Raw genomic sequence first — 72,089 nt, 5'->3', positions numbered from 1 at the left:
TAATTGGCAATAAAAAAATGTGATCTTTACGTTAATTAAAACCATTATAATTTTTAAAAATAAGACTGCAAAGCATGCAAAATAAGAGAAACTATAGGCATAAAAGAAGAACGGTACAGTGTGCTAAAACAATAATTCCGATGTCGTGTCACTGTTACATAGAGGATAAAGATACTACTAAGAAGAAGAGCCTAATAAAAGGTGATTAAGACAGCAATACATAGAGGAGAGTGTGTGAGGTAACTGCCAGAGCTACCGACTTTGAAGCTGGGGAACCACATTCAAGTCTCCCATCAGCTCAATAATACTGTGATTCTGGACATATCACTTATTCTCCCAGTGCCTACCAAAAATGAATGTGTCCTTGACTAGAATGGCTCTGTCAGAGTGGTAAGACCAGATGCAGATACCTTTTTTAGTGTCCAGTATAAAGGCTGATTGACTCCGGTTCATGGCCCATAGTTCATTCACCTTCAGAAGGTGCTGATAGTCTTCGAAGGACCTTGGGTGCACTTGTCTTAGCCCAGTATAGCTAATTTCGGTCCATAGCAATGCCTCTCAACAGCCAGCCCTAGCCCTCCGCCGCTTATGACACAGGCTGAGATAAGCACCATCACCGACTGCTTGCTGATCAGGAAGGCTAAGTTCCAACCTAATCTGGGCAGGGGATGAGGACTTTGGCAACCAAATGACACATATTTATATCCTTGTGATGAGTTTGTTTAATAAACTGCAATCTTTGGCCTATAAGACCACACTGCCAAATGTCAATGAAGGGGTGATTTTGGTCCTCATAAATTTTAGTTGGGGAGAAAAGCTTGGCCTCAGTAGTGATTTGAGAGTTACAATAGACTCACCTGGAGGGCCAGGGTCTTTGCTACATATTCCTTCTGTTTTCCCAATCCACTCCTGGTCATCCATTTCTGTTACTTTTGTTAGTTCAATTGCAAACCCTTTTTTATATCTTTCAGTTTTCTCCTTACTAATGAATACCTCCTCTCCCCCAATAGGATTCCCCATACTCTTCCAACTTAATCACTGAGCCAATGCTGTAATCTTTACCGAAGTTCATTTCTCCCTCTCTCACTTTGGTATTACCTCTTCTTCTATCCTTCCCTTCCTAGCTGTTTGCTTTTAGCCTCATATTTGGTCCTACAAATAACCCTTTAATGGGACCGCATATTTTGCCAGTCAGAGTTACTGTTACCAACTAGTATATAATAACTCTGATTGGGGGGACCGGAAAACCACTCTTCTATCAGTTGGGCCCTGAGTGCCTTCAAGGAAATGGGAATTTACTACAGTTGATTCCAGAATTTGCATCTGCTTTAAGCTCCCAGAATTGTCAGAAAAGCTATTCGAACCTATGGTTTTACTATATTAATCCTGATAAGGTTGATAACTCTTGTTATTGGCCCCACCACAATTACTGAACCACTCAGAATGAGGGCCTTAGTGGTAAAACACCAACTTATTTATTCACACTCTATTCTTTTTACTCATCCTCAATCTGGCTTAGTGACTAAGGGCCTGACATAGAGTTTGAGGGATGCATCATATACCGTCACCATGGTGGAATACATTACTTCCGACATATTGAGGGTACTCCACCAGCCACATTTAGAGATGTCCGTTGGCCCGGCAAACATCGTTTACATTTCCAGGAGCCGTTATGGCGGTTCAGGAAACTGAATTTGAAAGTTTGACGCACAGCTCCATCAACAAGACTGAGCCATTCATCAAACTTTCACATTTTTTTAATGTCCTAAAACAAATTCCCTAAGCAAGATTTTGTTTTTGAAAATAAAAAAGGCAATGGCCCCCTTTGAATGGCAGTTTTCTCCCAAGGCGTGGGGTGATTTTGCAGTCTTCACTGCCCAACCTGGTGGGGATGCCATTTGTTTGCCTACTGAAGATAGGGTGGTTGGACTAATGGCAAAACCTCTGACAACCAATGGAGTTGTCTCTACCATTAACATACTCAAGGTATGCCCAACTCTATATGAGGCGGGATGACCTTCAATCTGGTGGAGAGTGTACTTCCTCGCCTTTGCAATGAAGTACCCTCTCCAGCAAAATCTAATCAGGACCTTACTTTTTTCCAGCATGTTTCCTTTTTTCTGTTACTACAAGTGTTTCTTATTTTTACCCTTCCAAATGTCCCCATCTATTTACAGTAGACCTTGTTTAGCTCTTACACCTTTATGACATTCACATCCTTGTAAGGTAGCTTCTAGTTGGTGCTTCCATCCTTTTCCTGCTCCCTCTTTATATCCTGTCCTGCTATTATGCTTTGGCCGTGCCAGGCATTTCATCCATATTATAATTCCCACCAAATTCTCAGCTACCCTTTGACCTACTATCTTGATTTCTCTGCCTAGCCTCTTCATCATTATCCAAGGGCAATTCATCAAAATAGTGAAATTCCTCCAAACCCTTAAGTCCCCCTTGCCTGATTTTCTACACCTGGTTGCCTTCTGCTGGTGGATCACCCTCATTACGCAACCTGATTTGTACCAGAAGTTAATATAGACTATTGTGTTACTGTTGCATTGTGTGCTTTAACAATCTTTATTGAATGCACAATGGCCTAGTGTCCAGAAATTGTGCCTGAAATGGTGTTCAACAGTCCATGCTCACGTAACCAGTCAGGGAAATGTAGAGGAGGTCAGAGGTACTTGAAATATTTGAACAAATGTAGTGGCTTTGAGTATCCTTATTAATAAATGCAATGACATTTCGAAAAACTAACTAAAAACCTGAGACGTACCTCAGTTTGTTTGAACAATCGTTACAACTGCTCCTGAAGGAGAGAAAGCTACGGCTGAGAAGGATGCCAACATCATTAAATGTGTTCTAAATAACAAACAAAAGTCCATCCAGAAATATAGGAAACAATAAAAACGTGAGCATCCTGTAGAAAAAAAGGCATTGACTCTCCTAAATGTTAATACAGGTACACTTGGGATGGGTCCCCAAGAAAATACTACAAATGAAAATGACCGAAAATACAAAGAATGAACCCTTAATAAAGGGAGATGATGCAACGAGCATGGAGAATGTTAATGGTCTTACTGCATAAAAAGCAATATTTGCAGGAACGAATCCATGTTTTCCACAATGCCTCCTTATGCAATTCCAATGTAATTCCTTTGACAACATTTTTTATCAATTCCATGACAAAATATGTTTTTACAAAAGGTATCTGCAAAACAATGTGACAAAACAGGAATAAAGTTTTCTAACAATTTTAGAGAGAACCCACGCATAATAATCCAATACGAAGAAGAATGTCTGAAATAGGATGGAAGCAACTAAATTATAAGGATAAGGACTATTAAGGAAAAGTTAAAATGAAGCCTACAGCAGCTCCTCTAAAAGAACTGAAGGCCTTAGTAACTAACTGGAGGAGCCAGAATTTCCTTGAAGATGTTTACCAGCATTTGACAACCAATCAGGCCAGGATGCTACTATTTTAATGTGCTGTATATATGAGATACCCCTGCAGGGATGTCCAATAATTTCAGGAACATGAGTCATTCACAGAAAGGTATTTAGAATGTGAAGATTTCCGGAGTACACAACTTCAAACGAAAAGGTTTAATTAATGAAGAAGTTTAGAAACAATAGTAAAAATGTACACCTATTAACCCCTTTGCTGCTAGGCCTCCCTCCCCGTGCTAAGCCTTTCTTTGGCTATTTGGGGTAGTGTGCGCTTAGGCCCCTGTAACTTTTTAACCACATAAGGTATCCACGCCAAATTTGCGTCCTTTTCTTCCAACATTATGGGGATTCTAAAGGTACCCAGGGTTTGTGGATTACCCTGGAGAGGACTCAGAAATAAGCCAAAATACAGCTACATTTTGGTTTTTGGGGAAAATATGGGGAAAAAGTGCTGCAAATGAAAGCGTCTGTTTTTTCCCTGCAAATGGTATAAAAAAGGGGTTGTGGGCAGAAATCACCATTTCCCAGCTTTTAGATAATGACAGATGTTTGTCAGAAAACCGAAAATGTTTACACAGTTTTGCAATGTTTCTGGAACATAGCATATTTTTGCTATTTTTTGTGCTTTCAACCTCCTTTCAGTTAATGGTATAAATGGGTATGAGACTAATAATGGATCCTAGAAAGCTATACATTTTCGGAAAGTAGACAAAATTCTAAATTCACCAAGGGGTCATTTGTGTAGAACCGTCAAGGTTTCTTTATAGAAACTAACAGTTAAATATTGGAAAAATTGAAAATTAGTTGAAAAAAACAGCCATTTGTGTCAACGTTTTCACCTGTAACTTCTTCTAATATGACAGCTCTTTGAAATCAATATACTCTTACATCTGCTGGACCTTACTGGTTGTAGGGATATATAGGACTTGTAGGTTCACCAAGAACCCGACAAACCCAGAGCCAAAAACTGAGCAGCGACTTGCAATGAATTTTTATTATGTACCGGGTATATAGCAATTATTCTGGGAAAATGTATACATGGAAAAATCGGTATGAAATACACCTATGTATTTCTGAAATGGAAATAAAATATAGAGTTTAGAAACAGTAGATATTTGTACATTTCCAAAATTGGGAATACTCATACTAGCATGAGAATTATGGGTAATTTTCAAAATGACTTATTTTGTACACGTTGTCTTTCATTTGGAAGGCAGAAAGTCAATAGGTAATAACAGTTGCTCTACAAATCTGAATTACCCTAAGTCTCCCGATAAAAATGGAATTTCACTTGTGTGGGTAGGCCTAGTGCCCACAACAGGAAATGGCTCAAAACGCAACGTGAACACATCACATTTTCACAATGAAAAATTACCCTTTTTTCGCAAAGTGCCTAGCTGTAGTTTTTGAACCTTAGCTCTTTCTGGCACCTAGGGAAACTGAGCAAACCTATACTTTTTAAAAACAAGACAGCCAGGGAATCCAGGATGGGGTGACTTGACTGGCTCTCTCCAGGTTCTGTTACCCAGAATCCCTTGCAAACCTAAATAATTGTAAAAAAAAACACGTTTTCCTCACATTTCTGTGGTGGAAAGTTCTGGAATCTGCGTGGATCAACAAAATTCCACCCACTCACGTTCCCCAAAGTCTTCCAAGAAAAATGGTACCTCACTTGTGTGGGTAGGTGGGTAGGCCTAGTGCCTGCGACAGGAAACGGTCCAAAACACAACGTGGACACACCACATTTTCACAGTGAAAAATGGCCCTTTTTTTGTAAAGTGCCTAGCTGTTGTTTTTTAACCCAAACGCTGCCGGCACCTAGGGAAACCTGGCAAACCTATACATTTTTGAAAACTAGATACCCAGGGGAATCGGGGATGGGGTGACTTGAATGGCTGTCTCCAGGTTCTGTTACCCAGAATCCCTTGCAAACCTAAATATTTGTAAAAAAAACCCACATTTTCCTCACATTTCTGTGGTGGAAAGTTCTCGAATCTGCATGGATCAACAAAATTCCACCCACCCCATGTTCCCCAAAGTCTCCTGAGAAAAATGGTACCTCATTTGTGGGTAGGTGGGTAGGCCTACTGGCCACGACAGGAAACGATCCAAAATGCAACGTGGACACACCACATTTTCACAGTGAAAATGACCCTTTTTTTGCAAAGTGCCTAGATGTGGTTTTTTAACCCTAGCTCTGCCAGCACCTAGGGAAACCTAGCAAACCTATACATTTTTGAAAACTAGAAACCCAGGAGAATCCAGTAAGTGACTTGACTGGCTTTCACCATGTTCTGTTACCCAGAATCCCTTGCAAACTTAAAAAATTGTGTGGTGGAAAGTTCTGGAATCTGCATGGATGCACAAAACTCCACACACCCCGCGTTCCCCAAAGCCTTCCGAGAAAAATGATACCTCACTTGTGTGGGTAGGACTATTGCCCACGACAGGAAACGGCACAAAACGCAACGTGGACACATCACATTTTCACAGTGAAAAATGACCCTTTTTGCAAACTGCCTAGATGTGTTTTTTTAACCCTAGCTCTGCCGCCACCTAGGGAAACCTAGCAAACCAAACATTTTTGAAAACTAAATACCCAGGGGAATCATGGGCGTCCGCAGGGAGGGACTAGTGGGGGTGCATGCCCTACCTGGATCGCCGGTCCGTCCAATGCTGGACCAGTGACAATGTGGTAATTACAGCAGACTGTACTGTTGCCCTGTGAGAAGCCCCAGGAGTTTAAAAGTTCTCTCACTTGGGGCCTCTCGCACTTCTCTTTGAACTCTAGAGGCTGCAGCAGCCCGTCCCTGACCTCGAGCAGACAGTGGACAGGCCAATTGTTATTCTGTCTACTGATGATCACCACACAAGAAATGACAATGGGCCATCTGCCTTTAAAGTGCCTTGAAGGTGAGTGACTTGCTTGGAGCCAGTAGATTATACCACCCACATCTGAGCAAAAAATATCTACTATTACTGTTAGATCCGTGAGCTTTTTTTTAACCTTAAATGTTTAGCTCGTATTTATTTTTTACTAAAATATTAAACATTACTTCTGAACCGAGTTTCTCGGCCTCATGCAGTTTTGCAAAACTAGACTACTGCAATGCAACATGTGAGAACATTTACATGTTCTCACATATTGCATTGCAGTAGTCTAGTTGTGCAAAACTGCTTGAGGCTGGGAAACTCGGTTCAGAAGTAATGTTTAATAGTTTAGTAAAAAATAAAGAGCTTAAACAGTTAAAAAAAGCAAACGGAAATTAGATCCTCAAACACTGCAACCAGGTGTTAATTCTAGGGCTACATCAAAACTTTTGCTAGACATCAATTGGAGAAATACAACGTTTTCAAAATTCTCAATTTGGTCTGAACAATACTCTCTGCACATGACCAACAACATACAAGAAAGAACAAAGAAAACTGTTTGTACTTGAAGATAAATGCATACAAGCTCCCAGCTGGTCATCTTAAAGTTGATAAGGTCTTTTTCTTTTACATCTAGCAATAGCCAAAACCTTAAGATTTTACTAAACGTCTGTGTATAATATATTTACTCATAGGGGCATTCAGTCAGCCCTCTTCCCTCACAGCCATTGGTTGGGCCATTCACATTATTTTACTTGCACTTACTACCACATACAGCGTGGGGAATTATGTCAGCACACTTCAGCCACCAGCTAATTTAATTATGAGTGACTGCATTCTACTGTTTCACACGGAGCGCTTCCACATACAAAGAAATCTCCTTCTGTGCCATGGACTACTACGGCAATGTATGCTTTTAGAGACCAAAAAAGATTTTGCTTTTAGCCAATTTTTTTAATGTATATTTTCAAGGGACCACCAGCTTTACCAACAATCTAGTTGTACAAAAATCACAAGAAAATACCATGCATTGACAAAGCCAAAAGGCTAGCCACAAGCGCATGTTTTCCCCCCACTTTACCCAACAAAAAACATGCAGCTAAAGTGACGCGCAAAATGTTGTGAGTTATGTTTTTATTGTTCTCTGGTGATTGCAAAGTTAAAAACGAAGATTGGTGGTTAGTAATTGTACAGGGGATGTCTATCTTCTGTGTGAGAAACATGACGACGTGAATGGTTGCAAAGGCCTTTGGATAGGTTCACGGGTCACCTTTCTTGTGCATATTTCTATATTTGGGTGTTATACGGGTATTAATGAGGTCCAAACTATGCCCAGAAAGTGTTAAAAAGTGTAAACATGAGAAAATATTGTAGTTATACTTTCACAAAATTTTCAGCTGCAGAATTTCCCTTTTCTTGCCAAATCATTTCGTCAAGCCTGAAGCACAATTTAGTCCTCCCCTGCTGCATAATTCCAGTGGCCCTGCAAATAGTATCTACCAGTATGGATGACATGTGACTCCTACACTTTGCAGCCCCCATGGTCTTAATTAACATGTCCTATACATTGATTTACATACATATATGTGTTATTGTCTCTGAACAATGTGTGTGAGTTTAAGTGCTCAACACCCTACATTAGGCTGACTAGCACTATAAAAGAAATGAAATACACTTGAGATAGGGTCTATATGGAGATAAGGGGCACCCTTTGAGGTTGATAATGAGGGAATCAGAGTGAGCTTGTTAGTGAAGGCTGAAGGCCTCTGTATCCCCTGCAGTGCGTGGGAGGTGGCAACCCTTCAAGGGAACCCCAAACCTTCAGGAGGCCTCATACAGCCTAAAGCCAATGTTCATATGTGAGATATGGGAGACTCAGTGGGCCCATATTTAATTCTGCAGGGGCACGCATAGTTTTGCGTTATGCCACTTCTTTCACAGGAGGGTGCGCCAACAAAGATTTTCTCACCGGGTGCCACAAACACTAAAGCTGGCCCTGCGAGGGTCATAGCTATCAATTCTGCAGCCAGACTGTGCCCCAGGCCATGAAGTAAAAGCACTTCAAGAGTTGAATGTAGGATGAACTAGTAGGAAGGCATAACCTAGGAATTGAGGGATTTTATTTTATTATAACCTATGTTTCTGTACAGTTTTTATTTAACCATTTCCTGTTAATGAAGAACAAAGAGCACAATTAGAAATGTCTAACATAGCACTAATCCCTAAACCTTGTAGTGCCCCATTGTAACCTGCCACAAAAATGCTCCGAGCTTGAGCCATGGATGCATTTCTCCATCATTCTTTGAAAAATAGCCATTTTCCCAACAAGCTGTGATTTTCTGTGATGTATGTATGTATGCATGTATACAATCTCCAATATACAGGTAAAGTAATGAGGACTGAAATATGGCTAACCAGGGCATTATATAGCAATATCAACTTCTATCTAACCTTTCTGGCATGCAATAATACTATAATAGTCAGCAGTGTGCAGCCAATTATAGCTCATGCAGGCTGGTAAGTACCTTCCTTTTCTTGCTTAATGCTCTTACCCTCACACAAGACTTGTCCGCTATGGGTCTTATCCATCACTCAGTTCTGTACCAACCACTAAATCAGTCATCACCAGGTGAACAGTCATGGAATACCTGAAGTGATCTGACACATAAAACTGGTCACTCGGAGGACTGCCATGTATTCCAGCACTGAAGGTCCAAATTAACTACATCCTATGCGTGCCTTTTTTAAGCAAATCTTCCTGACCACTTTTGCCACCAAACATGCCTGCTCAGAACCATGAACTGTAAAAAAAAAATCAGACTAGACAACCCAGTGCAGTAACCACATAAATAGATTGTGATCATATGAAATAGCACAAAAAGACCTGCACAGTTGCTCAAAGTTGCACGCATACCTAAAAAACATGATTGTCTTAACCCAAAAAACTTATTTTGACTTGTACTTACATTAGTTGTCTATTTACTTACTTATATGCTATTGCTCGACCTCCTCTAATGTGTCTGTAAAACGTACCTTTTGTATCACATTTTTGTCCTGAATTTTGACCGTCTGTCCTGAATTTTTGTCCTGAATTTTGAGCCTTGGTCATGAATTTTTAAACTGTTCTGAATTTGCCCCCATGCCTGTTGGTCACCCTACCTCCACCTGGGACGAACACCACCCCAAGCTCCATCACCCTCGTCTTCCAAGGGTCATCGTATCCTCTGAGTCACCAGCGCTCCACCTCACTTTTAATTCAACTTTATCATTATTTTAAATCATAGACTTATTTTAGCCTACATAAAAACACTACTAAACATAATTTTAGTGAAACATTTATAATATACACACATATAAAATCCAACATACAGAGTACTTACCATCAACGTCGAAAGCTCCCTGCTGCTAGAATACCAATATGCATTTTAATTTATCCTTTAGCAGCATTGATCCATGTATGTGTCACAACTTTATAGTAAGTAGGCTGGGCTGCCAGTTTCCTCGCTTTTCCCTGCTTCGATTGTTAAGTGCATGGTGCGAGTGCAAACAGTTGAAGGCAGGGAGTTAAACTGTTTCCACGGCACCTGAAAAACACGATCATGCTTGCATGGTCCGAACATGGAAACTTCCAGAATCAGTTAGCACTGAGTGGCTTCATTAACCCTTGGATGAGTGTGAGGCTGTGTGCTGAGCTTTGGAATTTAATTTAATTTAATTTTGATAATCTAATAGAGCTGGCTAAGATCAGGAAGGGCTGAGATATGGTGATCAAACTTTCAGCTGCTTGTCAGAAATTAAAAGTGCTTGAGCAGGACAGCTCTTTTTTAACTAGTTTTTTTTTTATCAGACACCATAACTCACCTGCAGACAAATATAAAAGTTATTTTAAAAAATACAGTTTGTTCAAGTGGGGCCTGCTTCAGCTTTCATAGTCTCCATCTAATAGTTTCTGAATGGGCCCCATCATTTGGTCTGGCTATAATCTGTTGCAATATTGCGTGTTTTGCTGCCATTTAACTGCAAGTGTTTGCATGTCTCAGCCCTTCTTGTACTTTTGGGGCAGAACCCTACATCTATATTTTACCTGGCCTACACTACACTCATAATATTAGCTGCACAGCACATCCACCACATACCCTAACATTTTGCTCTTTTCTGTGTGTGCTTTGGGGCTTTTTTCTGAGGAGCGCCTCTTCGGGGAGTTGTAGCTAAACCGCCTTGTGTTGTACTCCATGTCGAGGCATTGTTATTTTACCTTTTTGTCGGGGTGGATATTAATGTTGCTTGGAAGAAATAAGTATTGGTGTGAGGCTCACCTTTTATGTGGGTCTTTGTTTGCGTGAACTGCAGAGCTTTGGTGAGGTTGTGGTGGTTGGGCACTGTCTTCAAATATACATTTTATGGGGCAGTGTCAGTCATATGTATAGGGTGACCAGATGACTCTCAACAGGGCACAACTTTTACAGTTTTTATTTGCCATACCAGTGCATCCTGGGAGCTGTAGTCTTGGTTAATTTTAGTTCAACCAATTGGTCGAACACACTAGCTAATAATGTAAAAGCAAACCCTAGTTCTGGAAAAGTCATTCTCCCCGTAACTTGCAGGCATCTTGTCGCCTTACATATGTAGCACCAACGGGCAGTGTCTCAGAAAGGAAGAACTCTTCCATGGTGTATTTGAGAGATCAGTTCTTTAGAAGAAGTGTCTGCAAAGCGCTATGCTACTGTTGGGATCTGTGTGAGGTGTCAGGATTTTGACCAAAATGTAACCTGCAGCTCCATAGGTACATTATCGGTGTGAAGTGCAGCTCATTAGGCAGGAATGGGTGTGGAGACTACGTATGTGTGTGTATGCAAGGGTGTCAACATGGGGTGTGCATATTTGAAGCCACTTCTCTTGGGCTAGCACATGGAGAAGCATCTCTTTGGGATCAAACTAATTGGCTTGTCATTGAAGGTCGAAAAGGAGCAATGAAATCAGCACAGACAAACTTTAAAGTTGAATAGAGTTTGTGTTATTATTGAGACAAGAAAAAACTCCTAGCTGAATGTAACTCCCAAGTCTCTCAGAACTCCATCTCACCAAACCCATGAACTCCATTCTGTCCTTCCCAATTGTTTGCCTTTTGGTCTCTGCCTCTGTTCTAAAGAGGTGTGCATTGGAGGACATGTAGCCCTGCCACTTCTGTGTTCAATGACTTGCAGAGTACACCTCAAACCTACCCATTTATCAGTCCCCTGCTTTCCTTGTTTCAGTTTTCCTGCACCTGCCCATTACTTCAGCACTGAGATCTCCCTCTCTTGCTTTTCCACTGACTCTAAAGAGGAGGTAGGCATTCTTCTGTCTATGTTGAAACCTGGATTTCCCATTGACTCTGTGCTGTGTGAGAATATTACAAGGAACTTCTACAGCCAGTGTCTAGGAAATTGCCAATATTATCAATGCATTGTTCACAGCTGGACTTCTCCCCAAAGTTTGGAAATCCAGTGTTGTTAGCCCTCTGCCTTCAAAAGATGGTTTAGATGTTCCAAATGTTTATAACTCTGATCTCATGGTGCTGTTACCCACTTTGGAAAAAAAGACAAAGCAAATAATGTCTGAACAACTTACCGGCCATCTTGAAAAATCCGATGCTCTGGACACTCCTGTGAGGTTCTGTCCAACTAGATAGATGGAATCAGTCATGGCTTTGGTTCTTAATGAGTTGCTTCATTAATATTGTTTGAGACGATGTGGCTTAGCGAGGCTGATCCTACTAGCTCTTGAATTCGACACAATCGTCCACTGTATCATCATTGAAAGGTTTGATGATGTAGATCTCTCTAGACCCACATCAACCTGATTTAGAATATTTTTGTTTTTTTCTGGCCATTTTTAGTTTTTATCTGTTTCATTGTAGATGCCAGGTCGTCTGTTGTGGCGCCTCACAAGATTTTTCAATTCCCCCTATGGGTTTCTTTGTTTATTTAAGCTCTTTGTCTTATTAGATTTTTTTTAAATGTATTTAATACTTGTGCTCAATCATGTCGGAGGATGGTGAAGAAGTTTACATTTTGCCCCCCCCAGAAACATTTCTGCGGACGCCCATGAGAGGAATCCAGGATAGGGTGACTTGACTGGCTCTCACTAGGTTCTGTTACCCAGAATCCCTTACAACCCTAGAAAATTGTAAAAAAAATCCACATTTTTCTCACATTTCTGTGGTGGGAAGTTCTGGAATCTGCGTGGATCAACAAAATTCCACCCACCCCACGTTCCCCAAAGTGTTGCGAGAATAATGGTACCATACTTGCATGGGTGGGTCAAGTACCTATGACAGGCAAGGGTTCAAAACCTATTGAGGAGACATAAAAATTACCTATCACAAACTAACCTGGTTTTGCAAGGGGGGTCCCATTGCCTAGTGGGCTTTCTGTCCCCCCGGGGGGCAGATAAGGGGCTATTGCCCCAATATGCATCTGGGGAGGGGCAAAAAGACTGTGGTCATTGTTTTTGGGGTGGGGCATAATCATGCCCATTCTGGGTAGCCTGGTTTCTAGTGGGCTTTCTGCTCCCCCAGGGGGTAGAAAGCTGATATTTCTCTGGAGGGGGCATTGACATCCCCTTTTTGGGCAGCCCCCACCCCAATATCAATAAAAAAATCCCTGGTTTCTAGTGGGTTTTCTGCCCCCCAGGGAGCAGAATGATGGATATTTCTGTGGGGGGAGGGGCTGGGGGCATTGCCATGCCCTTTTTGGGCAGCCCCCACCCCAACGTCAATAAAAAAAATCCCTGGTGTCTAGTGGGCTTTCTGCCCCTACATTGGGCAGATTGGGAGCTACTGCCCCATCTGACCCCTGGGGGGCAGAAAGACTGACAGTTATGTGGGGAGGGGTTAGGGTACAGCCCCCACCCCAAGGTCAATAAAGAAAATCCCTGGTGTCTAGTTGGCGTTGGCCCCCCTATGGGGAACCGAAAGACTGGAATTTTGTGGGGGGTGGGGGCATTGGCATGCCCATATTGGGCAGCCCCGACCCCTAATTATAATTTTCAAAAAAATCCCTGGTATCTAGTGGGCTTTCTGCCCCCCTGAGGGGGCGGAAAGACTGTGTTTTTATGGCCGGGGTTTGAGGCATTGGCATGCCCATATTGGGCACCCCCACCCCTAAATAAAATATGAACAAAAATCCCTGGTATCTAGTGGGCTTTCTGCCCCCTTGGGGGCCAGATTGGGGGATACTGCCCCATCTGCCCCCCAGGGGGGCAGAAAGACATAAGTTGCTCAAAATAATATGGGGGGAACAAAGGCCCTTGCCCTTGCCGCTCCCCCCTCCCTGGTGCCTAGTGGGTGGATCCCTGCTCGGGTATCGCCCTCCTGGGGCGATCCCCAAGGAGGGATCCACTAGGGAGTGGTACCGTTGGAAAGGGGAGATTCTCCTATTTCCAACGATACCTCTCCTACGTGCTCAGGGGGGTGAGATAGCCCCCTGAGCACATAGAAAGTGAAACTGAAGTGAGCCTCTTAGCTCATTTCAGTTTCATTTTCATTGCAATGATGTCAGCGCACCACGCGCACAATCGGCATAGCAATGAAAATGTAAATTGGCCTCGAAAGGTTGGGGAAGCTCTTCCCCAACCTCCAGAGGCCAATAAAAAAAGGGAAATCCCTCTGCTGTCTGCAACAAAGGGATTTAGTGCCCCTGTTCTCATGACGGAATGGTTCCGTTATGAGCACAGGGGGCATCACTTACCTGTGCTGGGGGGACGAGGGGAGTCCCTTTCCGCTGCCGCCACCGCCAGGAGTCACCACAGTCTTGAGACAGCGCCGCCGCCCCGGGACTGCAAATCCCGGCTGCCTTAGCGGCGGCGCTGATTGGCCACGCACCGCAAGCGCCAGGAGGCGCCTACAAACAGCGCTCTGCTTGGCGGAGCAGGGGGGCATCACTTACCTGTGCTGGGGGGACGAGGGGAGTCCCTTTCCGCTGCCGCCACCGCCAGGAGTCACCACAGTCTTGAGACAGCGCCGCCGCCCCGGGACTGCAAATCCCGGCTGCCTTAGCGGCGGCGCTGATTGGCCACGCACCGCAAGCGCCAGGAGGCGCCTACAAACAGCGCTCTGCTTGGCGGAGCAGGGGGGCATCACTTACCTGTGCTGGGGGGACGAGGGGAGTCCCTTTCCGCTGCCACCACCGCCAGGAGTCACCACAGTCTTGAGACAGCGCCGCCGCCCCGGGACTGCAAATCCCGGCTGCCTTAGCGGCGGCGCTGATTGGCCACGCACCGCAAGCGCCAGGAGGCGCCTACAAACAGCGCTCTGCTTGGCGGAGCAGGGGGGCATCACTTACCTGTGCTGGGGGGACGAGGGATGTCCCTTTCCGCTGCCGCCACCGCCAGGAGTCACCACAGTCTTGAGACAGCGCCGCCGCCCCGGGACTGCAAATCCCGGCTGCCTTAGCGGCGGCGCTGATTGGCCACGCACCGCAAGCGCCAGGAGGCGCCTACAAACAGCGCTCTGCTTGGCGGAGCAGGGGGGCATCACTTACCTGTGCTGGGGGGACGAGGGGAGTCCCTTTCCGCTGCCGCCACCGCCAGGAGTCACCACAGTCTTGAGACAGCGCCGCCGCCCCGGGACTGCAAATCCCGGCTGCCTTAGCGGCGGCGCTGATTGGCCACGCACCGCAAGCGCCAGGAGGCGCCTACAAACAGCGCTCTGCTTCGCTTCGCGGGACGCCGAGCTAAGCCCGGGCAAAGGGCGGGCCCTCTGTGGCCCTCAGAGGCATGAGGAGGACGGGACGGGCCACTACACTTGGTTTTACTACAGGAGGAGGTACAGTCAGATGCTAACCTTTCCCCCTCTATTGCTTTGATCTGTACATTGTTGCCCTCGGTATCCTGTCTCCCAACCACGATGTCAATCTGGGAAGAATTGAATGCCATGTGCGGTACAAACTATGCCCAGGATTTTTTAACTCCCCCTATAGTGGTCAGAGACAATGAACAAGTAAATTTCACACCTCCCGCATCCCCCGAACCAACTTTCTGCAGCCCCCATTTATCCGCCCCAAACCCTGTCTCACTAACTTCGGATAAAGCGGAGACTCGATCAAATGACCCCGTATCCCCCATTCATTTGACCCTGCTGGCCCAAATTGAACGATTGTTAAACAGTGCTCTATCACCACTGGTCGTAAAAATTAATGATCTGGGGGAGAGGCTGACCAGGATCGAAAACACTGTAATAAGGTCCCTCCCACCAAATGCCAACACCATGATATCCACATGCTCTACCCTTACTAACATCCATGAAAGGCCTATGAACAATGCTTCCAGCATACTTCCCACTTGTGACCCCCCTCCGATACCACCCACTCTAAGTGGTCGCAACGCTCCTCTTAATCCAAAACATACCCCTCACAGACTCCTGGAAAGAAGGCATCAAATGGACCTACCCCCGGAAGCCGCGCCATACGTTACCGTGCTTTCTGGGGTCCCTGAACTCACCCCGGGTAAACGTGAACTACAGCAGGACCTAATGAATAAAGCCATTTTCTGGCTTAAAAACCATAGACATTTACCATCTGTTTTAGACGGCGGGATATTGAGCGTCAGGAGGGTGGGGTGGCTTGGTTCTCTGCCCAAAAATGTTCCAGGAGATCTGATTTTAATTAAGTTTAAAGACAGAAACATTGCCCCCTTTTTACGTTCTACCCAACACAAAGTTGGAGATGGCTCCATTCGTATCTGGGATCTGCATGACTTTTATTCTGGCCCCAGTGTACCAAATTACTATCATACCTGATGATAAAGGAGGATTCTGTGTATTTTGGATTAGGATCTTGAATAGTTGTTTCGTCAAACTGTTTTAGCTTGTCCTAAACAGTCTGTTTTTCTTTTAACTATGTTTTGATTTGCTGGACTAGTTCTTTGTATGTTTGTATCTTTTCTCTGTTGCTTTTATGGTTTTAAATTCAAAAGCCGAATAAAGCTTACTTGAACCTGAGCACAGGAGCACCGGTGCTCATGATGGAACCATTCTGTCAAGAGCACCGAAAGGGTTAAACAGAAAGACTCCAAACAAAACAACTAGTCTATGCCATGCCCTGCATCAAGCCCTATGCCACCCTTCAACTATGCGCAGAAAGCTCTGAGCCCCTAAAAACCCTAAGTGAATGGTTCAAGGGGGTTATGGCACAAACACTATTCACAGGTCATTTGAACGCAGAACTTTGAAGAGGGTAGTATTTTGCCTGTTTCCACTTTTATGTTTTTTTTTGTTCAATAGAGTGCACAAATCACATTTTGATTTCTTGTACCTTCCACTTTAATCTCATCTTTTTTTCTTATACGTAAAGGACAATTTCTACATTCTGTGGTGCACTCTCTGGGATATGGACTTAGACTTTGGAGGTAGATTTCATGACATGGATTTAAGAGGGGTTTGCAAATCGCTCAGATCATGCAATGGCAGCTGGAAGCATATTTTCTATTGGGGACAGTTAGTCAGACTGCTGCAGTTTCTTATCAGTTTTAAAAACCATTTAGACACGGAATCGAAAGACAGAAAAGTAGCTTCCTCTGCTAATCAAATTGGCTATTCAGTTCAAAACTGGTTGTCGAAATGCAATGTTTCTGAGCGATTTTGAAACTCTTAGATTTACACCTACACCTTTCTCTACTATGTTTGCTTGAAAATGTGATGTATAACTATAATAATACAACATTGTTACATAAACACATTTTAAATATTAACACATTATCCCCAACAAAAACACATTTCTCAAAAGATTAGCAGAACTATCTAAAGTTTCTGGCAAACAATGAATACTAAGCATAGATGATGTTCCAATGCTATAAATCTTTCTAAAGAGAACTAAAAGCAATTCATGAATAATCTGTTATAGTGTAATAGAATCCATGCATAGAGGGGATTTAAGTCATCCCTCTTGTCAGACAACACAATTACTAAAGAGAGTGACTAACCTATGATAACTGGCCCGGCAGGAGCAATGCTTGATGCTTGTCCTACCACACCCCCTGATGCTCAGTCAATCAAGTAGTACATCGCACTCATTTTGGAGGATCGCAAGGGGAATGGGACAAACTAAGAAAATAGCCAACTACTGACTGTATGACAGCATCCTTGTATCATCCTTCAGGTTTATCTGTCATCTGCCTCACAGTGTGCGAGTGCCTGAACAACAACAAGAACAGATATTTAGTTGTTTTTTAAAACCCTTCACAGATTTTGAGTAATAGTTTCAATCATTTACATTTTCTTCCTCGATCTAGACTTAATATACTTGTTAATTTGCATGAGAATCCTTTAAAAGATGAGTTCTTTCTCTTCTAGTTGTTTCTTCACTAGAATTAAATTAGTATCTGGATTTGGCACATGCTACGTGGTTTCCTTAATGCCACTCTCTAGTTAGCGCAGATTGCCAAATTCACCGAATGATAATTAATTACTGTGTGAATAATTAGGTACCTGAAATGAAGTTGGTCACATCTGATGGTTGATTGAAGAAGGATTTATTCATTCAGGTATTCAAGTAAAAAGAAGGACGTCCTAGCCACACAGCTCACAGGAGTAACTGACTTAACAAGCTGTTGAGTCTAAACACTCCATTATAACATTCTGAACTAGAATTCAATAAGCACAAGTAAAGGGAAAATTAAAAGAATAAAACAAGCATATATACAAACAAAAGTAACACAGTAGGTAAGATATTACACACCTTTCCCCTATACAAAATTACTTCAAAACAAAATCATCAAGACACTTAGGAATTTTCTTTTCACGACAGCTCCTGCGCAAAACAGGAGTTTCTATTTTCATATCATCGTGTGACTTAGGAATGGGTTTAGTCAGAACATTTTTGTACAAAGGTGCAATTTTACTCAAATTCCAAATGCGACCATCACTCAATTTAACAGCATTCCCAAAACACTTCTTTACAACAAAAGGAGTAGAGTATTTAGATGAGCCACAGATTTTCCTTGACAGACAAACTTTTACCCTGTCTCCCACTCTAACACATGTACGTGAAACAGCATTTCTTTGATCAAAATAAGCCTTCCTTTTTAACAATTTCAAATCCTTAGAATTCTTTTCATCTTCAGATAGACGAATATTCGGGGCTAAACTTGAACGCGAAACAGAGGATTTATCTCTCATCCATGGTTGATATAGATGGGTATTAGGGCACCGTCCTCGAAACAGCTCAAAAGGAACCTTGCCAGTAGTGGAATGGGGTGTGAGACGATAAATTCTTACCCTTTCTAAAATCTCCACTCTCCAGTTCTTCCTCTGGGAAGTTGAAATTTGGATGGATTCCTTTAATACACGATTAAACCTCTCTACCATCCCGTTGGTTTCGGGATGATAGAGAGAACATTTCTTGTGTTTAATACCATTCTTTTCCAAAAAATCCTCCATCTCACGTGATACTAACTGGACCCCATTGTCTGTCAAAATAGATCTAGGTAGACCTTCCCTAGCAAACAAATCTTCCTAGAATTTAATCACATCCTTAGTTTCAATACTCCTGACAATTTTAATTTCCGGCCATCTACTAAACAAATTAATGAGAACAAAAATAAAATGTTGACCTGAGGAGTCATGAATAGGTCCTAACAAATCTAGAGCAATCTCCTCCCAACAACAAGAAGGTTCATCACGTAACACTAAAGGTTGAGTCCTAGTTGTTAAAGTCTTATCAGAAACATTGCAAGAAGAACAATCTCTAACAATGCGCTCCACCTGAAGATCAATTCCTGGCCACCAAAAATTTAACCGAATCCTTTCTTTGGTTTTTGATACCCCAAGATGTCCCTGATGTGCTTGTTGAATGATTTTCTCCCTAAGACATGTAGGGGGCACTAGTCTTGTGCCTCTCCACAAAAGACCAGAGCTGTTGGGCAATTCATGACGCACATTTCAAAACTTACAAACATCGCTATCTACATTTTTCCTGCTAACCCATTCAGACACTTTCATTAAAGTAACATCTTTGTTTAAATGGATTTTCCACTCATCTTCAGTCACCACATCATTGACCACCTCACACACCTTATACTCATCATCATCCCACATATCATTAACATCCTCTGGATCAATTTGTTTTCCCAAATTAACCAATCTAGAAAGACAATCATATACTTTGTTCTCAATTCCAGGTATATAAGATACACTGAAATCATAATCTTGTAGTGCAATGAAACATCTACAAATTCTTAAAGAAACTGCATCCAGACTCTTTTTTGTAAACAGATCTTTCAATGGTTTGTGATCAGATTGAACAACAAAGGAGTCACCCCACAAGAACTTCTTCAACTTCCTTATTGCCCAAAAGATACACAGAGTCTCTTTTTCAATGACAGAATACGATTTTTCAGACCCTACAAGAGCTTGTTGCATTTTTGTCCACCAAGTTCTTTTACTGATGCTCAATGATGATTCCATTGTCTCAAATTCCTGACCTACATGCTTGCATGAAGGAGGTAAACATTAAATTACTTAGCTTTCTCTTGTCTTTTTACTCCCTTGCAGGTCGAGAAATCTCTCCAGGAAGCACAAGTTTCACGGAGGATGAAGATTTTCTGGATACGCAAGTAAGCTGGGTCAGCAGGAGGAACATGGGTGATGTCTTTACTGGAACTCTGATTGCCTTGTGAAGGGTGTAGTCTTAGGGAGTGGTATTTATACCCTTCTGAAATTAAAGATGGCTGCCACCATCACGTAGCTGTTTTCGGGGCCTTCTGGCTTGTTCCAGAATATTCTGGCTTGTTCCAGATACATTGCCATGTGCTGTCAATGTCTATTTACTGGCTTGTTGCAGACCCTTCTGGTTTGTTCCTGAACCTTCTGGCTTGTTCCAGAACCTTCTGAATTGTTCCAGATAGATTGCAATGTGATTTTACAGTCTATTCATTAGCGATTAGTTGACAATCTTGTTTCCTTTTACCAACAGTCATAAATCATGTTTGTTCATTACAGTTCTGTTACATTTTAACACTTGTGGATACCCCTGCCTTCAAAGTTTTGGGAACTATCTTTTTGTATCACCACAAACGTACCCAATAAGACCAACCCCAGGGTTGTTCTGTGAAACACCTAACTCTGTAAACTGGGTGGCCATGACACCCTCTTCATTTTTTTGTCTTTTCAAGTGCCCTTCACATTGTGCTACCATCTACCACACCACACATCATGGAGCAATGGGTCAGCCTACTACAGCCAACAGCTCTCTTCATAGTGAGTGGTAGCATTTTGGTCTTGCACATGTGCATCACCACTTTAAAAGGAATGTATGACGTTACAATGCATACATTTACAACGCATGCCCTTACAACGCAGTTTTTACATCGCAACATCCTTTAAAACGCATGCCACTAAAACAAATCTTTTGAAACTACATTTACAACGCATTCCATAACACCGCATTATACCTTTACAACGCATACCATTACATTGCATTTAAGGTAAGTGTTGGATAGTGTAGGGCTAAAAATTATTCTTACTCCAGGGTGTGCAACAGTAGGGTAAATGTTGGATATTGTAGGGGTAACCATTACTATTCTAACTCCAGGGAGTGCAACAGTAGGGTAAGTGTTGGATAGTGTAGGGGTACTATGCGCTGTAATGGTATGCTTTGTAATGACATACAATGTAATGACTGTGTTGTAGTGCATGAGTTGTAAAGGGTGTTGTGATGTAATGAATGCATTGTAAATGTAGTGAGATGTAATGACTGGGTTGTAAAGGTTGTTTCCCCTTAAAAAGTAGTCCATTTCAGTGACAGGTCTGGTAGGACATTCTTTGTTTTTTGTGCTGATACAATTTCATGTTCTTTATATTTATATTTGCATTGTGTCATGTTTTAACTTAAATATTTTTGCAAAAACATGAATAATACTTTAAGATACATTAATAAATTAAAATGCCGGCTTGCCAAGGCCAGAAATATTGACTTTGCTAAATCCTGTTTAATTTATAGGGTGATTTAGAGATTGGCAGGGCGAGAGCACCACCATTCCCCTTCCCCTAGTTGGAGTTGGGGAAGTGCCCTATTTAGAGTGGAAGAATATCACTTGGTGTCCTTGTCCCGGACCACCATGCGGAATGTGTTGGCCCCAGGCAAAGAAATAGCTTAATGTACGGCAAACACACAACTGGCACCTCTGTGTCATTCATTATTAGTTTTTCAAAAAGAAAATGCATCTTGGGAGTTTATTATTGAAAAAAACAATGTTGTTGATTTGCTGCATCAAACATTGTGTCCTCTTTGTACAATTTCACTGCCTTCAATGGAGATATCAGATGCAGATTCAGAAATGCTTTATTCGATTTTAGCAAAGTATAAAATCATAAAAGCGTCGCAATAAATACACATTACATCAAACACTCAAACATCCTACTTTAAAACAGAATTTAAAAGATATTAAATTAATAACTTTTCGATATAAAGCAGATCCTTATAAACATTACTTTTCAGATGAGGTCGTTAATCAGTCAGTTACCATCATTAATTTACGTTTTTTTAAAATACTTTTTAAAAAACAAGTCATAACCATAATGCATTTCTCACTACCTAATTGCAGGAGGCTTAGATACGCTGGTCTGCATTGGCGCCAATGACCTTGTCTTAAATACTGTCTAATCCATCTTTTACGTTCCCTATCATAATGTTTGCAAAATAAAATCAGGTGGAAAGTAGATTGATTTGACAGGTCATCACAAGTACAGGGTTCCAAGTCCCTGGACCAGTCATTCCTTGATGGAAAAGTTACCATGCGAAAGAATATCTCAAATCTGAACCGCGTTAAGAGGAAACGGTCAAAACCCACACTGCAAATAGATAGATATGGTTGGATCGTCTGGCATAGCAGGGTCATTTGATGCTTTAAGACGGTACGTTTCGGGAGTTCACACGCACTTCTTAACATTCCAAAGTGACTCGTACATAATAGTTTCAAGTCTTTCCTGGATATCCCAATTATATATTCCGGGTCACTGTATAATTCTGGTCTTTGCAGATCCGTAAAGATATTTTTAACATAAATTAGCCACGGGATGCAATTTACATTGTCGAGGGCCATTGCATCCTTTATGATGTCCCGATTTAACTCCAAAGATTCACCGGTCCATACCCTATGCCAGAGTAAAATTGGTTGGATTTTTATAAGGTCAGAAATATACTCTAGACCTAATTCCTCATGGCAATTAAACGTCGCTGTACCCTGTGGCAATGCCAATAGATATCTTAGAAAACAATTCTCAGCTACCTGAATAGTCGGAGCATTCTGAATTCCCCAGATTCCAGCCCCATATAGGGCGAATCTCCTGCATTTTGCCTTGTATATTTTTAGAAGAATTTCCGGGGGTCTTTTGCCCAACTGCTTCGAAAAGTTCATAAGTGCCGCTATAGAGCGCTTAAATAACAAAGTCCTACTTTTTATGGCAGCTCCCCACTGCCCCGTACCATCAAGCAGAACCCCTAGATAAGAAAACGTTTTTGTACATTCGATTGTAAGGCCATCCACCCTTAATCCCTTTGCTTCGGCCCGCCCCTTCCCACATACCATCATAAACGATTTCTTGGAATTAATTCTTAGCCCTCTTGAAGCCATAAAATGATTATATTTTGCTAAAGCCCTCTTGGCTCCTATCTTGGTACGGGCCATAAGCACTGCGTCATCCACATAAAGGAGTGATACAGCTTGTTTCTTGCCAAATCTTGGGCAATCAATGTTGCTGGCCTCCAATTCTTTCTCCAGAGCATTAGTGTAAATGGAAAATAAGAATGGGGCCAGCACACAGCCCTGCCTGACACCCTTCTCTATGGGAAAAGGCCCAGTGCATTCTCCCTTGGTCCCGTGCCGTACCCTAGCTGTTGCCCCAGAATACAGCTGGCGGAGGAATGAGACTAGGGCTGGTTCCACTCCTATTTCCTCAAGGGTCTGCCATAACTTCGCATGATCCACACAGTCAAACGCGGCTGTGAGATCAACGAAGATGGCATATAGGCGTTCTTTCTTAGCCCGAGCGTATTTCCCCTGAATAATTACGAAATTGAGGACCTGCTCCATAGTACCCATCCCCTCTCTAAAGCCATATTGCACCGGACTTAAAATATTGTTGTCATTTGTCCAGGTTTGTAGTTTGCTTAGGACCACCCTTACCGCTAGCTTCATGAGGGAGTCCAGTAAGGATATTGGCCTATAATTAGATGGGCTCTCTCTATCCCCCTTCTTATATATCGGTATTATAACCGATTCAGCCCACGTTTTAATGAATCCTATAGCACAGCAATATTGTATGACACGCATACATATTGGGGCCCAGAGGTCCGGGGTTTGTTTAAAAACATCATTTGGCACCCCGTCAGGGCCTGGAGCTTTATTTCCTTTACTAGTGTTTATGGCGATTAAAACCTCATCAAGGCGAATTTCTAGGCCTATTGGTGAGTGGGTAAAATATTGTTCATCCTTATCCTTAATAGGGAACAGGCTTTCCCCATCCCTTTTATAAACATTAGAAAAAAAAGTCGATCCATGCCTTTTCATCAATGGCAACCTCAACTTTTGACATGTCCTCTTTAGTAAAATAAGGTGCTTTCACCGCTTGCCAAAATAACTTTCGGTTTCTGCTTTCAGAGGCTTGGAGTAAATTTTGCCATGTTTGTTCTTTTAAATCCCTTCTGCGTTGTGCCCTAGCTTGATTATATAGCCTTCTACAAGACCTTACTAGTTCGGCGTCTATGGGTTTAGCACTAAGCGTAGCTTTTAACTTGGTAGAAGCTTTAGTGCATTGAGTATCAAACCACCCTGTGTTTTTTGGGCGCCTTTTGACATTTCTTCTAAGAGTCTCCTGGATTATCGTAGTAATGCTACCACAGGCATCCAATATCTCTTTACTTGAAGCCGTTTCATCTAAACAGGTCTGAATATATAACTGGGCTTTGGTAACAATCCCCTTATTTGTTTCAACGGGGTCTAACACACTCCACTTTAGGGAAAAACCATTTTGCTGAGACAAAGTTATATTCTGCACCCATGCCAAAGACTCTATTGTGGAGGATTTAGTGGAAGATGGTAGAGATAGCTGAAGACTAATAGGCAGATGGTCGCTAAGGCCATTTGAGTGGATCTCAAACTTCTCCACCCAGTTATGAAACTTATTGGGTACTAAAATAAAATCTATGACTGATTCTAGGCCCCTAGATATAAAGGTTGGGCTAAATTCCACCGGTGGGGAACTCATCATGTTTGCAAATTCCAGGTCGAGGGTAGCCATAATGTCATTTAATTTATCCCCTTTTCCTGAGTGCCTAAAATGGTTTGTACTGTTGTTTCCTTCCCACTCTACCTCACTCGCGGTACAAACATTCAAGTTGCAAATGCTAACATTAAAATCCCCTCCCCACACAACAATTATATCATTAACATTTGCAAGTGTTTTAGGTCATCCATTAAATTATTCAGTACTTCCTCAAACCCTTCTTTTATGTTATTATAACAATTCACCACCAACAAAACTAGTCCAGATTAGAAATAAATCGCCACCATTTGATAAAAGGGGGAGCTCTTCAACATTTTTATCCTCCGCACATTTAACAAGTTGGATACATGCACACATATTCCCCCCTTGTGTCTACCATGTGCAGAGTGTACAGCCGGGGTATGAAAAGTTTTGTAACCATCCAAGTGTTTTTCCCCTATTAACCATGTTTCCTGAATGCACAGGATGTCAAATTCATCTATAAAGTCTCTCCACACTGGGTTAGAAACCTTATTCTCTAAACCAAAAGTGTTCCAGAAGACAATCTTAACTGAGTTTCGTTGTTCCACTGCCTTAGGTGGCGGTAAGTTAACCTTGCCTTTAATTATTGGGACCGCTATCTTTTCCGAGATCGCCACCGCACGGGCTAACCTCCTGTTATCTTTATCTTCACTTGCATTTAGCAACCCTTCAATTCTCTTCACCACTTTGTGGTCTCTTCCCACATTACTCGGTATACAGTTGGCTACTTTAATATGAACCTCTGTAGTTAAGTTAGTTCTCAATGGTAACATGTACATTTTGGGGTTCTATTAGAGCACCAGCTGTTTTACGGGACTCCAAGTGGATCCCAAATTGGTCTTGCATAGAGGTTACCTTCAGTTGGTCGCCCTCTTTGGCCACCAATGTATTTTCTGTCGTGTTTTCTGTATCCAGGCTAGAGATGGCGGCAACTTCAGTAGGTGGGCGTCAGTCGACTCCTTCCAGCCCACTCAAAGCTGAATAGCGATTGACCCCTTCAAACCTTCCTGCTTGCCCATCAACTCCTCTCAGTGGCCGGTTAGGGTAAAACTTTCTAGGATATTCCCAACCTTGCCCGGTTGGAATATGATAATTTCTCCTGCCACCCTGGTCAATTTCCCTACTAAAGTTGAGTCTATTCATTTCCCTGTAAAAATAATCAAGTGGGAGGATCTCAATGCCCTTACTTTGTGATTTGGAATTGAACCTAGACTCATTAATAATACGTCTGACTGGATCAGGTCTTCTAAAATTTAGTATGATACAATCCCCCGCTTTATTCTTACGGGTTCTGCCTATCCAGGACACTCTACGGGCCATAATGATATCTTGCCAAATCATATTACCCTCTGATGTATTATTTGTGATCCAATGGGCCGCCTTATTTTTTAATTGGCCAAAATTCTCCCTTATGCCTTTATTCAGTACAGGAACGTTCACAAGCACTACTACTAGAGGTGAGGACTCAGGCGGGAGGTTAATTACTGGCAGGTTGTCCCGCTCTTCATGACTCGCTTCCACTATCTCCCCCCCGGTATTCTTACTTGGTTCCGGTAGTGGCATAGTAGGAGTAGTAGATTCAACAGGTTTATTTACTGACGGATTCGACAATTGGATGGTGATATTACATCCTGTAGGGGCCGTATTGGCGGAATTAACTACAGCTATAGGGTCTTTATTATTACCACAGAATATCTCTTTATCAGTATTGAGCTTAGGTTGTGCTAGTATGTCAAGCCTGCGTGAATTATCGTTAGCTAATTCGCAGAGGGCGTCAAGCTTCCCGTTAAGGACTTTCAGTCTCTCAATCAGCGGGAGGGTAAAAGATCTTAACAAATGTGTCATATTGGAAAATGACATCACTAGCTCCTCCTTGTTTCCCTTGATTATTGCCCTTTTTATTTGAATTTGTTTGGCCTTAGCTCTTGGATCTATCGGGCCTCTCGTATGCCTATTAGATATCTTGGTAGATTTCTTTGGCAATGAAGCATTCAGGTTACGTAAAAACGTTGTTACTTTCGGTGGCCTGCCTACTTGACGACCCCCAACCCTTTTCCTTTTACCGTTTAAATTTGGACGAGACGGCACTTTTTCTGGACTAACTTGAAAATCTATAGGCTGTAAGCTTTTCCTAGCCTCAATCGGATAGAAGCCCTCAGAGGATGTGCTACTACTAGACAAAATATTCAAGAAGGTAGAAGCAACTTCATCCCCAGACAAGTAATCAAACTGTAAGTCAAGTTTTTCCAAATCAATGGGGCTACATGTGAGTACGGTCTTAGGTTGTAGATTAGCCGGTGAAACAGCATTAATTAGGTCACCTAAAGAAGAACGTCTAACGCTCAAAAGCTCCATTGACAAGCGCTCTTCAGTCAATGCGATCTCTCTGCCCACTACGCCGGCTGCTCTCGTGAAAAAATCATCAAGTGTTCCAGTAAGTCTTTCCCCCACAGTGGCTGGTGTCAAGCAGCGTTTCCCCTCAGATCCAGGAATAGGGGACATAGTCAGTCTGTACCACAATACCAGAGCCAAAACTAGAAAGATCTTACCAACGAGTAGAAGACTTTAGGGGGGTGGCCCAGCCCAGCCTTGACCGGCCCAGGACGGCCGTAGACGGCCCGCCCTTTGCCCGGGCTTATCCCGCGCGCTCCCGCGCAGCGGGGATGTGACCCAATGATGCAGAGGAAGTGGCGGCCAGGGGGCGGTGCTTGTCAGGGGGTGCTGACCAGGTGACAGAGGTCACGCAGGGACTCCTGGGAAGGCGAGTCCCTGCAGCTCTCTAGCCCCGAGCCTGCCTCTCTCCCCAAGCACGCAGGACACACAAGAATTCCCCTCGCAGCAGCCCAGCACAAACTGCGCCACGAAGCGTGTCTCTGCAAATCCAGGCAGCACAGGTGGGCAAAATCAGCAACAGTGTCCCCTGCAAGGTCCGTTTCCACTTTTGGGCAATGTTAGCAGTCCCCACTCATATCAGGGAAGGTAGGTGCTTATGAAGATCTTTGCCGGCCAGGGGGCGGTGCTTGTCAGGGGGCGCTGACCAGGTGACAGAGGTCACGCAGGGACTCCTGGGAAGGCGAGTCCCTGCAGCGCTCTAGCCCCGAGCCTGCCTCTCTCCCCAAGCACGCAGGACACACAAGAATTCCCCTCACAGCAGCCCAGCACAAACTGCGCCACGAAGCATGTCTCTGCAAATCCAGGCAGCACAGGTGGGCAAAATCAGCAACAGTGTCCCCTGCAAGGTCCGTTTCCACTTTTGGGCAATGTTAGCAGTCAATGTTTGATGCAGATTTGCTGCATCAAACATTGTGTCCTCTTTGTACAATTTCACTGCCTTCAATGGAGATATCACTTCAGCACCTCCATTGAAGGCATATATAAATATGTGTTTGCCTGGCTCTTTAGGGATGGGGGTGGTATATCCTGGAAAAATGGATGCGGCAGAAGGAGGCACATTTCAAGTCAGGGCTAAAGATATGGGTGGACAAAAGGTGCCTCATTGGGACTGCAGAGAATACTAGTCTCACAGTTTAGGAGACCAGGAAGAGGTGATTGAAAGTATTAAAGATTACAACTAGCAGAGAAGCGTGAGTTGGAGACAGGGAGACAGTATATCCAAGTGGTTGAATAAAGAATAGAAACTATGATACTGAAGTACTGGATGAGGTAAGAGGCACAGTGAAGACAGATGCATGATGATACATATGCACGAGTAAGATTTGTCAGCAAGGAGTACTCACAGAGCGCATCAGAGTAAACAGGGGTGGGGGAGTCAGGGGTGCGTACTCCCTCCTATGCTGTTTTTATTATATTTAAATGATGTTGTGAGTGGGGTGGTTCAGTGTACGAATAATGCACCAATGTTTGCGGGACGTAAAACCCTGATGATGCTCTTTGCAGTAGATATTCTGCTAGTCTCTAAAAGCATGAGGGGTCTCCAGACTTTGATGGACAAATTTGCAGCTTTTTGCCTAGATCAGGCCTGGAAATAAATCTGGGGGATGCAAAATATATGTGTATAAACCCACATAAAAAGTTTAAAGGTTCCATCAAAATTAATGAGCATTGCCTAGAGACGGTCTATGACTTTGATTATTTGGGCATTAGATTGACAGCTAACATGGCTTGGTGTGCCCAAATTAGGAAGGGTGCTTTAAACCTATCTCACCATGCATTTGGGGTGTTTAAGTCATACAATACACCACTAATGAGACAAATATCTCCGGCAATATCTACTTATCAAATATAGGCAGTGGTGAGTGCCCTATATGGTGCCGAATTATGGGGCTATATTGATAACACATTACTGGCCACCGTTGAAAATTAATTTTAAGGGTGGCTGGTGAAACTTCCTCAGAATACCTCGAAGCTACCAAGGGATATGGTTATTAATTCAATCAAGGATAAGGCCAAATTGCCCCCAATATTATATTGATGGAGACTGAAGATCAGTCCTGCCCTGGCAAATTATTTATGTGCTTTGTGGGAAATTGTAGAGTTGGAAAAGAGCAGGAATGTCAAATGGGTGACGATTGTAATAGCATCTCTCTCTCTTCTATGGGTCTTGAAGATCTTTGGAGCAAGGAGTCCCAAACTGCCAAGCCAACTGGATCTAATTTGAAGGCGGACTTTTGTGAATAAATCTGGGCTGCAGAAGTCAGAAGACCTATTTTGAGTTCGACTACGACAGAGTTCATAGAGATAAAACACTCCAAGGGGGTTTTTAGATTATATCACTGTACCTTTAGCTAAGCAGTTATATGTAAAATTTTGAAGTCACCATCTCTTTATCGGGAAGTGGAAGACTAACACCGGTCCTTCACTTACATGCCCAGTTTGCCTTAAGGCATACTAAACCCTGATACACCTTTTTTTCTGCCTAGGATATGAGCAACCTAGGAAGGGGTGGCTAAGTCTTGTATGCAGGAATCAGGGGTTTAGGCAATCTTTTGAGGCACTTAGGTTGCTTCATGCAGATGTTTCTGAAATACACATCTGTGCGGTTGCCAACGTTTTTCATCACAGCTGTTGTATAAGATCAAAAGCGCTGTCCCAGCTTCGATAGATCCCCTCGTAGACACACAGCCCCACACTGGCCCCTTCTTCCCCATGCTTAATGATCTTTGATTTTAAGATCGCAAATCTCTTGATTTATTGCTGGGTTAACATCCTAGTGCATCAGCATTAAACCCTTAATTGGCGTACATGTAAATCTTTGCATATTGGTCAGGTTTTTTTATGTGCTTCTAGGCTCTATGTATATTTTAATGTTTCATGTTTTGGTCTGCATTTGCACTTTTGGAATCGTACCTTATATGGTTACTCGGAAATGATGGTTTTCACATATTGAATTGTATATTTTGATTTTAACTGTTCCAGATGCTTTTATGGTTTTACCGAAATAAAACTTATTACAATGAAGACAGATACCAATTTAGCACTGTGCACTTCAAACTTTGTTCCAGTGAGTTCAGAAAAAGAAGTCCTAATTGAATTTGATGGAGAAATCTGAGACATGAAAGATACTAAGTGGAAAATAGCCAATAGGTAGGAAAAGAAACGAGGGGAGGATCTTGTGAGTGATTAAAGAGAGATTAAGGGTTCAGGTGGAGCTAAAAGAGATGTGTCTTAAGGTATTTTCGGGAAGGTTTGAGTGCATCTCATTTCTTCCGACAAACAATTCCATATGGTTGGGGCAGCACCAGAGAATGACCGATTTTCAGTCCAAAGCTGTAGGAATGTCTTTGTTTCTAAGCAGAAAGCTTATTTAATCTGCCAGAAAATATTAGTGAGTTATGCAGATACTTTGGCTGTTTTTCGAAGATAGCTTTGTGACTAATCCATGCTGCTTTAAATGTAATTATTTTCAATTAAGAATGATGTGATCAGATTTCTTTGTATGACAGACCAGTCTGGGCAGCGACTGTAGAAGTCCTCTCAGCGGCTCAAGTGTGGACTTTTGTAATCCGATGACCGATGAGTTACAGTAGTCAATACGAGCCAACACAATGAATGCCATGAACAGCTAGAGTGAAATCTGAAGGGCGAAGAAAGGGCTTTGACTTTTTAAGGAGTACAGAGCAGCTCTGGTAGTCGTGGCTATATGTGCCATGTGACACGCTGTATTAAGCCTGTTTACCTTACACCGAGATTTCACTTTGCTGCCTGGTTGGGAAAGAAACCTATTGATTGCAAGTCTGAGAGCCAATCAACATGTCCTTTAATGTCATTCAGTGTATTCAAACTTATTTAGGAAGTATATTATACAACCCACCACCCACTTCCCACGTTCCAGCTTCTGCAAACCAGTACTTCTTATTTGCCTTTGAAACATTGCATATTTTGCAAACACTGCTTCCACTTTCATATTAATCAATTAAGCTCCTTGCACAATAGTGTCACACACTACAGATTTTTCACACGTTTTTTAAGCCCATCATTCCCAATGAACCGTATACTCTCGCGATATCTCATTAATTACATTACGTGACAATAATATCGGCTCAACTTCATCAACTTAAGTACAATATAACAAGTAAGGTAAGTAGATGTGAAGATAAGAACAATACTACCATATCTACCCTCACAATGTACTGATTGACTTTATGCTGGATGCAATATTATTCTATTTTCTTTTTCTATTTCTATGTTATACAGCCCTTTGATCCCTACATTTGTGCTAGCACCGCCTGTCCTGCATTTGACTCTTCTACTCCACTCACAAGAGTTATTATCTACAGACCAATGTATTTAAGGCACTATCATGTCTGTGTGCATAAGAAGGTAATGTTAGAAAACGAGTCATCAACACCTCCCACAACCTTCTGAAGACTGGATTCACCACTGGCACACTCATTCAGCCGTTTTACTGATTTAGAAAGCTGAACGAACACATGATTACCTTTTTGGTCCAGTAGTATTTCACATTCTTCTTTGGGCTGGAACAAAATCCTCTATAGCCACCTTCCTCCTAAACTTGAAGTGAATGTTTTTTTTCCTCAGGCCCCTTGCTGTTTTGCAAACAATCTGCATTGGTGATAGAACCAATTGTAATGCACATGTCATCAAACAGAAGAGTGTACTACATTCACAGGAACTATTATACCTCCTCGATTTTCAACTGCTGCCAAACCAATAACTTTGTTATACTCTACCGGGGCTGCGAAACAGCAATATGATAGAAATAGTTGTAAGCCTAGCTAGCCTTAATTTACCTCATGTCTGTATGTTCCTATTTCACGTTAAGTTCTTAACTCTCTCACGTTTTCTTTGCTATTGTGAAGCTAAGCAGTAGGGTTTTCACTGATGGTTGAGGGTTCCTTTAAAATGCCGGAAAGAAATCTTATGCTATAAATGGCAGGCGAGCATAATCAGCACGTTAAAACTGTGATCTCTCGGTATTTCAGTTCTCCTGCAATATTAAAATGAACGTTATACTAGTAAATGATGTACAAGAATGCATTGGTGTCCAAGGAGAATACTCATATCGAGTAGGTGTATGTCTACAATAATACAATTATAAATTATAAATATCCCACCCTGTATACCGATAGCCGGTAACCACAATTCGAATCAATTCATCGGAAAAGAGGCCCAAATTGGATACAGTTAAAATGCTTTTGGAAAAAAAGTAATAACATCTCCATTGTACATGTTAAACTATACTAAACGCAGCACCGGCATTAAGGATAAAAATATCTTTCAGAATGTCATCTTTAATATATTTATATATATAGTCTGCTAGAGTCTGCAAATTAAAATCAATTCTGCATATTAGTCTTGTATATGCGTGCTATGAAAATATTACTAAAGCACGCATTACCCCTTATTACTATGAGTTATACCTGAAAGAGAAGAAGCTCTATATCTATATGTCATAACGCATACCATGTTTAATGTAACACCACCCATTTGCTTTCAAACTGAACTGCTTGCAACGCATTAATCCCTTGTCGTGTAGGGATAATTCATTCTCTGAAATCCTTCTGGCGCACTCTATGAAATCGAGATGACAAGAAGTGAGGTAACTGATCACATTCCTTGCTTAAGATGCAAATTACTTCAGATATTTTATGTGAGTTCTGACACGTGGCGGCAATTTTTTTGTAAGTTGATTTTATTTATATGTACTTTCGTAATCACAAAGTGGCTTTAGTTGGATGTTCTGTGCTGTGTTCATTCTAATACACTGGCCTGCCATATGCTCATTTAGAGGCCATACAAAAAACTGGCAAAAAAGTTAAACTCCCCCGGGGTGAACCCTCATGTATTCCAGATCCATGCATGAGTCCTTCATTTAGTCCAAGTTTTCACCTTCATTCTGGAATTTGTAGTCCTGATTTTATTATGGGATAAACGGAACTACAAGTTGCAGAAGGCAAAGTTAAAACCTGGCCTGGCTGATATACTCACAGTGTGAACCTGAGGAATCTGCGCAGCAGGTAATATTTAAGAGGTGGGTGGGAACCAGAGCCGCCCACGGAACACCCCCTCTCCAACCCCCAGACTAAGAGGTGGTAGCAACAGTCATTCCAAGAAGCAGTGCGTGCAAGACTCAACTAGGCATGCCCACTGACGGGAGCCTGTATCTTTATTCCCTATTAGCCAACCGTGTCCATGCTGTTGGACATAAGGCCCATCCAAGTACCTCCTAAAGAAGGTAGGGGGGGGAATATCAAAGAGAAGTACTCATCCCAAGGTTCCAGCTTCCATTGGATACTGACAGAACCACTTCTGAGAGCTTATTGAAGGGAAGGTAAATTGGACCCTGTGAGAGTGAGTAATGTGATCCTATCCGCTCTGTCTGATTCGCAGCACACCTCCAGAAATATAAAGACAAATGTAACATCCATATAAGGGTCTCTAGGGCCAATAGACATACACACAATGAAGGAAGAGAAGGAAATGGAATACACAAAGACAAATGTAACCCTTCTTGTCTCTTAAGTGACTGATCTGGAAGTGAAGTAGAAAGCACAAAAAGGGTTTATTTAATTGCCAGTGCTTCCATAATGCAAAATGAAACGTAACTAGAGATTTGAAAGGCAAATTCCAAGTAGAAATCTTAGCCTATGGGGAATGCAAACATGCGCGTTTCGTAGCTAAAATGGATGACAGTATACATCATCTCGGATTCATATGCAATTTGGATGTGGTTTACTCAATACCAATGGTGCAAAATGTAAAAAAGAAAATCGATCAAAGGATTGATTAATGTTTTATGTAAACAATTAATTCATGCTACAGAATGTTTTGCTTGAGAAGCTCTTAGCAGTGTTTGCTATGACAAACCTAAACACGAGAGGTGTGGGAAGTTGATGAATAAACACGCAATCAGAAATCTCATATAAATAAATAGGTAAATACATAAATAAAATGAGGTTGCGTGGCTAAGATGATGCTGGAGCAGTAAAGGAATGAAAAGAGGGGTACGGTCAAGTTAACCACTTAAGTGCATCTGTTTGGCCATTTATGACGACCACTCTACCTCATTGCAGTCATCCGCATCAGTCCAACATTGGCAGGGGGCTTTAGGGAGCCTCAAGTGCCAGCAAAGGAGGCTTCCCAATTCAGTTTATCTTGTGAAAACCAAGCTGAATCGCTTCTGCTTGAACTCTCAATCCTACCCTAGCCCATCAGTGATGTCTGCATGCCAAATGGTGTGCTGACATAACACACACATTGGAGTGGCAAGAGGAATAGGTGAGTTGATCCAAGCGTGCCCAGTAGGGATTCTTCCCCATGTGGTACCCTCACTTTTGAAGGAGGCATTTCTGGAAAAGGGAGAGTTTCTGAGAGCGCTGAGCCAGGTTCTGCTACTGGGACAGCATCTGAGGGAGAAGATCATGGAAATGAATTTGAAGGTGATTTTTCAGTCTCTGGACTTTCAGCCAATGCTCACTCATCTTCCTGTGATTCTGAGAAAGAATGTCATGGAAGTCATCATATCCATTCAAAAGCCCAATCTGTGCAGTGGACAGAGAGTGGCAGGGTATCCCAATCCAGAGAGCAGGCAGATTCCTCACTGAGAAGAGGTGGAATGTACATATGGTAACGGCCCAAATTAGTTAAGATCTTCACCTCTTTAAGAATGGTAAATCCCTTGAGAAAAATACAATTGAGCATTCCAAACATTTTCTAGGGTAGCATGCCAGCATTTGCAGGCCTCATTGTGGCATTAAGCAGTGGGCTGCCACTCATTTGAGGAGTTGATGAAGTTCCAGGTCTTTGATTCATTCAACCAACCATAGAGCCATATTGGTCTACTCATACGGCCTGGGCAAACACCCAGATTTGTTTTTTGATTTTGCAGCATATGCTGTATTTCAATGAAAGTTATGCAGTATTGCCCTGGGACCATCCAGACACTGGCAGGTTTTTCAAAACGTGGCCTATTGTGGAACATTTGTCTGCTAATTTTCCTGAGATTTATACTCATGGAAAGACTATAGCAGTAGATGAGTAAACAATCCTGTTCAAAGAAATACTGCTGGTGAGGCAGTAAATGTAAAGTCAAGGTACTTATTATGGCCTCAAGCTGTACATGTTGTACAAGAGCTCTAGTGGTTATGTATACAGTCTCAGGGTTTATAAAGGTAATGACTTCACTTTAAATGCTGCTGTTGCCTTTCCACATTACTAAATATTGAGATGATGTATGGAGTTGGTCCAACCACTCCTTCATAAAAGTTATAACCTTTAGATGGACAACTTCGATACAGGAGTTCAGCTGTTCATCAAGCTGGAAAGATGGCACTGTGGCTTGCAGGACAATATTCAAAGGCACAGAAATAGATTCCTTCAAGAGCTTGTTTGTTGGTAGCTCCAGAAACAAGCATTTGCAATGCAATAGGTCTCACCCTGGCATTGAAAATCTTATTGTTTTTTTCCCTTCTTGAAGCATTAATCAAGTAATGGTGTTGTAAATTACTATGTTTTTTACCCCCTGTTGTCCCGCGCAAAGCTCATCATAGTGCAATGAAAGGTGGCACGGTTACAGCCAGAGGTGAGCCTGTCAGAGTTGTACTTAGAAAAGGGGGCACGCATAGGTGGGCATGGTGAGGGCAGTCAGACAAGGACAGGCAGAGGCGGGCACACTGGCGGCAGACAGATGAGTGGGGTATGGAGAGGCCTTGTCAAAGGTGAGGACAGGTAGCCATTAGGAGAAGCCGAGGTAGACATTGTGAGGGGAGACAGGTGGTAGAACAGGAAGAGGTGAGGGCAGAGGGAAAGGCAGTTAAGGATTAGGACAGGCCGAGTCCTGAACTGAGCTGAGGACAGTTAGTGAGGACAGAGGCCTGGGCAGAAGAGATGACAATTAGAGGAGGTCGCCATGAAGACGGACAGGTGATTGAGACGCAGAAGCGAGGGAAGGTCCACGGGGTCAGGCAGGGGTGAGCTGAAAGAGGGGAGTGAAAGATGGGCACTGTAAGGACATGGGCAAGAGAGAGTAAAAAAACGAAAAGTAGATCAAATGTTTGTGCTGTTATTGCTGAGAATTACGACTAGTTTGTGCTGGTGACACCACAGAGAGTTTTAAAAAAAACATATTTTTTCACGATGCTGCTGTAGCTGTGTGTGTGCGATGCATTTACACTTCAAAGCAGAGTGTTTTATGTGAGTATTGTTTCTTTCTATGTGTGCATATAGCATTGCTGCTGTACCGATACTCCAGGGTGAGTTCAAGATTATTGGTGACATTTTGTTTTTGTTTAACTGCAAGCTTGATATGACTGCTGTTATAACAATGATAAAAGCACAAGAATAAAAACAAAATTGCATATAATCCCAAAAATAGATGCATAAAAACAGCAATCCAAATAATGACATTAAAATATCAATAAATGTTAAAACTGCAGTAATAAACACAATAAAAATGTCAAAAGTCAATTCTACTATAGTTCGTTCATCGTCATGATTTTCCTTTGTGCAAGTAACTTCTTGAAGAACATAGTTAAGCACCAGGCAGTTATTTCATTCTCTAAAAACTGTAGCCTAATCAATGCTGGGCAGCATTGCCGCAGTCTCTGTAGTTTTAAAATCGGTAAAATCCGTGCTTTCCTCGAAACTACATAAAATGTACAAAATAAAACCAGATTAATAGTGGACTGAGTAGAGTGACTGTCCCATGGATATAAAGGCAATACCTGTGACCAATCATTGATGTTAGGAAAGGTCACGAGTCTGTAAATAATGTCCAGCCTGAACCAAGTTAATAATCACCTTTCCCAAGTGCCAGGTATAAAAGTAAGGTAAGGTTCCATTTTAAGGGTGGTTACAATTAACTGATGTTGCCTTACACTCGGTTTAACAATTTCTCCTGTCATTCTTGTTGTGGCCAATAGCTGAAGAAACTCCTTTCTTAGGGCCTTTCTAGAAATTGCCTGTATGGACCTAGGATCAATAAAGTATTCTGGGTGATCAATATCATTCATAGAGTCACACACGCACTTTACCCAGGGGATCTTTAAAGACCCTTCAAGTTTTAGGCAGTCCTGTAGGACCTCTCTATTTAGCTTCAGTTGATCCTTTGTCCAGATCCTGTGTAAGATCAGAAATGAAAGAAAGACCTAGTTCATCATTGCGGGCATAAAATTGTGAGCTGGCAGGCAGCGATAAAATATATCTTAAATACGAGTTTTCGACGGTTTGTATGGGGTAGGTATTAACAAAGCCCCATACACCTGTCCTGTATTTAACATTAGCAATGCATTTAGCCTTGTAAATTTGGATGAGCTCCCCTGGTGGCTTCCTTCCCAATTTTCTAGAGAAAGATGCCAGGGCGGCGGTTGTCTTAACAAGTGGCATTTTTTTTGCAAGAATTGCTTGAGCCCAGGAGTTGTCTTGATTGAATAAAATGCAGAGGTAAGAAAAACTCTTAGTCTGTTCTAATGTTTTCCTGTCCACAAACATACTTTTAATCGTCTGGGGATTCACGTCCACGGCTCATTTTATAGGCCTTAGAAATATTAATCTTAAGACTAAGATCCTCCATAAACGCATTAAAACTATCTAAAACCCTCTGGAGGCCTCATTGAGTTCTTGACATTAATACTGCATCATCTGCATAGAGGAGAGCAGATATAGGGTGTCCATTCATAGAGGGAAAGTCTTGATTATGTCTAAGGAGTGCTAGGGACAATCAGTTAATATGTAAATTAAAAAGGAAGGGGGCAAGCACAAAACATTGCGGACCCCCCTTTTAACAGGAAAGGCAGATGTGAGCTCGCCACCCAGACCATAGTGCACTCTCGCCAATGCATCACCATACAAATGCCTTAAATAAAGGATTTTATGAGGATCAAGCCCAAGAACCCAGAGAGCCTCCCACAGTCTATAGTGTTTTACGTAATCGAATGCCGCTGTAAGGTCAACGGAAACTAGGTAAAAACAGCCTTTTTTGGCTCTTATATATTTACCTATCAGTAAGGCCAATTTTAAACTCTGCTCAATTGTCTCTAAGCCTTCTTTAAAACGATATTGTATATTGCATAGGACTGAGTTCTCTTCTGCCCAGGCTTGCAGGCGTTCTAAGATAACATGTCCCGCTACCTTGACCATTGAATCTATTAAGGAAATAGGCCTGTAACACCCAGGATCATCTTGGTTCCCTTTTTTAAAAATTGGGACGATGATGGATTCCACCCAAGTCTTTGGCTTAGGGGGCATGCAGCTAGCATTAATAACTTGTGTTATGATGGGCCCCAGAGGACGATATTTGACTTAAGTCCATCGGTACTCCATCAGGGCCAGACGCCTTACCACCCTGGCTCGCTAACAGAGCTCTTTCTACTTCCCCCAAGGTGAACCGTAAGTCTGCATAATCCATGGTCTCCACTGGCATATCGCTACTGGAAGGCAAGAATTTTTTTGCCCATTATACACCTTTGAGAAGTATTTGGTTCATAACTCCTAAGGTATAGCGATTTCTATTGTGAGGCCGCCTGTGGATTGTAAAAATGGGGTTTTCACCGCTCTCCAAAAGGCAGCACCATCTTTCATTTGTGCCGCACTGTGGAGGGATTCCCATGCTTCCATTCTCTGTGCACATCTCCTTTCCTTGTGTCAGGGTCTGAACGGATTGTGCCTACATGTATTGCAGGAAAGAACTACATCTCCCACAAGGCCGAGGGACTAAGGGGAGTTCAGAAAGCATTTAGCTGTGTGAGACTCAGCGCTCCTCGCACGTGATTCTCGTCTTGGAGTTTGTCTTCGTGGGAGTGCTGATGCTGAGGCCTGCTTCCCGGTTTTTGGATCTGTGTTTTCTCTGTGGCTTTGGAGAAAAAGTGATCGGAGGATCTGACATTGTTCTAGTGAGTCCAAGCCGATGCTTGTCGTTGATCTGGGTTTAGGTAATAAGTGTGTGGCGTGTGAGACGCTGGATTTGCCCCCTCCACGCGCACACTGATTATTGCCTTTCTAATCACTCGGCTGAGTGATTCTGTTGTTGAAGTGCGTGGCGTGTGAGACGCTGGATTTGGCCCCTCCACACGCACGCTGATAATTGCCTTTCCGTTCACTCGGCTGAGTGTTCCTGTTTTGTGGCTGTACTTTGTTTTTGTGTGATAGCCGAGGAGACGCTGTATTTGCCCCCTCCCGGCTGCTGTCACAGATTGTGTTCGTTTTGAGGGGGAATTAGATATCAGGAGACGCAGAATTGCACCCTCCTAAGAATCATTCGTAAAGTAAACCAAGCGCTTGGATTTCGTTAGGATATTGGGTGTTCACAACAATACTATTATTGATTTACTTTCTTTTCGGGGTAAGGAGACTTTGTTTTTCTTTATGGAGTACTACGTACACATGGGACACCTCTCCATTAGATAATCCATCTGTTGGTTACAGCCTGATCTACTTTCCGTCTTATTCACCATTTGGGATATTCCTGTGATTTCTTCTACTTTTTGAGGTGATCCAAGTATTCCAGGATTCTGTTGCATTTCAGGAGAGAGAGAGAATGTCCTTGGTATGTGCGGAAGTGTGTGTTTCTAAAGACATACGGGGCAGAATGTATGGTTCCCCACATGTTTACACGGTTGTTGTTCTTAATTTATAGATCAACCGTGACATAGAGAGAAGTATCTCTGAAGGGTCAAGGGGTCTCCTCCTGAACCGAACCAGGTGTCCCCCCATTTGAGCATCGTTCCGACCTTGAGGAGCCAGCAGCCGTGACAGAATCACATGCCCACGAAAAAACACTCCTCGTGATCGGAAGGATTCTCAAAAAAGAAAAATGGCAACTATGGATGATGTTTTCCAGGCGCTATTGCTAGTGCAACAAGAATTGGCCACGTCAAAGGCAGAGACCGCCGCCCTAAGGGAGAGGTTAGATAGACAGCCAAGTAATCCGTTCGATGCGTCAGTGGGGGCTCGGCAGATCCAGGTGATAGTTCCTCCTCCTATGCCGTTAGCCAGCCCAGAGAGGTATTCTGGTGATCCTCAGAAGATACAGGCCTTTCTGACGCAGATCACCCTACATTTTTCTTGTCGACCTGCCTCGTTCCCTACTAATCTGTCCAGGGTGGCGTTTGCCATTTCATATTTGTCCAGGGACTTGGCCAACTGGGCCGTCCCGTTTGTTAGGAATGATGACCCCATACTTAATGATTGGTCCGCTTTCCGTAAGGAATTCGAATGAGTGTTCGATCAAAGGGCTACCACCCTTAGTGTGGACAGGGAGCTGTTGGAACTCCGCCAAGGAAAGAAAGAACTTGTTTGCTATATGACCGCCTTTAATAGATTGGTGGCTGAAACCTCTTGGCCGGAGGAAAAAAGAATGTCATTGTACTACCAAGGGCTGTCAGATGACATCAAAGATGTACTAGCTCAGATCGACCCCCAACCCACCTCTTGTGTGGATTTAATAAACCTCACTTTGCGCTTGGACCATCGGTTAGCGGAGAGGGGGGGGTCATAGGAAACATGATAGGCCCCTCTGGAAGCCCGGGACAGATGTCTCATCCAGCCCCGGTGTCGAGAGACAACACTCCAGAACCAATGGATGTTGGTGCGGTTAGACCTCCGTTGGCTAAGGCAGAGAGAGAGAGTCGCCGTACACAGGGGCTCTGCATGTACTGTGGGAAGAGGGGGCACTACGTGAAAGAGTGCACCCTAAGGCCTAAGAAACCTAGATCCTTCTATGGAGGAAAGAAAGTGGCGCTAGCCACGGTAGATCAGGACGATACCGAAGAGACAGGAGCATCCAGAAAAGGGATGGAAGGAAAAGAATGGAGAGTAACGTCCTTAGCTTCTACTGAAGAAGGACAGGTAGCTACTCACAACACACTACCCACGTTATTGCTCGCAAAGGACCAACGGCACTCTGTGTGGAGTATGGTAGATTCCGGGGCCACAGGGAACTTTATTGACGAAGGACTGGTGCGTCAATTAGGATTGGGACGAGTACCCAATCATACTCCGGAGACAGTATTGGCTGTGGACGGCACTCCACTGAAATCTGGCCCCATCACCGAACGCACCGAAGAAGTGGCACTGGTAATGGAAGGTAGTCAGGTTAAGCATGTGGAACACATAGTGTTAAATATAATCGAAGCGCCCCAATACGAGATAATCTTGGGAATACCCTGGTTAGGACTGCACAATCCCACTATAGATTGAAGAAGTAAGACCGTTAGTTTCCTTTCTGAGGAGTGCCAGAGTACGTGTTTGTCTCCACCCCTAGCACACACGCTGGCGTTGGTTCAGATCCGGCACTTAGCTACTGCTGTGGAAAAGGCAACTATTTTACCATCTGTCTATGAGGAATATCAGGAGGTGTTTAGTGAAATCAGGGCAGAGGTGCTTCCCCCCCATCGGGAGTTCGACTGCCGGATCGACCTGATTGACAGAGCTATTGTACCATCTTGTAGAGTATATGCTCTTTCAGAGCCAGAAACCAAGCATTTGCAGGAGTACCTAGCTCGTTTCAGTGCAATGGGGTTTATTCGGCCCTCTAGGTCTCCAGCAGCCTCGCCCCTGTTTTTTACGGCGAAAGCCAATGGCGAGCTGCGCACGTGTATAGACTACCGCCAGCTGAACAAACAGACAATCAGGAATTGTTATCCACTTCCGCTCATCCTCGTTTTGTTGGACCAAGTGAGGGAGGCTAAGATCTATACCCGGCTGGACCTCCGTGGTGCCTATCACTTGGTTCGGATACGTGAGGGGGATGAGTGGAAGACAGCGTTTAAAACCAGGTATGGCCCGTACGAATACTTGGTGATGCCGTTCGGGTTGTGTAACGCCCCGGCGGCATTCCAGTACTTCCTTAATGACGTGCTGAAAGAGTATATAGACCAGTTTGTAATCGTTTACATTGATGACATCCTGGTCTATTCAACATACACAGCACAGCACGTCAGCCATGTCATTCTGATTCTAAAGAGGCTTTTGGAGAACAGCCTTTTCTGCAAACTCAGTAAATGTGAGTTCAGCGTAGCAGTGGTAGAGTTTCTAGGGGTTAATTTGACTCCTGGGGGGTTCCGTATGTCTGAACGAAAGATTGAGGCTGTTCGTGCATGGCCGGTGCCGAGATGTGTGAAGGATGTGCAGTGCTTCCTTGGCTTTTCTAACTATTATAGGAGGTTCATATCCCAGTTTTCTCAGTTAGCCTCTCCCATTACCAGATTACTGAAGAAAGGGATTCCTTTCTAGTGGAATCCTGAGGCCATGGACGCTTTTGAACGTTTGAACGTCTCTGCCCCAATCCTTAGACACCCTCAACTGGACCTTCCTTTCGTGGTGGAAGCGGATGCCTCGGATGCTGCCGTGGGAGCGGTGTTGTCACAGAGGGACAGGTAATCTGGTCAACTACATCCTGTTGCCTTCCTGTCCAAAAAATGAAGTCCTGCCGAGACTAACTATACCAGCTCTGAAAAAGAGCTGTTGGCGATTAAGAGGGCATTCCAGGAGTGGAGGCATTATCTCTGGGGAACCAAGCACCCAATAACTGTGTATTCCGATCATAGGATCTTGCTGTTTATGAAGACTGCCCGCCATTTGTTACACCAGCAGATGAGGTGGATGTTGTTTTTTACGGAGTACAAGTTCATAGTTACTTTTCGCCCCGGAGCTGAAAACAAGAAGGTCGATTCACTCTCTCGGCAAGGGTAGAGTCTGTACCACAACCGGAAAGGCAACAAGCCATCATAACACCAGAGAAAGTAGTGTGTTTGACAACAGCTGATCGATTTATAGAGCAAGTCCACGGTGATATGAGTTAGGCGCAGTGGAAAGAATCGGTGGGAAACAACAGCCGTCGAACCATCAAGCACGGAATCCCTCTGTATGAGGGGAAGTTGTATTTACCCACACATCTCCTTCGTTTGCAGGCTTTCAATTGGTGTCACAACAATGTGCTTGTGGGACATCCAGGAAACAAGAAAATGATACATCTTGTGAAACGCCATTTCTGGTGGGAAACTATGTTGAAGAATGTGGAAAGCTGTGTAAAACATTGTGACACCTGCGCCCGTGCAAAGGGGGTTCAAACTAAAAGTTGTGGAAAACTAATGCCTTTACCCACTCCATCTCGGACATGGCATACGATCAGCGTGGATTTTGTCGGTCTTCCAATGGATCAAGGATGTAATGCCATTATGGTGGTGGTCGACAGCCTGACGAAGATGGGTCAGTTTGTCCCTTGCAAAAATCTGCCCACGGCTAGCCAAACAGCCCAACTGTTGTTGACACATGTGGTAAGGATCCATGGCCTACCAAGGGTGATCGTTTCTGATCGGGGACCGCAGTTTGTGGCAAGATTCTGGTACATGTGGTGCAAGGCTCTCCGAGTGGAAGACGCCCTATCTACGAGCTTCCATCCACAAACTGATGGACAGAGCGAGTGGCTCAATCAAACGCTAAAAAAGTATCTGAGGTGTTACTCCGAAGAAGCCAATCAGTCCTGGGTCTTCATGTTATGGCTTGCAGAACTGTCCTACAATAATGCCTGGCATAGTTCAACTGGGGAAACACCATTCAAGGGCAACACCGGCTTCCATGCTAACACTTTGCCGTTGTCGATACCAGAAGAAGTGTCCAATCATCCCACGGTAGCAGCACACATAAAGGCTCGTATGTGAACCCATAGGCAGATTCAAAAGAAGCTGAACCTAGCCGAGTCCACCTATAAGAAATGGGCTGATAGGAAAAGACAGGACGGTCCTCAGTACCACGTGGGTGACAAAGTATGGTTGTCTACTAAGAACATCCGTTTCCGTTACCATACTATCTTCCATCCGAGATACATTGGCCCATACGCCATACTACGGAAAATCAATCCTGTAGCATTAAAGCTCAAACTGCCAGCATCATTGAGGATACACCCGGTGTTCCATGGTAGCCTGCTGAAGCCCGCTGGTTCGGCTCGACGTGGGGTAGTTCCGCCACTTCTGAAGGATGGTCAATTGGAATACGAGGTTCGTCGCATCCTGGACTCTAGGTATCGTCAAGGGAAATTGTGGTTCCTGGTTTTCCTGGAAAGGATATCAGCCTGAGGCCGATTCCTGGGAGCCGTGCGAGGAGGTTCATGCTCTGCGGCTGGTCCGTTTGTTCTATGCTCGTAACCCTGGTAAGCCCGGTGCTAGAAGGCACAGGGGAGGGGGGTGTACTGTCAGGGTCTGAACGGATTGTGCCTCCATGTATTGCAGGAAAGAACTACATTTCCCACAAGGCCGAGGGACTAAGGGGAGTTCAGAAAGCATTTAGCTGTGTGAGACTCAGCGCTCCTCGCACGTGATTCTCGTCTTGGAGTTTGTCTTCGTGGGAGTGCTGATGCTGAGGCCTGCCTCCCGGTTTTTGGATCTGTGTTTTCTCCGTGGCTTTGGAGAAAAAGTGATCGGCGGATCTGACATTGTTCTAGTGAGTCCAAGCCGATGCTGGTCGTTGATCTGGGTTTAGGTAATAAGTGTGTGGCGTATGAGACGCTGGATTTGCCCCCTCCACGCGCACGCTGATTATTGCCTTTCTAATCACTCGGCTGAGTGATTCTGTTGTTGAAGTGCATGGCGTGTGAGACGCTGGATTTGCCCCCTCCGGGCGCTCGCTGATAATTGCCTTTCTGTTCACTCGGCTGAGTGTTCCTGTTTTGTGGCTGTACTTTGTTTTGTGTGATAGCCGAGGAGACGCTGGATTTGCCCCCTCCCGGCTGCTGTCACAGATTGTGTTCGTTTTGAGGGGGAATTAGATATCAGGAGACGCAGGATTGCACCCTCCTAAGAATCATTGGTGAAGTAAACCAAGCGCTTGGATTTCGTTGGGATATTGGGTATTCACAACAATACTATTACTGATTTACTTTCTTTTCGGGGTAAGGAGACTTTGTTTTTCTTTATGGAGTACTACGTACACATGGGACACCTCTCCATTAGATAATCCATCTGGTGGTTACAGCCTGAACTACTTTCCGTCTTATTCACCATTTGGGATATTCCTGTGATTTCTTCTACTTGTTGAGGTGATCCAAGTATTCCAGGATTCTGTTGTATTTCAGGAGAGAGAGAGAGAGTCAGAATGTATGGTTCCCCCCATGTTTACACGGTTGTTGTTCTTAATTTATAGATCAACCGTGTCATAGAGAGAAGTATCTCTGAAGAGTCAAGGGGTCTCCTCCTGAACCGAACCAGGTATTGTGTTGACTATATGGGGGTTGTAGGAGGGCAGGAAGTTGATTGCCTGTGTTAACGCCTGCCTCGCTCTTGTTACAGGTGTCCCTTCCCGCTGCTGCTCCTACCCTTACCTATCCCTCGCTTGACTGTTCTTGTGCTCTGTATGGTTTTCCTTAGTCAGAGTGCAGGGACGTCAGGAGGTGGACCCCATTTGAGCATCGTTCCGACCTCGAGGAGCCAGCAGCCGTAACACCTTGAGAGCCAGTCTGTAATCTAATCTTGCCCGTCTGTCCTTAATGAGGTTTCTTGGTTGTCTGCCCAGCCGACGCTTTAGATTGGTAAGTGCTTGTGTACATTTTGTGGTAAACCACCCATGTTTTTTAGCCTTGTTGCGGGATTGTACATAGAATAGCTCCCTGACCCCAGCTGCTATTTGCTGGAAAGACAATAAAATATCACCCGGTGGGGCTGTTTCACTCAAACAATTATCAAAGGCTGTTTTACATTTTGTTACTAGCTGCTTAGGGATAGCATCAGGATCAACCTTTGTCCAATGCAGGGTGTACCTATCAGTTCTATTGAGTATTACCTTGCCTGTCAACTGTATGGCGTTATCGGGCCTAGTTTGCTTATGTAAGGGCAAGTTAACCTCTAGACATAAGGGGAGATAGTCACTGATTGGATTGTCGCCCACCGTAAAAGAGAGCAACCTAGATGTATGATTGAGTGAAACCAATATATAGTCTATTGTTAAGGATAGGCCTCTTCCAGTTGATGTATAAGGCATCGGAAAAGGTCTAGCCATTAGGTCATTCACGAAACCAAGCTCAGTACTCACAATCAGTTCATTATACATCTCTCCCGTCGGTGTATGACAAAAATGGGGACAACATTTACCAACATCATCATTATTGCCACAAATCCTACAATCCTCATGTATTCATAAAGCACAATTAAAATCCCCCACAAAGATTATCATTGTCTCTTCAGTGCTGGCATTAATCAGTAGGTTGAGGTCACTGTCAAGATTTCGTATAACATTGCCAAAGTTATCAGGTGAGATGTTATTAGAAAAATTAACCATGATAGTACAATACGTCAAATTATGATGTAATTTTACCAACTGATAGTAGGTGTTTCCCTATTTTGACTCTATTTTATCCAGTGTGAGCTTATTTGAGATATACATACGGATTGGTGACTTAAATGTGGAATATAACAGTTGCAACTCCATGTTTTTAAAGCGCACTATTTAGAAAATATCGGTAAATACAGATGCACTGAGCAAAACTAAATATGTAAACATTTCAGATGGACATTGTTTACATATAAAGCGGTGCACGTGAACAAAAACAACTTATTCAGTCTTTGTATATTTCTTTCCGTCCTTTAGTTTCAATTTCAAACAAAGTTTCACAAAAAAGCAGCCAACGCGTTTCATTCAGTTTGGCACATAGCCAAGAGAACTTCTTCAGGCTGCAAACGAAGCAACAAAAAACATTTATAAAACAAACATATAATGTGACATGACTGACGGACAAAATCATAAGTTACAAAAGTGTCCTAAACGTACTCAAAGATTACAAATAATATAACTGTGACAAACAATACTATGACATCATGGCTTCACGGCCATTAGGACGGCCCTATTCTTTAAATGTATTGGTGCACCTGAAAAGTATTTTTTTTAATTAGGGTCCAGGGAGTGCTCCAACAGCAAAATGCTATTTAGCTTCTATCGACTGACTCCTTGCAACGTTTATGACCCTCCCTTCTCATCCTTTGAATGGGGGTCTATATAACGTTAGGCGTTAATAATAAACCGCATCCCGGCACCAATTTACGGCAGGTTGGCAGGACTTTCAGACCTCCAGCAGCTTGTCTGATAATGTACGATGCAGCATTTCACAAGTACAGTTTTACACAACAACTTTCACTTGTACCAGCCTCTTTGTACATAGGCACAAGTGGTGTGCTAGGTAAGAGAAACATTCTTGAATATTGGTTAATGTGGTGTGCATGGCCCCATTAAGAAAGTGAAAGCACACATAGCACGCTGAACATAGAAACAATCCATGCCTGGCCACCATAGGGTGCGGGTGCACTTTGAATGTGGGACATGTATGTATGGTAGCCAAAGCAGAGCGAGAGCTGGGGAGTACTGCCTGCTCAGGATCACACAAGGCATCAGCGATCACTAGTGAAATTAATTTTCAGAACTCGGGCCTTCTTGCATTCGGGGTCATCAGCTTAACCACGAGCACACACCTCCTTCAAGGGTTTAACACAAGCCAAAGTGTCTTGTGAATAGACGGGTTTCAACGTGACTTAAGACACTAAACTAGCTTCCGGATGGAACATTTATTCCGCTTTCCAGAACCCGGGGCTGTGTGTGAAGAAACTGACGACTGACGGACTGCTGTGCGGTTTACAAAACATTAATGGGATATTAAACATCTGTGCTGAACTGCGCTGCTAATGAAAGAATACACAGTATGCAAAACATAAACATGTCCTAAGCATGAAATGTGGTAAACTCATTAACTCACTTTATCAGCACTATCAGATTGTCACTAACTTTGGGAGAAAAGGTTTTACTTTCAGCAGTAGAAAAATGGCATTACAGGGACAGTCCGACAAAGATAAAAAATTGCTTTGCGACAGCCGCAAAGCAGATGAGCCTGTCCGGATGGGCCATCTGAAAAGGAGAAAGGACAGCGACTAGAAAACCCCATTTCCAATGGCAGGCCACCGTTTAGCATAAACTGTGATGCCAGCCAATGAAAATGGGGGGGTGGGGCTTCAAGCCCCCTTCTCAAATCTCCTCTCTCAGTTTAAGTGTCAATGTGGGAGCAGCGCATGCACTGCATCGCTAAGCGAGACCTAAAAACAGAGCACTGTGCTGTGTTCCAATGAACTGCTCGCAGTCAGATTCATAGATAAGGGTGAAGTATATGTGCTCATGATAATCCATGATGAGAGTTTTTCTCCAATCATGGTTTTAGTGCAGTTGGCAGAAGTTCACAAGCCCAACTTTATACCTGATATAACTACATAGGCAAAGTGGATAAAAATGAACAAGGTACTTCAAGACTATAATAAAAGTTGTAAAACTCACACATGTTGTAAGATGTTGGTGACCCACTTGATCCAAAACACATATGTTGTTTACTATCCATATGGACCTTGCATGATCCCTGGTTTAATCCGTTCCTGTGGTGGGTGAAAGGTCCAGAGACTCCAGTGTGGTAACATTTTTATCAAGAAGTTTGGAAAAGCTGTGTGCTGGAATTTTGTGGATGCCTGCAACCTCCAGAAATGTCTGTAATAGAAATGTGACGATACTGCTTGATTTTAGGCAACATTTGAGATTTGAAGCATACTGTGGGTAAGAAAATGTTGTGAGATCAATCCAGGACACACAACCTTGAACTCCCCTCTGTGTCTAGTTTTCAAAGATATCTGGGTTTAGTAGTTTTCTCTGGGTGGCAGCTGAGCCCAGGCCCAAATACTACAGCTACTACCATCTCCAAAAGAGTTCATTTTTTGGACAGAAAATGTTGATGTCTCCACATTGTGTTTTAGGGCCATTTATGTCATGGCAGCTAGGTCCACCAACATAAGTGGGGTAGCATTTCTATCTGGAGAAGTGTGGAAATGCTTGGGTGAAAGGAATGCTGTGGCTTTCACAAATTTCATGTGTTTCAGTCACAGAAATGGGAAGAAAAAGTGATTTTAACCAATGCAGGAGGTTTGCAGTGAATTTGAGAGTAAGAAAACATGTTGAGATGAATGCAAGTCACCCTGGAATCCACAGGGTGTCACGGTTTAAAAATGTCTGCATTTGGTATATTTCCTTGGGTGGTGCCACGCACAGTCCCAAATGCTACAGAAACCCCCATAGCCAAAACAGTTCATTTTGATAGGAAATGTCCATGTCTCCATTTTGCATCTTGGGGGCTTTTGTGTCACAAGCACTAAGCCCAGCCACACAAGTGAGGTTGCATTCCTATCAGGAGAAGTGTGGCAATGCTGTATGCAAGGGACTTTGCGGCTTCCCTCTAATCCTGAAAGTTTATGTTACCGAAATATAAGGAAAATATTTAGTTGTAGGTAAAGTATGACATTTTATAGAATATTGTGTGTAAGAAAATGGTGTTGGACCCTTACAAGACTCACCGCAATGGACTTCCCTTGGTGGATAGGTTTAACCGCATGCGCGCTGCGGCGATTTTTGCGCTACGCGGCTTTTTTTCAAAAGCCGCGTTACATGGCGTGCGAGCGGCGCAACTGATGACGAGCTGAGCTCGTCATCAGCGCCGAAGGGATTAAAAAAATTCTGGATTTGGCAGGTTTCTGTAGGTGATGGCTGAGCCTGGCCCAAATTCCGCAACTAACCCATTGGCAAAATAAATAGTTTTTGCTTCCTTGTAAGATTTATTTGATCAGGATTAGGTTTGTCATTTTGCTATTTTAATTTTGGATCTGCGATTTTCGTACAAGAACTATGGCTACTGAATTATGAGTAAATGTTTTACTTTACTTTGAAGCATTGAGTGTGCGTCATGTATGAAGCATTCCTTTTTATATTTGTATGTTTTCATTGTATTATGAATTTGTGGTTTATTTTTTTTTTTTTTAATGTACTTTTGAAAAATGTAGACTATTTTCATTGGATGTTGGCTAGTATTTGATATTATATTATGTAGTTAATTGTTTTGGTATAATTTTTACATTAATTACTATTGTGTAATCTGTTTTTCTATTTAATTAAAAAATTTTAATGATTCAAAATGATTTCATATAATGAATAATATAATAATAAATAACATATTCTCATTCAGAGTTGTGATTATATATTGATATGTGGGCTTTAATTGTTGGAGTGGTAATTTATTATGTAGGTTGTGAAGTTTGTTTTTCAGTAATGCAGTTAAAATTGGCTCTAGATACTGTAGGCATTAATTGTTTTAAAAGATCAACTTTACTGATTGTCATTTGTCTTATTGTTTTGTAACTCTGTCTCTGTTGTTCAGGTAGGAAGTTTTTGTCATGGGTATCTTTTCGAACAACACATGATCTACATGATTGTTTTTGGGTTTCTTTTGACTCTGCACTCTTATTTAGTGTTGTATTTGAATTTGTGCCACTGATTCCCTATATGAATTTAACTTGAAATTTATTTTGCCATCCGGCTTGCCAACACCTATACAATTATAAGTGTTTTTTTTCTTTAAAGTTTCCTTACAGTTCAGTATGGTATTTCAGTTTGGTGTTACATTCCCTAGATAGCCTTACATTTCATTTCATGTGACCTTCGGGTGATTAGTCACTATTCTGTTGTAAGTTTTTCTTCTTAAAATAATGGTCACTTCTAAACAATCCTAACAAAAATCTGTATTTTGAGATGATCTTAATTCAAGCGGACCTTGTATTGAATTGCACAAGACATTGTTTAAGAGCACTTCATCCATCATTACAGAAAGCTACTAATGCAGGGTTGTCTGCTTGCCTCTCTGCTGATCTTTCATCTTTAGATACTATAACATCCCTGGATGTTTTTGGGACAGGTGTACAGCACATCCTGGTGCGTATGTTTAGTATTCTTTACTGCTGTAGGCTGATTCTATATTACTGAGTTTCCTCTGCCTCACCCAGAAAGTGATCCACTATTTTCAGTCAGCCCCCAATGCTACTGTTACCTACATCTCCTCTATCTTTTTAATCCCACATTTTCTTAATTACAGACTGCTAAGGTATCACCCCTCACTATGCTATGCTATGTGTACACCCACATTTGTATTCGACAACCTAACTACTCAATCACTTAAAATGTAATGGAACCTAGAGCATTCAGTCCTCCTACTCCAACCTCCAATAAACCCACACAAAACCTCCTAGTCTTACCAAGCAGTTTGTCATCATTGCTCTCAACAACCGTTCTAAACTTCAACCAACACTAAATAATGCTTGTCTACAACAACCTTCTACTAATATCTTTTCTCTTCCTGCTACCCTCTACGGCCTACTCTCTCCTGTCAGAAATATATTCAGTGTATCCATTCTAGAACCTCTGGTCCTAGTTCAATTCCTCTTCAGATTCCAACATGCTATGCCATTGTTACATGATAGGTATATGGACTCCAAACAAAGAACGTGAGAAAATAGGGTATGCAGTTCCTTATACAAATTAGAAGAGAAGTAAATTACAGGTCAGTGGTGTCCTTAGAGAGTCCACAGGGAACCCTGAGTAGGGCATTAAACATGTTGACCCACTAGCTATCATAGACTATCATTTCTTATGCTAGCCACCACATTTTTAAATTAGGCAAGTAGCCTCATTTATTAAAACTTTTTTAGACGACTACTTTACCTACTTTTAACTTGCACTTCCCTGCTACACACACACACTGCCCGCACCTATCTACACCTTTAGCCCCACACCCAAGCTTCACAAATGGCACCATGAATATATCTCTGGCAAAGACCCCCCCTGTAGGGGCCCATCAGGCATTGCAGCACCAGCCCAATGTGGAGCATGTCCAATGATGAAGCATGACACCCATCTGAATGTGTGAAGGCACTTGCTCCTGAGGAGTCGCGCTCCCTGCTGACTCCCCAGGATGACACCAACCTGTAATTTAATTCTACACTAAGTTGAATAAGCAACTGCATACCCTTTTCTCTCACGTTCTAGTTAGGAGCATGTATGCTGGACCTTTAAGTGCTCCTGGTTGTCAGAGACTGTCCGGGACTATGTCGGGAACACAGTCAGGGACTTGAGCAAAGACTGGGGACTGTGTAGATCCTGCCCAGGATCACACAAGGAGTCAGAGAAGAAAAAGTGATCCAAGACGGACTTGCAAGACATATATATATAATACAACATTAACAATGAAAGGAGTGTGTTTAAAGCACTCAAGAGCTGCAGATGGTAAGACTGAAGCTCAGTAAGCTCCTCACCCACAATTGCTGTTACAGATACTGACTGCAAATACCCACATATAGGATATGTATGCAAAGGCAGGGTCTGTGGAGCTTATACCTGTGGTGATGTTATAAATGTAACTCAAAGACAATACTCACAGTGAACAAGAAACACCACCTAAGTAGTCAGCTGTGCCCCTGGATCCTGGCGATCAAACAGGAACATGCAAGGCAGTAACAGCAAGGGAGTAGAACTAAACACAAGCACAATAAACAAGGAGCTAGCAATGAGGAGTGCTTAACAGAAGAGGAAGGAAATCACAGGGCACACTTGGCAGAAACCAGGTAACAACCATACAAGGTAACAGAAGCAAGACAGCAGAATAGAAAGACCGCAAACTAGAACTGGAACCAAGGAAATGGGAAGAAAGGCAGGGACTGGAAAAGATATACAGAAGGGGAGGATACAAGGGTATAGTTGAATAGTTTAGGTTCAGGAATCAATAAAACAAAGTAGCTTTGAAGGCAGTGCTGGGGCAGGAACAAGAATTGAGCTAAGGCTCAGGTGTCAAGGTGGCACTGCAGGCAGTGCTAGTTCAGGAACAGGGAAACTACTGCGGTTCAGGATCAAGGAAAGCAAAGGCTAAGAAGTGAAGGTAGCATCTAATTCAGGAATAAGGAAAACAGCAGGAGCTCAGGAACAAGGAATAACTAAATCTCAGGAAAAACTGGAAACAAGGATATCAAAAGCTCAGGAAACAAGGATCGGTTTCACTGGAAAACAGCAACAATGACCATCACTGGACTGAAGGGAGCTGGGGCTTAAAAGAGCTCACAGTAAACACATGCATCAGGTGTGAGCAGGCTAACAGCACCAAGCCACAGGTGAGCTGAATTCACCCACTATAGGTAAAGGAGTTTCCAGCATGAGCAGACTGGCTTCCACAAAACCTGACATGGATTGGGAATGGATGTCAGGTCCTAAATGGTGTCCAAATGCCTGGAAGTCAGGATATTCATACAGGGGATTGTCTGGAAGCATATTATAACACTGGAAAGCCCCACAATTCAGCCCCCTGTTGGTGGGCACGAGAGCACAGGGAGTGAATCGTGACAGGGGTCCCTCTCTTTGATATAGTCCAACCAATAAACACCACACCAACTTCAAGTGAAGATAGAACGAACTCTCACACTGGGACGAACAGCCTCTTGACCATAACAGTCATGCAAGCAGGATCAGGGGCCTCTCTAACAATTTACAACCCTCTGAAGCCCCTGAAAGAGAAAGCTTCTCCTCAGATTTCATTGCATGGTCCACTAAACCTGAATCATTTAGTTTTCAATTTAGAGCATTGTCCCATCACTTCTTGAGATCTAGCTCCATTCTGGCAAAGTTTGTTTCCATTTTGAAAAGGTATGCAAATCCAGACCCTCTAAAACAACATTAGGCACTGTATGATAATTGACCCAAAAGTAGCAGAGACTCTTGCAACTACAGTGTTTCCTCCCATCCAGCATATTTAGATACTGAAGATTTACATTTTTACTACAGCACTAGATGAAATCTGACATTCACAAATGTTGCATGATGTCTAACATATTCCTATATTATTAAGCTGTATTCATTTGTATTCCAGTTCCTTTCATAGGATGGGAATACACAGCAAACTAGTTGTTAATCAAAGTCTCCTATTACCTGCCTCTAAACTAGTCCAACACGCCTGAGCTGCTTACAGCACACCTGTAGGTGAGCAGCCAAACTCAGGATAGAGAGTGTGAGATATTGAGTTGTTGATTGACTGGGGTGTGAGCCCTGGTCACGCAACAGCCAGAATTCTTTGCAGGTTGAACTACAAAAACTCACTAAATTAACCTCTGCTTAACCCTGGGTAGCTTGCCCCAAAAAGCAGTCAGGCCAAACTTAGAGCAGTGTGTAAAGTATTTACGCCGTACACAAACAGTATTAAAGTGAGAATACAACACAAGAAAAATAGCACACCTATTTAGAAGTATAGTGTAACTTCTAATAAATTATTTAACTTCAAAATGACAAAAATCCAATCAGTAGAAACAGAGTAATCAATTTTTCACGTTTTTAGTAAAAAAAAATAGCATCCAAAAGATGAAAGCGCCAACCACAGCCATTTATACACACAAGACTGGGTTAAAGTAAAAAGATGTAGCAGACCGTGATGGAGTATGTTTTAGATAGAGCGTGTTTCAGATACACGTAGCGGATTGGGTATGGTCAGCGCTTATCTTCAGACTTACAAGAAATTTGGAGAAACATTTTCTAAGAAGGTAAAGTTCAGCGGGGCAAGGCTCCAGGAGGTGTCCAAGGAGAGTGTGTCATTGTTGGATAGCCTTGCGTCGAAGCTGAAGTGAAGATGTCTACATTCTGACTTAGTCTCTGAATTGGAAGTCGAAAATCTCCAGTGGAACTAGGCAAGGGGCTGTAGCTGAAGGCACTTCTACAAGGCAGGATACCCCTTTGGCAAAGGACCACTGAACAGGATTTGCTGCTGCACAGAACATAGTGGGGGGAAGCTGCGAAGTCAATCTGACCGATGATGCACCCCGGGCGGCTAGGCAAGCAAGTTGGTCCCGGTCTCCTCCTGGTTCTCAGAGCAGTTTTTAGCCAAAACATTTAAATTTCCCCACTTTTTGATTTTGACTATCTTGTCACCTTCAGCACCACTTCCAAGGGTCCAGGACTGCTAAAGCACCACTTGGAGGCTCAGGACTCCCTCAGGCTGGGTTCAGGTATGTCGTCCAAGGTGAAGGGAGCCTTTTGTGTTCCTGAAGTGCTGAGGCTAAGATCAGGAAGTCTGCAAAATAGCCCTTTGGAGTCACTTTGATAGTCCTGAGTCCAAGTTGCAAGTCCGGTCCTTCTTCCCCAGGAAAGAGGGCAGCAGAGCAGAAAGGTAGCAATTCAATCATTCAGCATTAGGTCAGCAGTCCAGCAGAGTGGCAGTCCTTCCAGCAGCCTAGCAATCTTTCTTCCTGGCAGGGTATCCACTGGTCCTAAAGTGTACTGAAGTGTTGGAGTCTGAGGTCTTCTATTTATACTCGCAGGTCCTCCTCCTGGAAGTTGGGAGAGAGTTGTAGAATGTGGTTTTGAAATGCAAGGAATTTCCTGACTTCCCTCCACTGGCTCAAAGCTGGCTGCAGTGGCAATTCGGAAGTGATAGGACCTTTGTATGAAGTGGGGTTGTACCCAGCTATGCCCCTATCCTGTCAGCAGATGGCCCATCAAGGCATACTTCATCCCTCTATTGTGTGACTGTCTGGGAGGAATTCACAAATTCTAACTGCCAACTAAACCCACTCAAGTGGCCAAAGATGGTCTGCAGGCACAAACGAGCTTACGGCAGCAAAATGAAAACATTCTAAATGTGGAATTATGAAAATTGTAATGAAAAATCCAACTATACCATTAAATAGGGTTTTTCATTACAATTCTAAAGACATCAAGCATGACATAGCTTACTAAATGTAAGAAGGAATCCCCAATGTAAGAAGGAATTCCCAATGTTATCCCATGGGAGGGGTAGGCCTCCCAGTAGTAGTAGTAAAAAATTATTTTAGGAGTTTTTCACTACCAGGACATGTAAAACTGAAAAGCACATGGCCAACCTTTTTAATTACACAGCACCTGCCTTACGGGCTACCTAGGGCCTACCTTACGGGTGACTCATATGCAATAAAATGAGAGTTAATGGCTTGGCAAGGGGGTGTTGAATGCCAAGTCAGCATCGCAATTTGAAACAGTGGTAGGCCTGGGTCATGTTTTAAGGTGCTACTTAAGTGGGTGGCACAATAAGTGCTGCAGACACACTATTAGCTTTTAATTTATATGCCCAAGTATATGGTTAACCAATCTACAAGGGACTTATAAGTAAATTAAGGATGTCAATTGGAAATAAGCTAATTTAATCACAAAGGGAGTGAGCACGTTAGCACTGCTTACCAGTGGTAAAGTGCACAGAGTCCAAAGACCAACATAAACGTATTCAGCAAGCAGTGGAGGGAAAGAGACAAAAGGTTTGGAGGTGACCCTACAGAGATGGTCAGGTACAGGCATCTTAGACCTATTCTACTGTACTAACCTCTACACATTGTTCCTTAAAGAAATAGTAATTAAAGATTGCTTCCAATGTGCATTATACTTACTTAGTCCCCCAACACTCTATGGTTTGAATTGATCATGAAGCAAAAACAGTATGGGCAGTCCCAATAACACACAAAACTCAATTTGAAGCAAGGGCCTGAAAAATGTTTAGTTCCCTTTCTTCCAGTGCTCACATGAGGAGCACAAATCCCTAGATATGATATGTACCAAATTCCATAAGATGGATTAATCCTGAGCAGCCTTGACTTAGAGGTAACTTCGCTTTTGGCACACTGCACCATGTCCAATACCATAATCATACATGAATTATTCTTCCTAAAATAGAAATGTCAGAATCTGAAGAATTCGGCAGAGTGATTTTTAAAATATCTAAATGTCGCATGAAAATCGCTGAGAGCTTACAGAACACCTTCAGAAACAAAATCTTTCCGAGGATAATTTTGAAAAGCTCTTCAGAAAACTGAAGAGATAGCAAAAAATAAGAAATATTTGAGGCCAAATCCACATTTGTCAGGTCAGAAATCAGCTTTTATAAAAAACACCCTAATACTATTTTGAGCGGAATAAAATTCACCAACCACCTAGCATACTACACAATGAGAAGTCAACTGACAATTGTGAAAAGTTCTCTACATTTTTTTATTAGAAAGAGTAAAACATATAACTCATTTTCCCACTATTGAAGCGAAAATGCATTTTCACCTAACTAAATAATCCAACAAGGTTTGGTCCTAGTTAAGGCAGGTATTGGGTTCTGAGATGTATAATACCATTGTAAGTCTGAAACGTACGGCTAACTTCAAAGATCTCATTCCAGCATCCATTTTCAGAAATATCAGCAGCTTAAGAACCCCATTTGTAACCAATTAAGTAAATGACTCCATGCTCCATGGCATAATTGTGTCTAAAAAAAATTGGTCATGTCATGCCCTTATTAAAGAAACCAGGAGCTAACCCTGAACACCGGAACAAACTTAAATTGGTCTCCAACCTACCCTTCTTTTTCAAAGTACTGGAAATTTGTGTAGCAACTCAAATACAAATTCATTTTAGAGAATAACCTCTTAGATGCCTATAACATTCTTCTTCATTAATAACAGCAACGCATGGTGAGTAGATAAGTTGGGTTTATTGGAGAAATGGATAAAACAAGTCTGCATGGGAAAAGCCTGGGCTAACTGACATTGGCTGGAATCTAGGCTACCACAAGGTTCTAGCCCCAGATTCCATTCAACATCATTGACCAGGATACAACACTCCCCCTGTCATTCATACATTAACAATGAAGATAACATACAAAAATGTCATAATTAAAATTACAGGTACAGATGAAAACAAGATTTGCAAAGTAACCAATGCTCATATGTAAAATCAAACCCAAAACAATAACATATATACAAGGTCACATATAAATAAAAACAATCAGAAAACACTGTGTTCACAGAGAGGAGTGTAAATTCATGATCTAAACTTGTCAAACTATGACATGACATAGTCTTTGCACCAAGCTGGTTTAATTTTCAACCTTGTTCCTAGTCCCTTATTTGACACATCATTGTTTTGCTGTTTAACTGCAACATCTGTTGGTGCAGAAAACTTGTCTTCTTTAGGCCATACATATTTAGACAACTCTACTACCAGGTGTCCCACTCTGACAATTTTCATAGGAACGGAAAACCTGGACTCAACATATTTAATTAACTTTCCCTTCTTCACGCAAACCCATTCGCCAATATCACATTGAAGTATGGGACCCTTATGCATCTGAGAAAACTCTTGTTTATCATTTGACAACCATCGATGATCAAACTTTGCCACTTTGGTACTACTTATCACTTTGGAGCGATCCACTCTATTTCTCATTTCCATCATCTACATCTAGTTTAAATTACATAAACTTTCCTTCCCCTCATTTTCTGAAACGAAGATATATCTCCTACTCTTCTGGGTGTAACTCTATAATTCTATAATAAGTCTTTGAGTACCTGACAACAATTTTTCCCACTAGCTAAAGCCAACTATATACCTTCCTTCAAAACCTTTATCCACCTCACCACAATTCCATTGCTTTGTGGATAATTCTCTGACGTTCATTTGCTTTGTGGATAATACACTGACATTCGTAAATGACTAATGCCGTGCTATTCTAATTAATCTTTCTTCTCAGTTGACCTTATCTGTACACCATTGTCAGTAACAAAGCATTTTGGAAAACCTTCCTTTTCAAACACTTCATTTAAGAATTGAATCACTGTATGTGAATCAACCTGATGCACCAATTTTATTTCTGGCCATTGCGATAATTGATCAGTGGGAACTATAACATAAACCTGACTGTTGGACAAACACATGAGACCGGCAATATAAAGAGAGACTCTTTTCCATACATTTTCAGGTCTGGAAACAGGAACTTTCTCATTGTTAACACATTTTTGTGATTTGGCGCTAATAGTACAGACAGTGCAAGATCTGACTTTTGCTTCAATACATCTGTCAATGGCCGGCTACCAAAATTCAGAACACAGTCTATTTTTCATACTAGACATGCCAGGGTGACCTACATGGGCTATTTCTAACACCTGTTGCCTCAAATCTTTAGGTATCACCAACTGCACCCCACGAAGTAGCATATCATCTATTACTGATAATTTGTTTGCAATGTACAAATAAGGTAACAATTCTTTATCCAGAATTTTCTTTTCTGGCCATTGTGATTTATTATACTTGATGACCTCTTGGATTTCCTCATCATTATTACAGGCACTCCTCCATTCATCTTGTTTAATGCATCCATTTGATACCTCACAAATGGATACAACTCTCTCGACATCCTCATCAATAACACACTTGTCACATTTCTCTTTAATAGGTCATCGGTATAAGCAATCTGCTAAAATGTTCCTGGCAACGGGCATGCATTCCACCTTGAAATGAAAATCTTGCAATTTGTATTGCCATCTAGCAATTCTGGGAGTAGGTTTACCACATCTGTTGGTAGTGAATAACTCCGCCAAAGGACGGTGATCTGATCTTATTTTAAATTGGGTACCAAATACATATTTGTGAAAATATTCTATGCCTCCCCAATGGATCACTGAAACAATATCGATGTCAAGAATATCGAGTTACAAAAATATTGAGGTAAAAATATAGAATACCAAAATATTACCTCCTATCTCCAAACAGGTAAGTACAAAAATATCGAATCAAAAATATCAAGGTAAAAAATATAGTTAGTCAAAATATCGAATTTTTTAAAATACTTTAAATTAATTAAAAATAAATGAAATAATAAATATAATTAACTTAAACATACTTAAAATACATTAATAACCTTAAAATTAATAAATAATTAATGTAAGTAAAAAAAACCATACAAATTGATTTGTTAATACATATATATATATAAACGTAATATTAATTTAAAAAAAATACAATATTTTTACTGTAGGATAGCGGAAAGGGTAAAATTTACTATTACCACTCCAGTGAGTGCAACAGTAGGGAAAGCATTGGATAGCGTAGCGGTAAAAATTACTATTCCCACTCCAGAGAGAGCAACAGTAGGGAAAGCGTTGGATAGCGTAGGGGTAAAAATTACTATTCCCACTCCAGAGAGTGCAACAGTAGGGAAAGCATTGGATAGCGTAGGGGTAAAAATTACTATTCCCACTCCAGAGAGTGCAACAGTAGGAAAAGCATTGGATAGCGTTGGGGTAAAAGTTACTATTCCCACTCCAGAGAGTGCAACAGTAGGGAAAACGTTGGATAGCGGCAGAGTAAAATTCACTATTCCCACTCCAAAGAGTGCAACAGTAGGGAAAGCGTTGGATAGCGTAGGGGTAAAAATTACTATTCCCACTCCAGAGAGTGCAACAGTAGGGAAAGCGTTGGATAGCGTAGGGGTAAAAATTACTATTCCCACTCCAGAGAGTGCAACAGTAGGGAAAGCATTGAATAGCGTAGGAGTAAAAATTACTATTCCCACTCCAGAGAGTGCAACAGTAAGGAAAACATTGGATAGCAGCAGGGTAAAATTCACTATTCCCACTCCAAAGAGTGCAACAGTAGGGAAAGCGTTGGATAGTGTAGGGGTAAAAATTACTATTCCCACTCCAGAGAGTGCAACAGTAGGGAAAGCGTTGGATAGCGTAGGGGTAAAAATTACTATTCCCACTCCAGAGAGTGCAACAGTAGGGATAACGTTGGATAGCGGCGGGGTAACATTTACTACTCCCACTCCAAAGAGTGCTTAAGTAGGGAAAGCATTGGATAGTGTAGGGGTACAAATTACTATTCCCACTCCAGAGAGTGCAACAGTAGGGAAAGCGTTGGATAGCGTAGGGGTAAAAACTACTATGCCCTCTCCAGAGAGTGCAACAGTAGGGAAAACATTGGATAGCGTAGGTGTAAAAATGACTATTCCAACTCCAGAGAGTGCAACAGTAGGAAAAGCGTTGGATAGCGAGAGGGTAAAAATTACTATTCCAACTCCAGAGAGTGCAACAGTAGGGAAAGCGTTGGATAGTGTAGGGGTAAAAATTACTATTTCAACTCCAGAGAGTGCAACAGTAGGGAAAGCGTTGGATAGCGTAGGGGTAAAAATTACTATTACCACTCCAGAGAGGGCAACAGTAGTGAAAGTAAATACTTCATATATAAATAAAAATAAATTCAATATTAATACCAATTACAAATTAATTAAAATCAATTAACAATTTTATATAATATAATAATTAATCAATTCAAAATACAAATAAAAACTTAATTATTACAAATTATTACCTATTAATACAAATTATGTACCAATTAACAATTAATTAATAAAATTAGAACAACAACCAATAAATAATTACAATATTTAATTAATTACAATTAAATTACTTCCCACCCTATTCCCCTATAAACACACAACCCACAACAGAAAATAAATTAATAAAATTAACGTAATTATCAAATAATCAATTAATTACAATTAATTACCAATTATATTTTAATTAATTACCAATTAAAAATGTAAATAACAATTAATTCAAAATAAATACCAATAAATAAATTTAAAAAATAAATTATTGATAATTAAATTACTTCCACCCTATTCCCCTATAAACCCACAACCCACCACAGAAAATAAATTAATAAAATTAACATAATTATCAATTAATCAATTAATTAAAATGAATCACCAATTATATTTATTTAATTACCAATTAACAATAAATTAACAATTTATTAAAAATAAATACCAATAAATAAATTAGAAAATGTAATTAATTATAATTAAATTACTTCCCACCCTATTCCCCTATAAACCCACAACCCGCTACAGAAAATAAATTAATATAATTTACATAATTATCAATTAATCAATCAATTAAAATTAATCCCCAATTATATTTTAATTAATTACCAATTAGCAATTAATTCAAAATAAATACCAATAAATAAATTACAAAATGTAATTAATTATAATTAAATTACTTCCCACCCTATACTCCTATAAACCCACAACCCGCTACAGAATTATATTACGCAAAAATTAAATACCATAAAATGAATTAATTAAAATAAATTATAAAATAAATATACACTTTTCACCCATATACAAACATAAAAATTCACTTTAACAAATTGGATATTATTAAAAAATTGAAATGAACTTACTTACCTCAAATTCGATATTTTTGTTGTCTATATTCTGTCCATTCTATATTTTTGTTCTCTATATTCTGTCCATTCTATATTTTTGTTGTCTATCTTCTATCCATTCGATATTTTGTCCATTCTATATTTTGAATTCGATATTACTGCTATTCTATTCGATATTTTTGTAGTCTATATTCTTCCATTCGATATTGTGTCCATTCTATATTTCTTATTCGATATTAATGCAAATCGATATTAAAAACTCAATATTTTGAGTGTATACCGTCACCAACATGCCAGGGTTTCTTTTTCGAGAGTCGAATACTTAACTACTGCATCCCTAAGTGGTCTTGATGCAAACACAATGCTGACCAGTTTTACATCATGATTTTGCAAAAAACAGCACAAATCCCTACATTACTTGCATCAGTAACTCTAACTGAACTACAACAGGTGTCAAATCTTGCCAAAACAGAGATGGAAGATAATTCTTTTTTAAGGTTGACAAATTCAGTAGCACATTCCTTACTCCAAACATATTGTTGGTTTTTCTTCATTTGACCTCCCATATGATTAGTCTTATCAGCAAACAAAGGAATGAATTTGGCATAATATATTGCTAGACCTAGGAAAGGTCTAAGCTGATCTTTATACTGAGGGTCTGGAGCTTCTTCAATTGCTTTTACTACATTCTGTTTTGGTAATATTCCTTTTCTGCAGATTTTGTGACCCAAATAGTTCAAAGATTCCATTTCAAACTTACACTTTTCTTTGGTCAATGTCATTCCATAACTCTGCAAAATCCTAAGAACTTTGCAGAGGCTCTGCATGATCTTGCTTATTGTTCCCAAACACCAGTAAACCATCTTGAAAATACAGGGTAATTGTTACATCTTTAAACAACTTATGCATGAGCCTTTGAAATACTGCAGAGGCTGATATTAGACCGAAAGGCATCCTTTTGTACCTAAATGCCCCTTCAGGAGTTATGAATGAGGTGTGTGGCTTGCTATCCTCATGCAAGACAATTTGATGATACGCATAGGATAAGTCCAATGTTGAAAACACAGCTGCCCCTTCAATGCTGAAAACATTTTATTTATATTTGGCAATGGCTGCCAATCCACCCTCACACACTCGTTCGAATCTCTCAAATCAATACAGTCTCATTTTCCATTAGGTTTGTGTACTACCACCACAGGTGACAACCACTCAAATGACTCAATTTCTTCAATTATGTCAATGACTGCATAAACTATCCAATTCTTCTCTTAACACTTGTCTCATAGATAAAGGAATGTTCCTGACTTTGTGTACTTTAGGAACAGCATTTTGTTTTAAAATAATTTTATGTACAAAATCTTTCAACAATCCTAGCTTTGATGAAAACACAATGGGGAATAATTTCTCCCATTCAGCTGTTTTATCTTCATTTACTTGAGCTATGAAATCACTATATCCTTAAAGTTGTTCAGGATGATTGGGATCCAGAGTAATGAGCACATCTCCTTGTTGTAGCCATCCCAACAAGCAAGATCCTTTTTTTTTTTTTAAACAGTTTTTATTGCGGAATTAGAAACAAGACCTCAGATCAGGTCAACCAATACACTTACGACATCATCAAGCATACAGTTGGCAGGTATATCGTACACAGCCATTTAGCCCACAACCCGGGGGTCGGGCGGCGTGTCAGGTCATACATATAATAAGATGCCACAGTGCTCACCCATCACGGGTGGTCGGTTACCAGTATTATCCAGTTTCCGCTTTTAACTCCCCTAACTTCCAACTTCCCTTGCATCACCTACAACAAAAACAACTTACGGAGTCAGTATCAGTGTATAGTCCCTATTGCTGTATGATCCTATCATATCTGTTAGTAACGGATCACTAGGTAAGAAGCTATTCACGCTTCCCGGGTCTCGCCTAAAACTTCGGGGCCCTTGCACTGCTGTTTCCCAGTAGTACTATCTCACCGCCCTCTCTACAATTGGATCAGTGTGCGAAACTACCCCTATGCGACCCTCCCTCCCCCTCCCCTCCTTCCCCAACTGCTGCTGATGCGGGTGTACATATGATGTAGTAGATTCGGTTAACACCACTAGTCGGGGGTAACTACTGCTCAGTTGTGCCTCATGGAGTCCTGGACAGTCATTGCCCCTCACCTTCATCCTCATCCTCCACCAAGTAATCACGCAGAGCTTGGACTATCATTTCCCATGCCCTCGCCATTTCCAAACTTTTGTCATTATCAGTCTTGGCAGCCTGTCGCATCCTAATAGTACTTTCACAACCGGCCCATTTCAACAGCTCAGACATCCACCTTTTCACTGATGGGCCTTCCCGAGACTTCCAGTGCCAGGTAATCTCCCTCTGAGCCAGCATAAGTCCCAGATCGATAAATTTGCTTGTGATTTTCGTCCTCTTTGTGTGAGGGAACCATAGCAGCAAGCAAGCCGCCATGTCAAAGTCTACCTCCCTGTCTGTTACCATGTTCAGGAGATCCCCTACCTCAGGCCAGTACGACCCCAGTTTTGGGCATCCCCACAGCAGATGATCCAGATCCACCGCGGGTGTCAAGCACCTCGGGCACACAGCGTCTTGGGCCCCAAAGTGTCGCATAATCCTCTCCGGTGTCAGGTAAGCTCTATGTATAATGAAGAAGTGTACCTGCTGGAATCGGGCATTCCTCGTTCCCTTCCACGTGCGCCCCAGAATATGACCCCAGACCGTGTCTGGTATGGGCTTGCCTATACTATCCTCCCATCTCGCCTTCAGCGCCACCAGCGGTTCTAATCCCTCGCGTTGCATTCTAACATGGAGGCAGGTCACCGCCTTGGTAGTGCCCGCAGCCATAACCACGTATTGGCACGCCAAGGTCGTATCCGGCTCAGCTAGCCCACCCATCCAGTGCTTTTGTATCGCTGCAACCACCGCTGCGTGCAGCAGAACATTTCCATCCGGTAATCCAAACTGTTCCTGCAACGCCCGGAAGGGGGCCAGCGTCCCCTCAAGGTATAAGTCTCCCACCATTTGCAATCCCAAGTCCTCCCAGTCAGACAACGGAGACCAGTCACCCCCATGCGGCAGCGCAGTCAGCATCCCCAACGGGATCTCTGGTGCATATGCTCGGGTGCTGTTCGCTCGCTTCAGACTCCTGTTCCAGCAGAGTCTGAGTGTCCTTTCCTCCATCGTAAGGTCCCTCATATCCAGTTTCTGTTGCATGATTACGTAGGATAAGATATGCCTCTGAATACCGAGGCCCCGATCAACGTCCGGTCCTCTGAATTCCCTGGCCACATGCTGCGTCAATATCTGCAATTGAGCTGCCAGATAATATAACTCGAAATCGGGGACTGCCATCCCCCCTCGAGCTTGGGCCTAGTCAGGGTTCTCAACGCCACCCTGCGATGACCATGGCCCCACAGGAAGCCAGTCACCAGCATCTGTATGTCTTTGAACACGCTCTGCGGGATCCATACCGGTAAAGTCCTGAAAAAATAAAGTAGCCTCGGAAGTGCTACCATCTTCAATAGCGCCACTCGGCCCAGCACAGATAAGGGGAGGGACGCCCAAAAGGACATGCAACCTCTCAGCGCGCGCACGCATCGCCCCACATTACCTTCCAATAGGTTCGCAATCTCATGATATATCCGAACGCCCAGGTATGTAAAGCTGGAAGGTTCCCAAACCACGTCCAACCCAAGGGGGGGGGCATAATATGCCCTCTTTTAACGGGAAAACACATGTCTTAGTCCAGTTCACCTTAAGGCCCGATATCTTACCAAATCTGGACAACATTCCCACAGCTCCCTTCAGTGCTCGGTCGGGATCGGCTAGGTACAGTAACAGGTCGTCCGCATACAGTGATATGAAATGCGACTTCGCTCCCTGCGTCACTCCCTGAAATTTCGCTCCTAATCTCGCCAGTGCTGCTAAAGGTTCCACGGCCAGCGCGAATAGCAAAGGAGAGAGCGAGCATCCCTGTCTCGTCCCCCTACGCACAGGGTAAGCCAAAGATATTATCGGTCCCAGTCGCACCCTCGCCGTTGCGGAGGAGTACAGAACCCTTGTCCATCTCCTAAAACCCTCACCAATGCCGAATTTCGCCAATACCACATCCAGATATTTCCACTCAAGACTATCGAAAGCCTTCTCGATGTCGACTGACAATACCACCGGATTATGTGGTGAGTCCCTGGCATTATCCAATATCTGGATCAGGCGGCGTATATTCATGGATGTGTTCCTGGTAGGGATAAACCCTGCTTGATCCCCATGAACTAATCTGGTCATAAATGGTAACAGTCTGGTGGCCAGTATACGGCTTAGGATCTTATAATCTACCGTCAGCATGGATAGGGGCCGATAGGACGTCACATCCAATGCTTCCCTGCCCGGTTTCAGTAATGGGACCACCAGTGCTTCCCTCATCGTTTCGGGCAAATATCCCTTCTGTCTCGATTCCGAATACACTATCAATAGTCTGGGTGCCAATATGTCGATATATTTCACGTAAAATTCAATAGGCAGGCCATCCACCCCGGCGTCTTGTTTCTGGCCATCTGTTTAATGGCCAGTTTGTTCTCTGACAGCGTTATGGGTCCCCCTATATCCTCCGCATCCTCAACCGCAAGTACCGGTAAAGGGACAGATTCCAAATAGGTATCTATCTCGGCAGCCTCTACCTCTAGCTGACACTCATAGAGAGCCGCGTAATAGGTCTTGAAGCGCTCCAATACCGCTAACTGCGAGTAAACTATGTCACCTGTTTCCGTTCTTATGCTCATTATCGGGCACCCTCTAGGTTCTGGGTTGGCAAGCCTGGCAAGGAGCGTACCCACCTTATCTCTTTCTGCATGCACCTTGACAGTGTACAGCTTATAATCATAGCACCGCAGTCGCTCAGTTTCCCTCGCCACAATCTCCTTAGCCTCAAGCAACCGCTCCTGCATTTCAGGCCGTTCAGGTCTACGCTGCTCTAATCCCCTGAGCGCATCCTCAGCTTTCATCAGATCATTCAGAAGTGACGTCCTCCAGTCGAGAATCTGCCCATGCACACGCCTCTCACCACCACTTTCATCGCATCCCATTCCACCGATCTCGTGGCTGTCGAGCCCTCATTTTCCCTAAAATATTGTTCAACGCCCTGTTGGACTGCCTCGCCAAACACCGGATCTTCTAGTGTGCAGGGCTGCAACCTCCAAGTGGGGATCACTGATCTCACCTGCTGCCACTGCACGGAGGCCAGTAACGGATTATGATCTGAAATTGTCCTAGTTAAATATTCTGTGTGGCTAACCCGGGCAGCCAGGGGACCACTACAGAGGATCGAATCTATCCTTACATGTAATGCGTGTAGTGCTGAGAAAAACGAATAATCTCTCGTATTAGGATGCTGTTCTCTCCACACATCTATTAATCCCCATCTCTCCTGCCATTCCTTCCTCTGAGTGGCTAACCTGCGCACTGTCGATGCGGCTAATGGTGGATGCGATCTATCAAGGTCCACATTAAGTATCGAGTTAAAATCCCCTCCCAGAATGATGGGGCCCGCCAAGAAATGGGCCAGCGAGCCCGAAAGTTTATCAAAGAAAAGGGCCTGATCAGCATTTGGGGCGTACACACTACAGAGTGTTACCTCCCTACCGTATAGCCTCCCTTCTATCACCACATATCTACCCTCCGGATCTATCCGCTGGGTCAGGACCTGAAACTGTATTCCCGCTCTTACCCATATCAATACCCCTCTGGCAAACGCTGAGTACGTGGTTCCAAACACCTGCCCACGCCACCTCCTCTGCAATGCGGTGCATTCTTTTGCAGTCAAATGAGTTTCTTGCAATAGTGCAATCTGAACGCCACGTCTCACCAAGTGGGCATGCACCCTGTGACGCCGTACCATCGTTCGAAGTCCACGGACATTCCATGAAATGCATTTCAGATTAGGTAACGTCCCCATAGTAGTCATCCCCGTATGGAATCAGTACCAATCCAGCGCCCCATGCATCGCAGTAGTTGCTTTCCCCAACCCAAATTCCCCAAAAAACTCCCCAACCCCCTCTCCCCAGGACAGGACGTACTAACCCAGCTTCAGCCCCGTTCCAAACTTGTAACACAACACACATTACACTACTCCGCGGTGACTACCGCAGAAGGCCTTAAGGGCCACTACGGGGTGTATCAGCACCAACCCAAAGCCAGCCGAGCTCCCACCCCACGCCCTCAATCCCATCTTGTAGTCTCAGCCCCATACCTGAGTATTCGTGCAGCATTCAGATAAACCGCCCTGTACAAAAGGCAGAAATGGGTACAGTCCAAATATATCACTCATTGAACAGTCCATCCGAAGTCTATGGGGTGACCGTTGGGCCTTTCAAACTCTCCGCTTCCGACTCATCTCCTCCCGTTTTCGTTCCTTCTTCGTCAGAGTCCGACCCCTCAGACGCCCTCTCTTGCTGCGATCCCGTGATGATTGCCGTCGCTGCTAGCGCGCCCTTCCTGTCCGCGGCCATTTGGGCCTCCTGCAACGCTTTTTTAAGTTTATTCCGTTTACGTATGCGTTGAGATTTTCTGACCCGGAGCTGTGGTTGCGTGTCCCTACTACTTTTACCAGCACGGTCCGTCCCAGCACGATAAAGTTCAAGCCACGACCAGGCCTCATCCGGGGTCGGAAAGAACTGTGTCTTCCCATCCAGGACCACTCTCAACTTAGCCGGGAAAAGCAGGGAGTACTGAATCCCCTCGTCCCTTAATTCTTTCTTCACGGACAGGAAGGACGCCCTATTTCTCTGGACTTCCTGAGTATAATCCGGAAAGACCGTTACCTTGCAATTGTCCACTTGAAACGGGCCTTGCGAGCGCGCTCGCTGTATCAGGAGGTCCCGGTCCTTATAATGTAAAAGTTTAATCACCATCGGTCTAGGCGGTCGGCCCAACTGAGGCGGTCGAGCCGGAACCCTGTGTGCTCGCTCAAGGGAGAAGAAGGGAGAGAGGCCCTCCGGCGCCACAACCGTTTTAAACTAGTCCTCCATGTAGGCCACAGCGTCATCTCCCTCAATTTTTTCCGGAAGGCCCACGACCCTCACGTTGTTCCTCCGGTTGCGGCTTTCGGCATCTTCCGCACGTCTCTCCAGGGTCGCCAACCGGTTCTGGATATCGCTCAATTTATGTTCCACAGTGACCACCGCCGGTTTCAGTTCCTGCAACAGTTGTGCGTTGTTCTTCACCTTGTCAGAAAGCTTTGCATGATCCGCCTTTAGGAGCCCCAGCCGTGTAGCGACCTGCGCAATGTCGTGGTGTAGCGAGTCTTTTGTCGCAGTTATCGCTTCCAATATGCTGTCCAGCCGCCGATTCAGCCGTTGTTCCTGTGTCGTCGCTTCCAAGGGGGCCGGGGCCCCGCCATCTTGAACCATGGAAATCACGTCGGTCTGGCCCCGTTCCACAGCGGGCGCGCCACCAGTAGCGGCCATCCCAGGGTCCTCCAGCACCCCCTCGGGGTCCCCCCAACGAGCGACCCCGTTTACCTGCCGTGGGGAAACCGGTTTCTAGCGTTACCCAGCAGTGCCCAGCCTAGGGCGGCGTCAGAGCCAATCGCCCGTGGCCAATGAAACGTCTGTAGGGTGCTACTTCTTCGTGCACCTCCAGCACACCCGACCCCAGGGCGCTTCCCACAATACCGGAGCGTGGTAGCTCCACTTCAATAGCCAAAGAACATGCAGGGCGGATACGTGTTTATCAGCAGAAGGGCTCAATTGTGGAGGTGGCAGTCTGCCCCAGGTAGGGTCTCTGCTCACACAATGACGCTGATCCCCCTAAGAGCGCTCTGCACCTTTCCCCCGTCGGCAGTCCATTAGCTCCTCAATGAGCACCAACTGTCTCTAACCAGGGTCACCGCCAGCGTCATGCGCCGAGCCACCATTGCCGAGTCGTCATTGCCCCTCCATATCTCCAGCATCCGCCGTTGTTCTGTGGAGTTGTGCGGCAGGCAAACGTCTCAAATCGGGGCCGCGCCCTCCGCAGGGTGACGGAGGACCACCTCAATATCCCCCGAGTCAGCACTCAGCCGTGGGCGCCGCAGCCCCCGACAGGCCCATCGTCTCGTAAACTAACAGTTCCGTACCCTTCCGCCAGTGCAGGAAGGCGGGGGGATGGGTGCCACGCCCGCCAGCCTCTCGGACGGTTAAAGCCGTGCACCCGCCCGCTCAGCGCCGGGATCTTTCTTCGGAGGGTCCCGCTCCACTCGTTGCGGTCAGGCAAGCGCGGCACTCCAGCTCCGCCCGGCTCCTCACTTTTGAGCGAGCTCCGTCTCCTCAGCGTTTCGGCGCCGCCATCTTTCTTTTGCGAACGCTCAGCTCCGCCGAGGTTCCGGAGTCGTCCACTGCGTCACGCCCAGGCACCAGCAGATCCTCCGCCGAGCACCCTCGGTCCCTCTACACCCTGGGCGGTAGATAAACGCCACTCAGGGGTGCTCAATCAGGTCAATATCAGGATTAATGGTGGGATCCGGCGTGGAGCCGATCGCTCACACCGCTTCCTCGGTCGGCATCCAAGCCACGCCCCCCAACAACAAGCAAGATCCTTCCTTAGCTACATACACATTGGCAGTTATGGTCTTACCTTTAAAACTAATACTGGCAACAAAGTAACCTAAAACATCAAAGGGTGTATTGCCATAGCCAACCAATTTTATGTCAGAAGATAAGTATTGTATGTTGGAAAACAAATTCAACCATTGATCACCAATTAAAGTATGGTGAGCACCAGAGCACCAGAGTCAGCCATAACTTCAATATCTTTACCATCAATGTTAACAACACAGAATGGAGAATCCTTGCTTTTATCATTAACTTCATGGATACAAAGGAAACATTATTCTACTAAGCCATCTGACTCTTGATGTACTTTCTTGATATGAGCTGGTCTGTTCATACGCTTGTTTTTATTCCTACACATTCCAGTGGAGTGACCTTTGTTTTTGCAATACCTACATACCTGTCCGACTGCTGGGCATGAACTGTCATTTGCTAAATGACCAGATAATGCACAATTGAAACAAACATACATTTTCTTTTCTAAAGCTTGGGGACTCATTTTAGTTTTTTCCTTGCAACTATCATTTGTTGCTTTATCATCACTCACATACTTTTTCACTACTTGTACCTCCGAAGTCAGTTTTGCGGCCAACTTTTTCATTCCTAGCGCCATATCTGCAAATCTATGACTAATGTCTATAGCTTTCTCTAAAGTAAGGTCTCCCACAGCTAACAATTTCTCTTGTAATATTGTGTCACCAATTTTGTGTACCATTTGATCATGTAACATCTGGTGAAATTCTCCATACTTAAATTTTGCAGCCAGAACCCTTAAACCATTAACAAATGAATCGATGGATTAATTGGGCAATTGACCTCTAATAAAAAATGTGTGTCTAGCCACTACCTCATTGATTTTTTTATATATAATGTATCCAATTGTGAAATTGCCATGTCATATACCTCAAAATCATCTTCATCAACCACAATAGGTGGTAATTGACTTAAAATACATCTCCTTCTGTGCCTAAACAATGTTTAAGGATAGCAGGTCTTTGTTTATCAGTATACAAATTACCACCAATAGCTTCTAAATAGGTTTCAAATCCATCTTTTCTTTGTCTCCATTCTAAAACAGTATCACCTGGATTGGGTAAGAAAGATAACAGTGCAACAATGCCTTCCATTTTAACATGAACTGATGTTGTATGTATATGTTGTCCAGGGTGTGTGAATCACCATATGATGTTCACTCTTTTGCTGATGTCCACAATGTTGAAGTGCATACAAACCGTGCAGCAGATGTCTTCAATAAAGTTATTTTGTCAACATGTGCAATGATACAGTTGGTGTCTGCCGTCATACAAATTTACCAAAAGTTAAATATAAGGCAGAAAGGAGAAAACAAATATATATATATATATATATATATATATATATATATATATATTTTCACAACACACGTTCTCCAATCTTTCAAGAACGACGTCCAGGCCAGCATAGTTTCAAAAAACTGGTGTTTATTTCACAGCCCACTCAACGTTTCGGGAACCACTTCCCTTGCTCACGAGTGATCGTGTCTGTTTACACCCAGTGTTTTAAGGTTTGTCATGTGATCAGAATCAAAGTAAACATAATAGACAGACTACCATTTC

This window comes from Lissotriton helveticus, chromosome 11 (genome assembly GCF_964261635.1).
Source record: "Lissotriton helveticus chromosome 11, aLisHel1.1, whole genome shotgun sequence".
NCBI lineage: Eukaryota > Metazoa > Chordata > Amphibia > Caudata > Salamandridae > Lissotriton > Lissotriton helveticus.
The sequence above is the reverse complement of the archived record's forward strand: the minus strand, read 5'-3'. Positions refer to the sequence as shown.